This window comes from Malus domestica, chromosome 09, assembly GCF_042453785.1.
Source record: "Malus domestica chromosome 09, GDT2T_hap1".
Taxonomy (NCBI): domain Eukaryota; kingdom Viridiplantae; phylum Streptophyta; class Magnoliopsida; order Rosales; family Rosaceae; genus Malus; species Malus domestica.
In genome coordinates this window covers 34,985,429-35,049,009 of record NC_091669.1, presented here as the reverse complement: position 1 = coordinate 35,049,009, position 63,581 = coordinate 34,985,429, and the positions used below count along the sequence as shown (strand labels likewise).

General features: G+C 38.2%; 4 protein-coding genes across 11 annotated transcripts; 2 read left to right on the top strand and 2 right to left on the bottom strand.

Annotated features, from left to right (window-relative positions):
• The first annotated feature begins 30,507 nt into the window (after positions 1-30,507).
• LOC103444292 (uncharacterized) lies at positions 30,508-32,098 on the top strand. Its single transcript, XM_008383228.4, has 5 exons — positions 30,508-30,940; positions 31,072-31,190; positions 31,302-31,490; positions 31,566-31,617; positions 31,698-32,098. Exons 1-5 carry the CDS (start codon positions 30,653-30,655, stop codon positions 31,815-31,817), a joined length of 768 nt encoding a protein of 255 aa, XP_008381450.3. The 5' UTR covers positions 30,508-30,652; the 3' UTR covers positions 31,818-32,098.
• An 11-nt stretch (positions 32,099-32,109) lies between these two features.
• On the bottom strand, positions 32,110-34,220 carry LOC103429388 (nifU-like protein 1, chloroplastic). 2 transcript variants are annotated; one of them, XM_070804749.1, is made up of 3 exons: positions 33,724-34,220; positions 33,461-33,597; positions 32,110-32,491 (listed from the first exon to the last, which is right to left on the bottom strand). In XM_070804749.1, the coding sequence occupies exons 1-3, from the start codon at positions 34,034-34,036 to the stop codon at positions 32,303-32,305; spliced, it is 639 nt and encodes a 212-aa protein (XP_070660850.1). In that variant the 5' UTR covers positions 34,037-34,220; the 3' UTR covers positions 32,110-32,302. The 2 variants fall into 2 exon arrangements, with proteins under 2 accessions (XP_070660850.1, XP_070660849.1); XM_070804748.1 differs by having other exon boundaries at positions 32,110-32,503; positions 33,724-34,156.
• A 6,275-nt stretch (positions 34,221-40,495) lies between these two features.
• Positions 40,496-44,598, bottom strand: LOC103421921 (protein CHLOROPLAST J-LIKE DOMAIN 1, chloroplastic-like). Its single transcript, XM_008359965.4, has 10 exons — positions 44,328-44,598; positions 44,049-44,136; positions 43,817-43,921; positions 43,646-43,723; positions 42,763-42,818; positions 42,202-42,259; positions 41,850-41,975; positions 41,645-41,740; positions 41,396-41,467; positions 40,496-40,729 (listed from the first exon to the last, which is right to left on the bottom strand). Exons 1-10 carry the CDS (start codon positions 44,432-44,434, stop codon positions 40,667-40,669), a joined length of 849 nt encoding a protein of 282 aa, XP_008358187.1. The 5' UTR covers positions 44,435-44,598; the 3' UTR covers positions 40,496-40,666.
• A 2,985-nt stretch (positions 44,599-47,583) lies between these two features.
• On the top strand, positions 47,584-53,443 carry LOC103444290 (DUF724 domain-containing protein 6-like). 7 transcript variants are annotated; one of them, XM_008383224.4, is made up of 10 exons: positions 47,597-48,139; positions 49,109-49,543; positions 49,904-50,012; positions 50,112-50,150; positions 50,228-50,439; positions 50,814-50,888; positions 51,004-51,100; positions 51,704-51,808; positions 52,235-52,393; positions 52,468-53,443. In XM_008383224.4, exons 1-10 carry the CDS (start codon positions 47,675-47,677, stop codon positions 53,154-53,156), a joined length of 2,385 nt encoding a protein of 794 aa, XP_008381446.3. In that variant the 5' UTR covers positions 47,597-47,674; the 3' UTR covers positions 53,157-53,443. The 7 variants fall into 7 exon arrangements, with proteins under 7 accessions (XP_008381447.3, XP_070660936.1, XP_008381446.3 ...); XM_008383223.4 differs by having other exon boundaries at positions 47,598-48,139; positions 49,901-50,012; XM_008383225.4 differs by lacking the exon at positions 50,112-50,150 and having other exon boundaries at positions 47,584-48,139; positions 49,901-50,012.
• Positions 53,444-63,581: the final 10,138 nt, after the last annotated feature.

The window sequence follows — 63,581 nt, the reverse complement described above, 5'->3', positions numbered from 1 at the left end:
CGATCATCGTCTTCCCATTGTTTGGATTATACAATTTATAGCCTTTTGAATTTGAGTCATAGCCGATGAAGATGAACTTCTCACTTTTGTCGTCGAGTTTGGTTCTCTTCTCGTTTAGTACATGTACATGGGCTATGCTTCCAAAAACTCTTAGATGAGAGATACCTGGTTTTCTTCCACTTCATGCTTCTTGCGGAGTCTTTCCCCACACACTTCTTGTTGGAGACTGATTGGATAAGTAGACAACACATGATACAGCTTCTGCCCACAACTCATTAGGCAATCTCTTACTTTTGAGCATGCTTCGAGCCATGTTGAGGATGGTTCGATTTTTTTCTTTCCACCACATCATTTTGTTGAGGGGATCTTGGAACTGTCAAAGGTCGACGAATTTCATTGGCTTCACAGAATTCTTGAAATTCCTTCGAAGTGCATTCTCCTCCTCGATCAGATCTTATGGCTTTGATCTTGCAACCACTTTCTTTTTCTATGGTGACTTTGAACTTCTTGAATGCTCCAAATACCTCTAATTTCTGCTTCAAGTAATACACCCGGGTTTTCCTTAAAAAATCATCAATGAAGAGAAGGAAATAATTATTTTTACCCAAAGAGCTTGGCTTTATTGGACCGCACACATCAGTGTGAATGAGCTCAAGTGGCTTCTGGGCTCTTGTGGTCGACTCCTTTGGAAAGCTTTTCCTTAACTGTTTCCCAAGTAAACATTCTTCGCAAGCTTGACCAGGGCGACTGATGCACGGTAAGCCTCTCACTATCTCTTTCTTGGATAATAACTCCAGTCCCCCAAAGTTAAGATGCCCAAAACGAAGATGCCAAAGTCATGATGTGTCTTTGTAACATGTTTTGAGGCACTTTGCAACATTATTTTGAATATTCATAGGAAACATCCTATTCTTTGACATTTTCACCTTGGCAATTAATCTTCCTTTGTCATCCCTAAGAAAAAGGCTATAATTTTTCATGTGAATATCATAACCTTTTTCTAAGAGTTGACCCAAACTCAAAATGTTGCTTTTCATATTGGGCACGTAGTAGACATTTGAAATTAATTGGTGACCGCCATTTTTCTGGGGAATTAAGATGTTACCTTTTCCTTTGATGGGTATTTTGGATTTGTCTCCAAAAGGAACGTTGCCACTCACTGATTCATTGAGCTCTACGAACATGCTTCTTCTTCCACACATGTGGTTGCTGGCGCCGGTGTCAAGGTACCATGTATAGTCTTGGTCTCCATCATTGTTCTTGTATGCTAGTAGCACAATGCCATTATCTTCTTTCTCTTCTTTCACATAATTGACCTTCTCATCAGGCATGTTGCTTGGAGCTCTACATTCCCAAGCATAATGCCCAAACTTTTGACAATTGTAGCATTGAACTTGAGATTTTTCATACCTAAAGTTTGAGTGTCCTCTTCCATGATCTTTTGTTGAGCTTCCTCCTTTTTTGTAATTGGTATGGTTGTTGAAGTTCCAACCACATCCACGTCCATGTCCACATCTGTGACCTCAACCATGACTTCTTCCATACTGACTTATCTCGTTGTCGTAGCTTTCTTCTTTCTTCTTTGGCTGGACATGCGTCTTGAGGAGCTGCTCATCATTCCCTTGCCTCTTCTTATGTTTCTCTTCATATGCTTGTAGCGAACCTATTAATTGCTCTATACTAATTTCTTCCAAGTTTTTAGTTTCTTCAATCGTCACAATAATGTGCTCGAACTTAGGGTCCAACGAGCATAGTATCTTCTCCATAATTCTAACATCTTCTAACTTTTCTCCGTTTCTTTTTAATTGATTGGAAATGGCTAGGACTCTTGAGAAATAATCAGAGATTGATTTAGACCCTTTCATTTGTAGAGATTTGAACTCACCTCTTAATACTTGAAGACGAACCTTTTTCACTTGTTCGGCTCCTTTGTAAGAGGTTTGAAGCTTCTCCCATGCTTGCTTGGTGGAGGTTGCACTCGAGACCTTCTCAAAGCCATTGTCATCTAATGCTTGATAGATGAGGTAGAGAGCCTTCTTGTCTCTCTTTCTTGAATCTTTCAAACTCTCCTTCTAAGGTTGGGACAGAGTAGCTTCATCTTCTGGCTTAGTGTAGCATTTCTCCACGACTTCCCATACATCGTGTGCTCCCAAAAGAGTCTTCATTTTGATACTCCAATTATCGAAGTTGTTGTTGTCGAGCACTGGAACTTGGAAGGTTGCCATAACGTTGCTAGCCATAACTCTGATACCACTTTGTTAGGACTTAAAAAGACTTCACTACTTTGGAGACGTTTATCTCACAAAGAAGAATATAATGCAGTGGAATTGATAGGCAAAAGAAAGAAAGAAAACTCAATTTATTACACAAGATTTTTATTCACTCACAAACTTAGTACAAGAGGAAATACTCAAACACTCTTAGAAGCTTTGTTGCTTCTTCTCACTTCTCACTACTTGCTCTCTTGGTTGTTTCAAATGGTGTGGATTCCTTCTCCTTTTATAGGCATGGATGGAACCTTGGAGAAGCATGGAAGCATCATGCTAGAGATATCTAAATAATTCCACTACCTTCCTAAGCTAGAATTATCTATTAATCTTGTATGTTGGTGGAATCCTCACCATTCTTCTAGACTCTTCCACCAACTTGAACTTTGCTAGAATTCTCTAGCATGTGCATGGATCTTTCTTTGTGTATGGGCCGGATCAATTGTCTTGGACCAAGACAAGATTACATTTCAACAAGGAGATGGGGATTTAGTTGATGGTTAATAATCGAAAACGTGGGAATTTGTACATATGGCATGGCACCTGGAGTCCAAAATAAGTAGATGTTTTGTTTGAACATTGTTATTAGTAATTTAAACTAGTTAGGATTTGGAGTAGGGGGCTGCCTATCAGAATTTGATTTTTAATAGCTTTGAGCAGAAAGAAAGTAGGTTACAACAGTAGTTCATGAGTCAACTTTGAGAATTCTTTCTATCTGTTTTGAACGAGAAGAGAGTAAGGCTATAATAGAAGTTCAACAACCAAACGTTTACGTACAATTTGGCTCGCCTTATCTTTCAACACCTCTAAGATTATGTTGTTTCTAGTTTTCTCTATGTTGTGAATTACTTCATTTTAAATTTTATAATATTGTATTTTCTTAAATAAAAAGATGAATAATGTTAGAGCAGTGATTGCATGTATATATATAGTGCAATCTAAATTACCTAGTACATTAAGGTATGGAGCGAATTATTAGTTAAATCTCAACCAGTCAAATTGGTATCCAGTACCGAATAACATTAACCTAGTACTAGAGGGAATTAGAGGAAGGGTGACTTGCTTCGTCACACTATTATGATCAATTAATTGATGATCAATCTATACAAGTTATATAATATGTCACTAAACTAGTCTAAAAATATAATCTTATATAATACTATTGTAATTAATTAAAGATACTGAATGCCTTTCTAATTTCTTTTTTTTTATGATTTCTTTATAAATGAGAAGAAAAAAAATTTGGAGTGTGGCAACTGGACCACATATCCGTGTGGACCCAGACAAAAAAAAAAAAAACCATATATCTCTACTAATTAATAAAACACTCATTGTTAACCAAAATCCTATGAAATTACTAGTTTAACCCTCTAATTAAAACATAACATAAATAAGAAATATGGAGCAGAAATGTAATTTCACACAATCAAATTTTGCTCTTTTTTTTTTCAAAGCCTCACCTACATGTAATCCTAACATATTTCTAATTAAAAAAAATAATAACAAAAAAAAATCCCACTCCCATATTCTTTATCACTCTCTTTCTCTCTCCTATTTCAAGAATAAAAATAAAAAAATTTCTCACACACTTTCTGTGTGTCCATATGCTAGTGTGTGTGTGTGTATTCCATCCCTTTTGTCATAATAAAGCTGCCTCACTTTGGTTTCACTTTCTCTGATACCAAACCCCAATTCGATTTTCTTACCCAAGAACCTCTCGTGAATGGGAGGGTGAGAGAGGGTGAGTGAAGGTTGAGACTCATGTGTGTGTGATAAGGAATGAGGGGTTGAGGCCAGGTTGGTAGCAGCTGTTTGTCTCTCTAAGAACATCTCCAACTCATAAAATAAAACTTAAAATATACGCTTTAAAATCCCCCCAAACCATCTCCAACCATTGGGCTAAAATAAACCTTGGGGAGAAAATATATCTCTAGGCTAGATTTCTCCCATGATTTAAGCCTAGCTTAAATTATTCTGGACTCACCAAACTGTCATATTTCAAATCTTTTTTTTTGTTTTTACCTATAATCTAACGGCTATGGTCAAATGAGATCAAATATAATGATAAAATAAAATAAAATTGATGGCCCAAAGTTAAATCTAACGTTTAAAATAATTTAAGAAAATTATTTATATCAAATTTAACTTAAAAGTTTATGCATACCTATGTATTTGTATGATTTTTAATTACTTACGGAATTTAAATAATTTTAGATTAAAATGTTCATAAAAATAAAATTAGGATAATCTACATAAATTTTATTTTCAAAAAAGTTACAGAAAAAAAAAATTTAGGCTAAAGCCAAAAGAGTTGGAGATGAAAGCAATTTATGGGTTATGATTTAAAATTTTCTGACTAAAATCATTATTTAATAATCTCGGGCTAAAATGGGGTTTTGCAAGAAACTCTTTTCAAAGGAAGTTCGGAGCTTAAATTAAGCCATGGTTACGCATATATATTTCTTTGATGATTGTTGACTTATTCAAGCTTCCATTCCCTATGAAATTTTTGAAAAAATAAAATAAGAGTGAATAGACAGAATATCTATCTTAATTTTTTAGAGCTTTTCTGCCTTTTCTTTGTGTGAAACACGATGCCTAAGATACTAGCATGAATGGATAATATATACTTGTATTCCTCCTTTTGGGGTATGAACTCATTTTCTTACTTGCAAATAACACTTTTCAACACAAAAATTTTATAATATCGGAATTGTTTAATCTCTAAATCTTAATTTGAAGATCATTCCTAGAAAAATTCATGTGAATCATGTTGAATATAGTTGACTGCCATGCCATCATTGAAGTGTAATATTGCTGAGTCATCAAAGATTAGTTAGAAGGTTGTTAGAGAGTGTGGTATGTTAGTTGTAGTGGTTAGTGTAGGAGCTAAGTCTCTCTAGCTCTATATAACTCAAAAATGAGATAGATTGTAATTCATTCAAGTTCATCAATAGAAAAAGATTATATTCATCTCTCTAATCCTCTATTTTCTTCCTTAAAGCTTTCTTTGCAACTATTCATTTTTCTGCAATTCTCATGTTCTATTATCATGATATCATCACTGACGGTCTCAGTCCTTGGTGCTGCTACTTCCAATGTGCTATCTTGAACAATTGTTGATCTCCGGCGTGGTTTCTTGGCTTTCTTTCTCAAGAATTGAGGATTCAAGTTTCGTCTTTCCTTTTGCACTCCAACTGTTTGTTTGATTGTCTCAGTGAAAAAATTATGTGTTAATTCATGTATTAAGGTTGATTGCCATTTCTTCTAAGTGAAAGATTGATTAGTCAAATTTGAAAGCCAATTGCCATTATTTGATTGAAAAGCAAATGAAGGCCAATTGCCATTGCTGAGAGATTTATTCTTTGATTGACTGTTTAATTGTTTTTACATTCAAGAAGGCCGATTGCCATTGTTGAAAGATTGATTCTTTGATTAATTGTTGGGTTTCTTCCTATCTAGAAGGTCGATTGCCAAGAGTGTACTAGTTCAAGATTCTGGTAAAGTTGTTCATTTGTTGAAATTGTATTCATTGGTGAAGATAGGGCGTCAAGTAATGTTAAAATTGAGAGTCTTTTGGGTATGATTACTGTCAAACTACAAGAAGATAATTTTGTGAAATGGAAGTATCAATTTCAGTCAGTTTTACATGGGTATGATCTCTTTGATTTCTTTAATGGATAATTACAGTGTCCACCGAAGTTTGTTATTAATTCTTATACTAGTGTGACTAAGGAAATAACCACTGCATACAAGGAATGGTTAAGACAGATGTTTCTTTGTTAAGTCTGTTAATTGTAACTTTTTCAGATGATGTTATGGATTATGTGATTGGATGTAAGAATTCTCATGAAGCATGGAAATGTATACAAAAGAGATATGCATCTATTTTAGTTGTTTGAATTAATCAACTTAAGACAAAATTCACACTGCACAAAAGGGTACTGATTCAGTGGATAAGTATCTATTAAGATTGAAAGGTATTAAAGATCAATTGATTGCTGCAAGAAAGAAGATTACTGAGAATGATCTTGTAGGCTGAGTTTGAGATGATAAAGACAATAATTTTTGCTAAGGAAACACCAATTTCTCTAAAAGATTTTAGGGCACAACCTTGGTGCTGAAGCTAGTATTAAGTTAAGAATGACCAGTCTGTCTCAGTCAATATTTGCAATGTCGGTTCAAGGTAGTTCATCACATTCACAATGGCAGTTTCCAGGTTATGAGCAAGGGGAAAGCTCGAATTCACAGAGAGCACAAGGATTTAATGCTGGTTATGGAAGCAATGATGGAAATGGAAATAATGCTGGAACTGAGGGGTTTAATAATGGATTTGGTTATGGAAGTAATGGTGGTTCTGGCTATGGAAATAATGGTGGTAATGGGAGTTTTAATGGAAGCAAAAGTTTTCAACCACAACAGAGGTCAAATTTTAATAATCGAAGGTTCTTTGGAGGAAATAATAACCTAAGGTTCTCTGGAAACAGGTCTGGGTCAATTTGTTTTTACTGATAATGGAAAATGGTCTCAGTCCACTGGTTCTTGGAATGGAAGTAAACAAGTGCATTCTTGGAATGGGAATACCAACTACAAATCTTCAATTTCTCCTGAGTGCCAAATATGATCTAGAAGGGGACATACAACACCTAACTGCTTTTTCAGAACTGAGAATGGCTAATCATCAGCAGGTTTTGTGGCATGCCAAATCTGTGGAAAGAAATGCCATATAGTATTAGAGTGCTATCATAGAAACAATTTTTCATACCAGGGTGCTCCACCTCCTGCATCAATCATTGGAATTACTACTCAAGGACCAAATTCAACAAATGGTGGTCATAATATTCATGAATTTGCATCTGCTGACACTTGGGTGATTGACACAGGTGCAACTTATCATATGACAGCAAATATAGATGTTTTAAACAATCTTATAGCTTATAAGGGTGATGCCAAAATAACTATTGGCAGTGGAGAAGGTTTGCCAATTTCAATTATTGGTTCTTCAATCATTAAAACTCCACAGCATGCATTAATTTTACATAATGTGTTACATGTACCAAGAATTGCAATGAATTTATTATTTGTTAAGAAATTGTGCAAAGATAATGGATGTTGGTTCATTTGTGATGATCTAGTTTTCTTTATACAGGACAAGGCAACTCAAGTGATGTTGTATCAAGGAAGTAGTGATGATGGAGAGCTGTTTCGAATTCTAGTCAATGTGTTTTCAAAGTCCTTTGCTGCAAAATTGGAAAGAAGTGTTGCTTTTGTTGGAAAAAAGATAAAAAGCTCAGTTTGGCATAAAAGTTTAGGCCACCCCTTTGAAGACCTTCTTAGTTAAATATTGAATAATGTTGAGTTGCAAACTACTACAGATAATGTCAATCTGTATGTCAGGAATGTAATTTATGATGAGGAAATGTATCATTTCAAGCAACAAGTTGATAACAGGAACTATAGAGCAACACAAAGGGTCTCTAATTCTCCAATAATAGTGGAATTAAATATTCCCAATGAGAGATCTTAGGTTATTCAAGATACTCAATCTGTTTCTCCACAAGTTAGTCCTAATTTCATATCTAAGAGCATACAATCTTCAAGTTCCAGTGACACAAGTATGAGCTATAGTGACAGAAATATAAGTATGAGCTGTGGTGACAGAAATACAAGTTTGGTTAACTTTGAAGGTCCTAGTGGTCAAATGTATGATACTATCAGTGACAAAACTGCAATAAACTTATCAAATCATCACTCTGGTACAACATCCATGTTGCCTATCCATTCACCCAATCAACTTGAGGTAATTCTTCCTCTTTTATCTAATTCCAAGACAAGTCATCATGATGATATATCCAAGCACCCCATGGTCACTAGATTAAAAAGTGGCATTATTGCAAAGAAGAATTACATTGCACTAGTTGCTTTATTTCCAGAGCTTAGTTCATTATAAATCACTGAGGAAGATCCTTTTACTGGGGGTTATTCTTTTGTGTCTGAAATTGTGGATATGCTAGAACCCTTATCTTTTAGAAAAGCATCCACTATAAAACATTGGCAAAAAGCTATGCATCAGGAGTATAATTCTCTTAGAGCTCAAGGAACTTGGGTTTTGGTTCCATCTTCCAAGGATAGGGTGATAGTTGGAAGCAAATGGGTATATAAAGTGAAGAAAAACCCAAATATGAGTGTTTCAAGATATACAACAAGGCTTGTAGCTCAGGGGTTTTCCAAAGAACTTGGAATTGATTACTTGGATACATTTAGTCCAGTTGTAAAACCCACTACAGTAAGGATTGTTCTGGCCCTAGCAACTATAAATCATTGGGGTTTGAGACAACTCAATATTAAAAATGCTTTTCTTCACGGTGATCTACAAGAAGAAGTCTATATGAAGCAACCTTAGGGATTTGTAGATGCATCTCATCCTACACATGTTTGCAAGCTAGTGAAATCGTTATATGGATTAAAATAAGCTCCAAGAGCTTGGAATTCCAAATTTACAAGCTATTTAAGAGAATTGGGTTTCTATGCTTCAACCTCTGATACTAGTTTGTTTGTAAAGAAAGATAAACCAGATATGATCACACTTTTGTTATATGTCGATGACATAATTTTAACTGGTTCAAGTACTGTGAAAATACAACAGGTTATTCAAGAGCTCTCTGAGGTGTTTGACTTGAAAGACATGGGACAACTCACTTATGTTCTGGGATTACAGATCAAGCATAAGGAGAATAGAGATATATTTGTCAATCAATCCAAATATATCAAGGATCTAATACATAAAGCTGGTTTAAAGTCCTATAAACCTGTCAACACTCCTTGAAAGCCTCACCAACAAATGCTTCACTCTGAGGGTACTTTGCTAGCTGATCCCACTTTGTATAGAAGTACTATAGGGTCCTTGTAGTATTTGACTTTCACTAGGCTAGACATAGCCTATGCAGTGAATACAGTTTGTCAATTCATGTCTTCTCTTACTGAGTATCACTTTGGAGCGGTCAAAAGAATCCTTAGGTACCTTCAAGGATCAATGGATAGTGGTATCCTATATTTTGCAAATACACTGCCTCAGTTAAATGCATTTTTGGATTCTGACTGGGTAGCTAACTTGAACACCAGAAGATTTGTAACTGGATACATGGTGTTTCTAGGAAACAACCCTATTTCATGGCAATGTAAGAAACAAAGCTTAGTGTCTCTAAGCTCCACTGAGGCTGAGTACAAGGCTCTAGCACACACAGCTATTGATATTGCTTGGGTGAGGAATATTTTAAAGGACTTAGGTGTGTTTTTAACAGATCCACCAAGTATTCATTATGATAATATGTTGGCCATTGCACGTGCAAATCTAGTGTTTCATTCAAGAATAAAACATCTTGACATAGATTATCATTTTGTGAGAAAAGGGGTTCAACAAGGAGACTTGGAGGTGTTGTACATTCCAATTGAAGATCAAACTGCAGATAAACTGAAAAAGGGATTACACAGTCCATCTTTTATTTGACATTGTTACAATCTCAAACTGGGAAATCCCAGTTGTGATTGAGGAGGGATGTTGAATATAGTTGACTGCCATGTCATCTCTGAAGTGTAATATTGATGAGTCATCAAAGATTAGTTAGAAGGTTGTTAGAGAGTTTGGTATGTTAGTTGCAGTGGTTAGTGTAGGAGCTAAGTCTCTCTAGCTCTATATAACTCAGAAATGAGATAGATTGTAATTCATTCAAGTTCATCAATAGCAAAAGATTGTATTCATCTCTCTGATCCTCTCTCTTCTTCCTTAAAGCTTTCTCTGCAACTATTCTTTTTTCTACAATTCTCATGTTCTGTTATCAAATCGATGATCGTTAATCATCCAAATGTATCAAATAAATCAATAGGGTATGTACTAAGTAGCATATTCATGATGAACCGTTGATTTGTTTGATAATTTGGATGACCAAACGAGCACCAATTTGAATAATTTTTTGTAGAGATGATTTTCAAACGAAAACTAAGAGATTGAAAAATTCCGATTATCAAAATTTTACGTTGAATATACGAAGTGGGAAGGAGCTCATTTCCGCAAAGGGAAAATGCAAGCAGCATGAATTATTTGCATGCTCCTCCAAGTTTAGTGGTCGGACCATATTCGATAATTGATGCATCTCGTTCGTGGTAATGATTCCATTTTAGGTTAAATATATCTAATCTTCATTTGTTTTAAGTTATTTCACGAGCTAACAAGTATGCCACTGGCACTAATCTTATTCTCGTTCGCCTTGTAACATAGAGTGTACTTAACATGTGATTACTCTCAATTGTTTACTAGTTAGTAGTAGTTATTGCTCGATGACACGTAAAAAATCTTAGATATAAAGAGTTAATGTAAAGCAATAGACTACAAATCTCTTGCCATGTGAGCTCTAATATAATATCCCTTTAACAATAGGCATTATAGAATTAACCAATTGTAAATCGATGTGATTGTAATATACATTGTCAAGGGATCAAAGTCTTTGCTTGTGCATACAAGCAAAAACGGAAAATATTTATTGAAGTCTTCATCTATCCATAGTGGTTTAGAACTCTCTCATGTTTATTAACTAAGTTCATCTCTAGTCATGCAGGACTATGTTTAATTAGCTCTCCAAAAATTAATATTTTAAAAATTATTAAATTTTCCATCTCCCAACTCTATATTTTATTTTTCTTCATAATTTATTTACTTTCTATGGCCAACTTAACTTGACTTGGGGTTACATTTTACCTGCTTTGTGGCCAAACTTAGCCTCATTTGATCCTTAGCCCTTTAGTTGGAGACTGATTTTGTCAAAGTGACCCATAACCCTTGGCTAGAGATGGCCTAAGTGATTGCTAAATACATGCATGTGGTTCCATGTGAGCATACACAAAAATAATGATGATAGAGAAAAATTGAAAACAAGTCTAAGTTGTGGTGTGACCTTAATACTACGTAGTATTGCTACGAGTGTCTTAACCACGAGATTTCATTTCCATATTTATTTAGAACTTCTATTTTCAATTTCAACCATTCATGTCCTGTATTATTCAATGCTACATAATATTGAAGAAAATTCTTTATGTTTTTTCGCTTTTATGTTTTTGTTTTCATATAATCTCTTTAGGTATCATACCGCCTTCCTTCATCCTTCTTCATTCTTCATTTCTTTTATATAATTTTTTTTTATCTCTATCACCAAAAAAAAAAAAAAAGAAGAAGACTAAAAATTAAAAACGAAATAGTTATTAAACAAACCTTACACTTACTAACATGACATTTTTGAAGATGTATAAGACTTGCTAGCATTTCCTTTCTAATATTCATTTTTTAAATTTTTTTGTTCAAAGATAGAGAAGTACAAGGATATTTAAGTTATGAAGAAAGCCAAAGGGTGGGAGGGAATTAAGAAAAGAGAATTATATGATACAAAATTTTGAAAATCAAAACGACTTCAAATAGTTTCTAAGTTTTAGCTTTTATCTTAGGGCAATTAGCAGGGATGATCAGATTTTGAGATTTAGTTGTAAAAATGATCATTAGTCATGATGACATATTGATCATATACTCAAAGATGATATAACAACCGCGCGACGATGATATAATAACACATATATTAAACACTCACCATTTCTACATTCAAATGTCGAAAACTCATTCATGATGACATATTGATCATTTATGTACTATTTCATATACATATCTTTCATATATATATATATATAGCCCTTCTTCATTTCTAATTTTTCTCATAATGTGTGTGTGTGTACACACACACACTATAGTCCTTCTTCATTTCTAATTTTTCTCATATACTTCCTCTTTTCTAATTGATGATCGTGCAATAGTTCTTGGAGCATTGTTGATAATAGCCTACTCTGACAATTGTTTCGTACTTTTGATGCAACTTCAAGTAATAAAATACATAGGTCTTAAATACATCCAATGCATTTTCATGTGTTGTGAAATTGTTTCACGTTTTGAAGTATGTTTTTAATTTACAAGTAATTAATAAAATACATTAACAAGTATTATACTGGTTCTTGTGAGAAGAATTCAAATGATGGTGAAAGACATTAAGGCTTAACTCTTAAGTTTGATCAATCACCAACATTAGGTGAGACTTGGCGCCGCTCTCTCCCTCTAACCTTTCCTCACCAGAAACCCTAGATCTCAAAGCCTCTCAGCCGCCGGTCCCTTACTTCGGTTTGGGGCCATCGGCAGCTTGCTAAACACCTTAATAGTCCCTCATCTTGTCTTTCTTTTTCCCTCCGTTGCTCAGTCCCACCTCGTCGCCTACCACCATATCCTTCTGCACCCCCCCCTCCCGCGTCACCTCCGCTTCCCTCCCCAGTTTTCGGCCTTTGCCCGCCCACCAGGCACCCTCCTTAGTGCTACCTCGCGTTTCCCCCTCCTTTCTCCCACTTTTTGCAGACAACCCTCCAATTTTGGTTGGAGTTTTCTTTCCAAATCCAGGTAGGCCTTCGATTTTGGCCTGGTTTCGTGATTGTAGGCAAGATTTATGGTTGTGGTGGATCGGATTCACTTCCCACCACACGTTCTCCATGGTGGATGTGCGCTCCTTGGAATACCCCGACTGAGCTGCCTCTTTTGGCCACATCTGTGATGTCTTTTCGACGAAGGCAGCATATTTGTCTCAACCTGTTTTGTGGTTCCATTGTCGGATTAGCTACTTTTCTTGTTTTGTGGTGTGCTTTGTGGCCCCGTTTGTGGCGATTTGTTGTGGCCTCGCTTGTTTGAGCGACGGCATTGTGTTGGCATTCGGTACCAATATGACGTTTCTATAGTCTTTGCGTTGGATTTGTATTGTTTGCTCTTCATGTTTGTGGTAATTGCTGGTGGTGCCATGTAGAGGTTAATGTATTGATTTAGCGGGGTGTAATCAATTGGGATTTTAAGAGATTTTAATTCTTTTAATGAATCTAGGGGTATTCAATCAGGATTTTAAGTGATTATTTGAAATTCTAGATGTATTCAATTAGAATTTTAAGATAGTTTATTAAAATCCTTAGAAATCCAGGGCTATTCAATTAAGATTTTAAAGAAGTTTATAACATTCCAGGTATATTCAATTAGAAATTGATTTTAAAGAATTTGAGAAAGTTGAGGAATTAGAGGGAATTGGATAGATTTCGTAATGTATTTTAAGTATTCACAAATCTCACCTCTTCCCATGAAATTTCAAGGGAATTGAATCAAAATTTTATATGGAATCTCTACAAATCAATTAAACTCCATAAAAATCTATGGATTTATAAATCAATTAAAATCTCTCACATTCTCAATTGAATACACCCCCCTTAGTTTGTGCTAATTTCTCTCCAGACCAAGGTTGGTCACTTGAGATTTTGTACCTAATATGGCATCCTCTTGTATTGTTCAGATCTCTTGTAATGTTTAGTTCTTATCAATGAAATCACTCTATCGTTGATGTTCAAAAACTCTTAAGTTTGATTGTATTTCTTTTGTTCATGTTTCTAGAGAAGTAAATTTTGTTGCAAATAGGTTCGTTGATTTGGGGCACAAACTTTCCCCGGATCGTATTTGGCTTTATTCTGTTCCTCGCTTAGGTTAAGGGATGCCTTACACTTTGGTAACTTTTGTATTCGTTGCCCTCTAAGGGTTTTCAGTTTTATTTTATTTTATCAAAAAATAATACATTAACAAGTAGACTAGTGCATTTGAAAAGTTATTCATGTGAAGTCCATGTATGTACTTTATTATTTATTTGGCTAATTAAAGTACTGTTTGAAAGTGATATTTATACTTTTAACTTAACCTGGATTAGCTTCACTTATTAATAATCCCTAAGTCTAACAAAAGAGAGTACTAGAAATAGTGTTAAAACCCGCAAAGTGTAGCTGTACTACTTTATTAGCAGGAAAGAATAATAAGTTAATTAAAAGGGATACTTTGAATGCGGTCCCTAATTCTTAACATTCTTTGACTAAAACCTTAATAGTATTCAAAGTTTGATCAAAGTCTATTGACTTTGTACATCTCATTATATTACAATTAATATTTATATTTTAATAGTTTTGACATTAATTGTTTGATATTTTATGAGATTTATAATCCTATAAATTTAAAATCCCTCATTATAATAGTAGTAGAAACGGTTACAATAAAAAAATTCAAACATTTTGATTGAATAAATGGATAAAAACTATGCAAAAATAAGAAATAAGAAATGGCAAAAGAATGTATCCATAGTGTTAAAAAAAAGTGGTACATTTCACATATAACAAAGTGATACATTAATAAAGAAGAATGGGTACATTATAAATAAATTAGGATACAGATAAAAGATTAAAAAATTATTAGTACAAATGAATTTTTAAAAAATATAGGCACTAAAAGAAATTAATACATGGGTACAAAATAAAACTAAAAATAAAATACTACAAATTTAAAAAAAATGTTGCAAATTAAAAGTGGGTACAAACTAAAAATATAAATATATGATACAAAGTTTAGGCATAAAACATAAATATACCATATGTAATTTTTCTATCATTGATTAAATATACAATGTCATGTGACGGTATACACATGGGTACAAACACAAATAAAACTTTGAAAAATATGGGCACAAAAAGAAACTAATATATGGGTACAAATTAAAAATGAAAAAAAAATCAGTACAAATTAACAATAGATACAAACTAAAAATAAAAATATATGATAAAAAATTTAGCCATAAATATAAATATACTAATTGTAACATTTTTAACACTAAAGGAATATATTTAAAAATAAAAATATTTTATTATTCACTGTAGACATCGAAATTTCGGTAAAATAAATGTTGATCAAAAATTAAAATTTCAATGTTTATGTGTCACATAAATTTTACACATAGCATGTGACTAAACGAAAAATCAAAATAAATCGGAAAAGTCATCAAACAGGACACGTGTCAACACCTGGCAGAGATGATTTATTCCATCTAATTATTTAAATCCAAAAAATCAAGTTTTGGAATTCTATAAATAGAAGGCCAAGGCATTCATTTGAAGGACACCAATTCATAACCAATTCACTTCATATCAAAACCTTGAAGCTTTGAAACTCAAAAGCTCCCAAGCAAATCCCGAAGGATCAAGAGAGCTCTCTTCGTTCTTCGTCAAATCCTCATTCAAGATCAAGCCCCAACGGCCCTTGAAGAACTTCCACTGATTCAAGATCAAGCCCCGACGGCCCTTGAAGAAAGTGTTCATCGTTCATCATTCGTTCATCCCTAGATCAAGCCCTGACGGCCCTTTGGATCCACGACGTCAACAAATCTGCACAACTGTTTATCCCAAGATCAAGCCCCGACGGCCCTTTGGATCAACAACATCAAATCTACCCATTGCAAAGATAGAATCAGAGGCTAAATTTGTAGAAGAGATTGTAACCCCTAAATCATCAATACAAATATTATTTTGTACACGTGTTTCTTGTCTCGTTCATCACAGGAATTTCCGTGTTCACAAATTTGGCACGCTCGGTGGGACAATCTCTACCTCTCATCTCTATCTTTGAATCCGTAAAAAGCACAAATGGCATCAAAGAAGGCTCAAGTTGTTCTCGCGGCCAATGCAAGGAACAAGAACGTTATCACCGTAGGCGGTGTCACTTCGGGCATCATAACTCGAAGCAAGGCAAGAGCTCTTTCTGCCGCATCTTCCACCTCTGCATCAACTCCGCCGAAGGAACAAGAGCACCTGAAGCATGAACCTGTGATCACCCTGGCTTCGCTAAAGGCGCCAAGGAAGGAAAGCCCAAGGAAGTACTCTGGTTTCATGCTTTCCGATGCCGACACAAGTGGCAACTCAGCCATGCAAGTCATGACTACTGGAGCGACTTCAATCGATGAGCAGCTGGCTCATATGAATGAAGCAATTGCAAGGCTAACACGGATTGTGGAAGAAAAAGACCAGCAAATCGCCGCACTCGTCAACCAACTAGATGTAAAGCCCAACGTGAAAATCGAGCAAGGGGATGGTTCAGTAAAGAAGGAAAACGACGAGGATGAAGAGCCTCTGGTGGAGAAAATCGATGTGAAGCCGGAGCCAGGCCAAGCAGAGGCACTCATGGGATCTCTTTCTATCCAACAACTGCAAGAGATGATCGCCAGCACCATTAAGGCGCAGTACGATGGGAGCTCACATACCTCATCATTTTACTCAAAGCCCTACTCCAAGAAGATTGATGCCCTAAAGATGCCAAGGGGTTATCAACCACCAAAGTTCATGCAGTTTGATGGAAAAGGAAACCCGAAGCAACATGTCGCACATTTCGTCGAAACCTGCAACAATGCAGGGACGGAAGGAGATTACCTCGCCAAGTAGTTTGTGCGCTCGTTAAAAGGAAACGCCTTTGAGTGGTACACAGACCTGGAGCCCGAATCCATCAACAGCTGGGAACAGTTGGAAAGGGAATTCCTCAACCGCTTCTACAGCACCCGTCGCACCGTGAGCATGCTAGAGCTGACAAGCACGAAGCAATGGAGGGATGAGCCAGTCGTGGACTACATCAACCGATGGCGCAATCTGAGCCTCGATTGCAAGGACAGGCTCTCGGAGATCTCTTCGATTGAGATGTGCGTCCAAGGCATGCAATGGGGGTTACACTATATCCTTCAAGGCATCAAACCACGGACATTTGAAGAGTTAGCCACCCGTGCCCATGACATGGAGCTAAGTATTGCCTATCACGGGAAGAAATAGCCGATCACCGACTTCAAGAAGGATAAGGTGTTCTCCCCAAATGTAGACAAGACTGGGAAGAAAACCCCCAAGGAAGCGTTCACTGTCAGCACTGCGCCCGTCAAGACCGCCTCCGCGCCTATCAAGATCTCCTCCAAAACCAAAGCAAAGGAGATAAAGAAAAGTGAGCCTCCTCGCACCCAAGAAAGGTACAAAAGCACCTTGAGGGAATTGGAGCAGAAGGTATACCCTTTTCCTGACTCAGACATGGATGCAATGTTAGACGACTTGCTAGAAAAGAAGGTAATTGAGCTACCCGAATGCAAGCGGCCTGAAGAAATGAATCGCATAAACGATCCTAAATACTGCAAGTACCATCGAATCGTGAGCCATCCTGTGGGTAAATGCTTCGTCCTCAAAGAGCTCATCATGAAACTAGCACAACAAGGGCGAATCGAGCTCGACCTCGAAGACACGGCCGCGACACACACTACTACAATTGCATTTGGAACTTTCGATCCCGTGCCTCTCCAAGTAGCACTTGACCATTCCTATCAATGCTCAAGTTACACGATACCTTCTGCACAACCATCACCGGGGGCAAACGAACAAGATGCTCATGTCGATGATGAAGAAGGATGGACATTGGTGACCTACAAAAAAATAAGGAAACCAAAACCACAAGCCATAAGACAAAAGGTGGAACAAGCGAGAAAGCACCGTCCCCGCAACAGTGGGAAGCCCAAAAGAAACGTAAAAGTTGATAAGCCAATGTATGCTGGGGAACCTACGGAGCAAAAGCCACGCATTCCTATCTTATTACACGAGTACTTACCGAACGACTTCTTCCAACAGGGCATTATCGCTGCATGCCACATGGTCGAAGTAGAAATAGAAGAACCTTCAAAAGGCAAAGATATCACCACTGAGGGAGCAAAAGTTCTCACCCTCGAAGAAGGTCTGCTAACACACTTTAGCATTGAGGAAGCGCTGCGATTACCAAAGAAGATGCGAATAGCATTAGCAGCGATCTTGGAAAGTCCCAATGACCACGAAGTGCAAGAAAGCAAGAACGAAGGCTTCAAACTTCGGCCACATGAATATGGCACATGCTGTGCTATCGAAGACACAATCCATTTCACCGACGAAGACTTGCTGCTAGGATCGAAGCCTCACAACCGTCCTCTCTTCGTCTCTGGGTACGTAAGGGAGCACAAAGTCAACCGCATGCTTGTGGATGGTGGATCAGCCATAAACATCATGCCAAAGTCAACAATGACTACAATCGGCATCAAGGCGGATGAACTGTCCTTAAGTCGTCTACTAATTCAAGGTTTTAATCAAGGAGGACAAAAAGCAATGGGCATGATCCGAGTAGAGATGACTATTGGTGAACTCAAGTCAAGCACGATATTCCACGTGATTGATGCAAGAACTTCCTACGGCTTGCTCTTAGGAAGGCCTTGGATCCATGCAAATGGAGTAGTACCGTCCACCATTCACCAATGCTTGAAATTCTACCGAGAAGGAGTGAAGGTGATCTATGGCGACACCAAACCATTCACCGAAGCCGAATCACATTTCGCAGACGCCAAGTTCTACATGGATGAAGACATGGTGCTCGAAGCTCTTCCAAAAGAGATCAAATCCACGGGTAAAGCAACACCTAAAAAGCAGGAGTGGCAAGCCATGCCCAAGAAGCAAAAAGAAGAAGCCATGTCGTCTTTAAGCAAGAATGATGATGAGCTTGCTAAACCTGCAACAACCAAAGGGAGTAAGACGCCCTCAAATGTACCCGTTTTCCGATACATCCCGATGTCAAGAAGAAAGAATGGCCAATCCCCATTCGAAACCGAAGCAAGTAAAGTTGATGCACAACGGTACATAGATAATGTAAAGTTGCTCAAGACGAATGCAGTTCTACCTCTGACACAGCTAAGCAACGCTAAGGTTGCAAGATTACCACAAGGCTTCGTAAAAGCTCTACCAAAGAGAGCGGAACCAAGTTTTCTCCCAACCAAGAAGACTGAAGAAGGTTTTGATCCGAACGCCTACAAACTCATGTCAAAAGCTGGGTACGACTTCGCTTCTTCTTCGAATCCTGGAAAAAAGGTTTCAAACACCGTCAACAATAAAGAACGTGACCTTACCGAGACTCAAAAGAAGTTGAAGAAGCATGGTTACGGAGTTAACAATAACAAAGTTGGACTTGGCTTCACACCAAATGCACCCGTGAAGATTTCAAAACAAGCGAAAAATGCTAGCACTCAACATATCAGTGTGAGCATTGAACAAGATCAAGATGAGCCTAAATCCACCCCTCGAACGCCAGTCTTCGATAGGATGAATCGTTCAAGACCCAGAACGTCAGCCCTTGATCACATTGGTGGTCAAAACCGAACCTCCGTCTTCAAGAGGCTTAACAGGCCAACCTCCCGAAGCTCTATTTTTGAAAGGTTGTCAAAACCTAATAAGCAAAGCAACACAGCTAGCTCTCCTCCTCGTCAGTCAGCTTTGGAAAGACTTGAAGACAACATGAAGTTTTCTGGAAATAGAGAAACAACGTCAAAGGAAGAAAAGCTTAACAGGCTGGTAGAAAAAGGCGATATTCGAAGCTCGATTCCTTCAAGGATGAAGCGCCAAGCAACTTTGGAAGTCGACACAAAAGGACCACTGAGGTAAGGAGGCGCACCATCATCTACACCGGCCAATCTTCACGGCAACAAACCCAAGAGGACTGCACTGAAGAGAAAGCCCAAGAAGACAAAGAAGACGAAATCCTGGAAGAAGACGTCACTTCCGGCTCTGTCAACCTAAAATCTTCACCTCAATCGCTGGGGGCATGTTCCAAAAACATGCCAGTCAAGCTGAGTGAAGTTGAAAGATGGACTTATGTCACTCCAAAGAAACTGCACAAGAAGCATATGTCTTCTCCACAAGTTCACCAATGGGAAAGGGGGCAAAGTAGCTCTTGTTCACCTCCAGAACAATGTGAAAGTGTTGGAGATAATGAAACTTTGACACGAAGATCATCCGTCCCCATCACGATGCGTGACATCTTCCCAGAAGACTTCTTCAACTACTCAGTCAAGGCTCCTTGCTATGAAGATTGCGAGGAACGACTCTCTCAGATAGCTTGACGAACCAAAGCTCCTTGTTCGCACGAGCCTAAACTGCATGAACGCAAGCTCTTCGCCGGCACGAGCCTAAACTGTATGGCACAACGCTCCTGGTCTGGACGAGCATAAAAGGCAACACCAACCGCTCCTGGTCTGCATGAGCATAAAAGGCAACACCAAAGCTCCTGGCCCGCAAGAGCATAAACTGTGTACGGCAAAATCATCATCAAAATCATCATCAAAATCATCAGAATGCATTTGAACTACGTTTTGACTTGGTCTTTTCCTTGGAGGAGTACGTAGGCAGCTCGAACATTAAATTTCGAGTTCAGTCACATCATAATAAAATATAAAATGTTTTATTAATGAAAGTCAATTTCATTACAAGGAAAAAATACATATGCGGTTACTATGTATTTAAAAAAATAAATAAATAAATAAAAATAAAAAAAAAATTTGAAAATTAAAAAAAAAAAAATTGCAAGTTTCTTTGTACATAATTAAATTACAGTTTCTTCAAAAAAAAAAATATATATATATATATATACACAGATTCCTTTTATATATATGACCTCCATCCAGCTGGCCCATCAAAAGGAGGTCATCCAAACCCAAGTGGCAGTGACCAGGCCCAAGTCTATTGTCCAAATACAACTCCAAGCAGAAGACCTAAGTCCACCAGATACAAATTCGGGCCCAGCTCTCAAAGCCCATCCTCACTCGTCCTCCTCTACGAGCCTCTTCTTCTTTCACCAACAAACCCAACTGCTTCCACCATACTTCGACCTTCTCAACCCAACCCTACTCATGTCCCTATGACCTGCAACCAAACAAACCCACACCCTCAACCGCTACCGCACAACCCCCGCCGCAACCAACAACCTCCGCAGTAGAAAGAAGAGAGGCGGCAGCAAAAGCGAGACGAGGAAGGCCTACACCTCCTCACCCTCCTCCTCCAATGCGCGGAGGCCGTATCCGCAGATAACTACGATGAAGCCACCAAAATGCTCCTCGAAATTTCCGAGTTCTCCACCCAAATCCGGCCTCACACTCACTACCGCAACAATCAGAACCATGTGGCGGAGACTGCTCTCTTCCTCTCAGCTCAAAACCTTAACCCTAGCCGCCGCTGGTAGTGCAGCAACTCCATGCCGATCGGCTGCTGGACCCGCATCTGCTTTCATCTTCAAGCCTTCCTCCTTTCTCGGCACCAACCCAATCTTGAACTTCAAGCACCAACAACAACACCGCCGCCTCTTCTTCCGCTCCTCCGTTTTCTTCCTCTCATGAAAATGGCGGAGCCACCCACAAACGAAAAAGAAGACCTGCAGGCACACCGGATCAGGATGCAGAAGTGGTGTCTCTGTCCCCCAAAACCCTACTCGAATCGGACCTGTACGTGTGCGAGATCTGTAACCAAGGATTTCAGAGAAGCCAGAATCTGCAGATGCACGGGTATCGTCACAAGGTACCGAGCGAAACCCAGAAGAAAGATGAGACATTATTACAAGAAGCTTGGTAGTTTTACTTTTAATCCGAAGCTGCTTATCTCATCTGTGTTTTCTGGAGGAGACTGTTAGGTTGCTGGCTCAGATTCAGAAAACAAACATCATAGGAACAAAAAAAAAAAGAAATCATAAAGCTTCTCAATTGCTGGAAGTAGAAAGTTCACAGAGTTCATTTCCAGCTATAGAAGTTCAAGTAATCTGAGATTTATCTTCTGTTTAGATCAAATTAGAAGTAGATCTTATCTGGGTTTTATCTGAAAAAGCAAAGTTTGGTGAATCTTGAAGCAATCCAAGTATTGCAAACTCTTTGAATTTTCAAGAAATTAAGATTAGCACAAAAGAATTAGATATGAGCCATCACGACGATTCCACTTCTCAGCAATCTGGGAGCACCATCAGCTTGGCCTTGCATACAGACACAGAAGCCACAAGCATTCATCAATCAGATACGATCACAGGCACACATTTCAACAAGCATAACCAAAAAATAAAGCGCCCAGCAGTGGGGTTGATCGATGACAGGTCAATGGCAGAAACTAGGAAAGCTCCATCCGAACAACTGCTTTCTGCTATTACTGAGCACTTCAAATGTTTGGACATTAATAGAGAAAATAGCAGCAGATTTGCCTATCACGGGTATAATGTCAGCTCTTCTTACAAGGCACAAGATCAAGAGCACGACGCACTGGTTCTTTATAGAAGAGAAGGCACTGTTGTACCATTTGATGGTTCTTTTGATCCAATTAAGAAACGTAAAGCGCGACCTAAAGTTGACCTTGATCAAGAAACTGATAAAGTATGGAAGCTTCTGCTGGAAAATATAAACAGTGAAGGTATTAATGGCACAGATGAGGAGAAAGAAAAATGGTGGGAACAAGAGCGTAAAGTGTTCCGTGGACTTGCAGACAATTTTATTTCACGAATGCATCTTGTGCAAGGAGATAGACGCTTCTCTCCGTGGAAGGGATCAGTTGTGGACTCAGTGGTTGGAGTTTTCCTTACTCAAAATGTTTCAGACCACCTGTCTAGCTCTGCGTTCATGTCAATGGCTGCACATTTTCCCCTGAAGTCAGGGAGCAACGAAATATCATGCGATGAAGAAGTTGCGAGCTTGGTAGTAGATGAACCAGAAGTATGCATTAGTGAGAATTCAAACCAGCCAGGTTGTGACTGGAGTTCCCTAACGTTCCATAACGCTGAGCATGGTGAAGAAAAAGTTGTCAACGAACACAATAACTCTGGAAGCACTACTGAGGGTGTTATCTCAACAAATGAAGCACAATGCAAGCTTTCACATCCATCTGAACCTGGTCTGGGAATGTATCCTAACTCATTAATGAACAGGTCAACCACCAAGATCACAAGAACAGAATTGTACCTGCAGAAAATCCATAAGAAAGTGAAGAAAGATAAAAATCCCATCAAGCTTACCTACTCCATCATAGTCTTTGCCTCCGTGGAGTTTGTCCTCTCCCACCCCCACCAACTTCAATAACCGCCGTCAAACGACTAGCCGGTAGTGAAGCTCAATGCCTTGCATTCTACCTCAAGCTCCAGCTGCTTCTGCACCTCCGCTATGGCTGCTGCTTTTGAATGAGATTGACAAAACCAAAGTTTGTCAACTCACACCCAAAGGCCTTCTCTCCGTCCGTGACAAACAACAACGAAGAACTTCAATAAACCGCCGTCAAACGACTAGCCGGTCATGAAGCCTCGACTGCAGCTCACCGTCCGTCGAGTTCCATCCCTACAAAGCACCATATATAAAGAGAAAAAAAAAAAAAAAAAAAAGGTTTTCAAATGGTGACCAGCCACCGAAAGCAAAGAAAGAAAGTGATTGACAGATTGACAGGCATCATCCAAAAGGAAAGGATTAAAAAAAAAAAAAAAAAAAAAACAAGAAAGGCAGGTCATGGTGTATGCTATTATTAGCAATTATGAAAAAAGGAAATAGATGATGGAGACATGAATAATTGAAAGGAAGAAAGCATGGGGAAGACGACGAATTTCCGTCTAAAAATAGGGAGTAAAAGAATAGTGCGCATCAAGTACCATCTAAATAAAACTAAAAAAAAAAAAAAAAAAAAGGAGTAACACATCTTAGTCAGATATATGTTTTAGCACAACATACTGAATAAAGTAAAGCATGTCCATTGATATCTTCAAAAAAAAAAAAAAAATTACAAGTATGTTGAAAAAAAAAAAAAAAAAAAAAATGAAGTCAAATCAAATTTACAGGAAGGGATCTTCAAGGATGATCAGGTGGCGCCTCATCACTCGGCGGAGCTCCAGAAAGACGAAGCACCAGAGATTGATTATCCGGAGCTTCAACACTTGGTGAAGCGCCAGGGGACGAAGGCAGAAGTTGCCGCTGGAGTAACGTCACAAACCTCTGATGATCACTCTGAATCCGAACTTCAGACTCCTGCAATTGGTCAAGCTTCCGCTTCATGCTTGTTGAGTAATTAGTTGCAAGCATGTGTAACTCTTTATTCTCGTGCCTAAGCACCCTGACCTCTTGCCGAAGACTGGCCACCTCAGCCATTAACAACTCAACCTGACGAAATCGAGCAAGAAGGCGTTGGCCCATGTTTGAAACTGAACCTGCACATCGGACGCTGTAGGCCAGAGAGTCCTGAACAGCCAGTTCGTCGGACCGCCTGGAAAGCATCCTAGTGTCTCTAGGAGTGAGAAGATTTCTGGCCACCACCGAAGCGGTTGTATCGTTCATCATCATAGAATCCCCAACTGTAAGAGGACCATTGGGAGATACGAATGACGGCTGCCAAATGTTGTTTGAAGAAGATATGTCACTATCTTCCCCGACATTCAAGTTAAGACGACGGTCAGAAGGGCAAGACATTTTTGAAGGTGTGAAGAAAAAGAAGAGGTCGGACAAGTCAAGTTCTTAGAAGTGCAAGTAGGGAGCTTCTACAGGCAAAAAAAAATTCAAGTGTGCTTTGGAAAGTGATGCGTGCCTCTCTTTTAAAATCATCACTTTCAGAAATCGAAGAGGTGAGTTCAGAAATCGAAGAGGCAAGCTCAGAGATCGAAGAGACGTCTGCTTTCTCAAAAGCTGGGCTGCTCAGAAACCACGGGCCGATCTCAGATTTCGAAGAGGCGCCAGTCTTTTTCAGCCTCGTCAGCACCTATCACATGCACACTCAGCTTTGCGAAAAGCACGGATAATTTGTCGAAGCGCCAATCTCAGATATCGAAGAGGCGCCAGTCTTTTTCAGCCTCGTCAGCACCTGTCACATGCACACTTAGCTTTGCGGAAATTACGGGCAATTTGTCGAAGATTTCTGATAAAGAAGAAAGCGCGTAGAGCCATAATGATCAATCACTCAATGGTTGCCAACACGAGTGAAAGAATAGTACCTCTACAGGTATTAAAGAACTTCCTATAACTGTCCGCCTTCACCGTCCATAGCAAGGCAGACTTGCAAAAATGCCTAACCCTTCCTCATTTTCGAGAGTACACTCTCAGCAGAGCCTCTCGAAATACCCAGTTTTCTTCATCTCCTGGAGTACCTCTGCAAACAAATGACACCCAAAGCAAAAGTATCTCATATCACCAGGGTAGAAAGCAAGAGTATCTCATATCATAATTTCTCCCTGTCCTTTCCTTTGTCCTTGTTCTTACCTGCAAAGATAAGGATAAAAAAAGCAATATGTCGGAACCTCCACTCAAACTCCGGGCAAGGAACCGACTATCGGGAACCTTTGCCCGGTTGCTTACCTGGCTTTGCTCTTGAGTACTCGTCTTCAGTTGCTGATGTAGTTCCGAAGAAGATGCCATATTTTCCCGGAGAACAGATAAGGCAAGTGAAAATGATACCTTAAAGCATGTGGAGACAACGTGCTGATTTCCTTCAAGATCAAGTCTCCCCTTCCTTGCACAATCAACCGACCCAGCAGAAAGAGTCTGAGTTGAATCCAAGAGCTCGAGAAGTTTCAACAAACATATTGGCGGCACCATCGTCGAAGAACAAAGCCTCGCTGTGCAACGCTGTCAAATCGCCACCACTTCTTCGAAAGCAAGAGTATTTCATATCATGCTTTCTCCCTATCATTTTCTTTGTCCTTGTTTTTTACCTGCGGGACAAGAAGAAAGAAAGCAATCAGACAGCACTTGGTATCAAACTTCCGATCTGGAATCAACTGCTTGGAACCCTTCCCTGATTGCTTACCTAGCACTGCTATCGAAATACCCATTGTTTCAACATCTTATGCTTCTAGAGAAAATACCACATCTGCCTGAAGAACAGATAAGGCAAGGGAAAATGATACATTGAAGCATGTAGAGACAAGCATAACAAAACACGAGTCGATTCATCCGTTACTTCTCCAAAATCAAAAGTATCTCATATCATTAGGGTTGCAATCACTCTGGGTTTGGCGGACCTGTTTTGACCCTCAAATTCTTGGGTCGACCCGCTAGATGTGGTGAGCTACAAGTGCCGATTTACCACTCTTGAATCAAATCCTTAAAGATTAAGTCACCAACTGGAAGAAGCGCCCATCACTCTTGAAGATCATACCGTTGACCAAACTGCTCAGGTGTGAATTGGAAAGATTGAACAAAGCAACAAGTCGTCACTTTCACCTCGTGCCTGCTTGCAATATGTTCGAGTCAACCTTCAAGAATCAAGCCTCAACGGCCCTTGAAGAAGTTTCCAGCCAAATTCAAGATCAAGTCTCGACGGCCCTTGAGGAAATCACAAGTCCGATTCAAGATTAAGTGTCTACCACCCTTAAATCAAACCTAGTTCAAGAATAACCTGTGGAAAGTCAACAATTGGAGGAAACCAAAAAAGTCATCCGAACCAGTTCAAGATCAAAGCTGTGGAAAGTCAATAAGCGCAACAAAATACGTGCCGATTCACCCACTACCAAACCAAAAGATCATCTACCACATGAAGCTCCTTGTGGTCCAATTTCAACCTTCAAGATCAAGCCTCAACGGCCCTTGAAGAAATTTCAAACGAAAGTTCAAGAACAAGCCTCAACGGCCCTTGAAAAAAATCTCCAGCCCAATTCAAGATCAAGCCTCGAATGGCCCTTGGATCAGCATCTACAATAAGGGACTTCAAAACGCATCTTCTACACGTGACAAGCACATGTATACGACGCGCCTTGAAGTGGGGGCATTTGTAGACATCGAAATTTCGGTAAAATAAATGTTGATCAAAAATTAAAATTTCAATGTTTATGTGTCACATAAATTTTACACATAGCATGTGACTAAACGAAAAATCAAAATAAATCGGAAAAGTCATCAAACAGGACACGTGTCAACACCTGGCAGAGATGATTTATTCCATCTAATTATTTAAATCCAAAAAATCAAGTTTTGGAATTCTATAAATAGAAGGCCAAGGCATTCATTTGAAGGACACCAATTCATAACCAATTCACTTCATATCAAAACCTTGAAGCTTTGAAACTCAAAAGCTCCCAAGCAAATCCCGAAGGATCAAGAGAGCTCTCTTCGTTCTTCGTCAAATCCTCATTCAAGATCAAGCCCCAACGGCCCTTGAAGAACTTCCACTGATTCAAGATCAAGCCCCGACGGCCCTTGAAGAAAGTGTTCATCGTTCATCATTCGTTCATCCCTAGATCAAGCCCCGACGGCCCTTTGGATCCACGACGTCAACAAATCTGCACAACTGTTTATCCCAAGATCAAGCCCCGACGGCCTTTTGGATCAACAACATCAAATCTACCCATTGCAAAGATAGAATCAGAGGCTAAATTTGTAGAAGAGATTGTAACCCCTAAATCATCAATACAAATATTATTTTGTACACGTGTTTCTTGTCTCGTTCATCGCAGGAATTTCCGTGTTCACATTCACATAATTAATGATGTTATTAATACCGAAGGATCTTGATCAAAAATTGAAAATGAATAGGATTTTAATCAATGAAGTAGCAAAAACAAGCATGTGAACCTAATTTCTCTGAATTAAAAAGAAAAAATCATATAGAAATGGTTTGTCGGTGTATTAATTTCCTTGAAGCACAACCCTTTATTTGAGGTTGAAGACCGGCTAGATCGAAATACGTAGGCCAAACAGCAATAAACAAAATTCCATACGAGTGAAACCCTAAAGGAAAATTCCATAACATGCTGACACAAAATAATGGTGGGTTCCGCAGTTTTCGACGCTTGCCATCTGGCGCTCATGTGTGCGATCTCCTAGTTCTTATCACTCGTGGCTTGTGCGACATGGAATATTTCTCATTTCACGTATCATTATGGATGATTAGGGCATAAATAATTGATGTCAAAGTCCAACCCAGTCTCTTGCTGCTGAACTATGCAAAGATTGGCTTTTATTCTATTCTTGTGGATTGGTTCTATGTATCATTAAATCTCAAATTTCATAAGAAAAATCTTTAGTTCATTCCAGGCATAAAATTTAGAGCAATCTAACGATAAAAATACGTTATTTGTAAGAGGCGTGTTATATACATTTTTTTATAGAAGAATGCAAGTATTATTCTTATTTTAACACAACGTTTGGATTGAATAAATTTTCTTTTGTTAAAAAACGATCAAGTGGACAACATCTCTAAGCATGGATGTAAACCACTCCACTACATGCAATGGTTGGTGGACTTTTGCTCTCATTAATAACTGTCAATTAGTGAATGAGATTTGATAGCTTGGGAGTATACTGTATAAACAATCAGCAACAACACCAACAGCAATAATACATAATAAAAATGACAAAAAATGATAGATAAATAAAAGTTGGAAGATCATCCAAAAGAAAAAAACCAAGATTCTTTTCTTAAAATTTGTTTATACGTTTTTTATCTATATTTTTTTTGTTTTAATCGTTCATGTCTTTTTAACAAAAATGTAATAATGGAAGAATATACTACATCAGCATTTCAGTGAGTGCACCTAGTTTTGTAACTACTATAATTGTCAGTGTAGAACTACTAGATATGATATGCAGCAATTGAGGGATTGCACTGTGAGAATGTGAAGGTAAAAAAGCTCCACATTGGTAAAAGGAGTTTGCACAAATAAGACAATCTCAATCCTTGCAGACTCAGAATCTAACGAGTTTGCACAAATAAGATTGTTAAGATGGGGATCCCAACCCTTAAAGAGCCCGTGATTTTAAAATGTGAATATGTGGTAAGCCAAGGATTACTTCTTTTTCTAATTAGACAATCTCAAACTCAAGGGCGAGATAGCCCTATATTTGTAACTATTTAATCTATAAATATGAGATTAGTCAGTTTTTTTTCTCCAAATGTAAGAGACCTACCCCAACTTTATAATTTGTTAAATTTTTATATGTTTTAATGTATTTTTGTTTGTTAACAATTTTGAAGTTATTTTTTTATAATCTATCTTGCTTTAATTTTATAAACATTTTGATGTAAAAAAAATTCAAATTCTAAAAAAAAAAAAAGATTTTTAATGGATTACAGACAAATGATGGGGTATTTATAGATGTTTGGAGAAGTTTGGTATTAGATCTAATAACGATTAATCGATAAAGTTATACTAACCGTTAAAATTTAAACTTGAGCTCTTGAATCTTTTCTTTTACCGTTAAAAAGGATTTGAGCTGTTGGTTTTAAAAGTAACCCAAGAAGCGCGGCTCACTGGATCAGAACCCAAGAGGCGAGACAATTAATGAATGGTAATAATAGTCATGAAATATATTGCACATTTTTATTCTATCGTGTGCCGTGCCACACTAGATTAGCTCGTGCAGGCCCTGTTATCCCTCTTTTTCCCATGACTTTGCTATCACAATGGGCCTTATTTTCCACCCAAATCTTATCCACCCGGGGCGGGTACAAGACCCATATACCCACCTTTAATCCCAAAAACTTGTTCACCTTGAAAAAGAAAGGGTAAACTATCATTTTCCCCCTTAAACTATCACCTTATTGTCAATTTAGCCCCTAAACTATTTTTTCAGCCAATTTACCCCCTGAACTATATATAATGTGCCAATTTACACCTTACAATCAAACTTTTAAACTTCCTTCCAAATTCTGTTAAAAAAAATCAATTCTTTAATTTAAAAAAGAAGATCACTTTTAACTATTAAAGTAAAAAAATACTAAAACTTGAAAAGAAAATAAAAAAAACCCTATTCCCCAGCCCACATTCCTTTAACCCAGCAATTCCATATCCTTCCCTGCCTGAACTCCACCCCCACCCAACCCGCCACCTTCATCATGATTCTCTCTCTTTCTCTCCCTTTCTAAAAACATTGTAGGGTTAGCGGTAGATTTGAAGCCCATATTCGGGCAGCCCAAGGTGGAAGGGGTGGCTAATGATTCGACTCCACCATGCCGGTTCCGATTCTGCCATGCCACCACTGTTGATCTTTTGCACCTTAGAATCCACATCATTGATTCCACTCCAATCACTGGGAGTCTGGGAGGCCGTTCTCTCTCTCTCTCTCTCTCTCTCTCTCTCTCTCTCTCTCTCTCTCTCTCTCTATGAACCAATCATCCGTTTGTTATTTGCAAGGGTTTTGTTTTTGGTTTTTTATTAATTTCTTTATTATTTTTTATTAATTACTATTTTGCGTTGGAAATGACAAAATCACCCTTATTTTTAACATCTAAATGTATGGAATTTAACAAATTTAACAGTAAGGAGTACATTGGCCAATTTTTATAGTTCAGGGAGTAAATTGGATGAAAAAAAAATAGTTGAGGGGGTAAATTGACAATGCGGTGATAGTTTAAGGGGGAGATTTGTTATTTGATTGTATTGGAACCGGTTGTACAAGTGAGTTTTTTTTATTAAAATGAATTTCTTTTTTAGAAAAAAAAAAATAATAATAATAATAATTCAAAATAATTCGTGGGAAGCATGTAAAGGACAAATGGCTACAAAATATCCACACTACTTTGTGGTTCAAAATTCAGTGAAGTACAAACCAACCTTACCCACGACCGATGAAACGAATCAAAATAGCGATATCTTAATCTGAAACCAAAAAGACAAATAAAAGTAAGATTTGTTGCGGTGTGTTTCTGATTGCTAGATGCAAACCCTCATTGCCACGGGCTCTTGCTGTCTTCGCAAGTTCCCTAACAACAATGCCAATTGGAAGCATCTTTTACCGAGTTCTCGTAGGCCTTCCTGCAACCTTAGAAATCAAACCACAACAAGAAACAGCAGCCTCAAAACCACTTGGCCTTCCATCTCGCTCGCACTTTTTGCTTCGGGTTTCTTCCTCGGTCCGTTGATTGATGGACTCCAGTCAAGGGTTGATCTTGTGGTTTACCAAAACGGTTCAACCAATATCGGTCCTCTGCACACAAACGTCTGGGTAAACTCCATAGTTTCTCGTTAAAGTTTTGTTTTTCTCTCTCAAAAATTAGATATAATGGTTTACAAAAAAGCATTAGAGATAATGCAGATTTATACAGTTCTTGATTCAATTGAATGTAATGTTGTTAGGTTCCCGTCTTGCTCGGTCTGTTCTACTGCACTGTTGGCATGTTTCAACTAGTCTTGGATGAAAGGACCTCTTCAAAGGTTCAGCAAGTGAACCAAGAGAAAGCGTTTGCTTCTTTGTTGTAAGTATACGATTACTTTGTGCACGTGTCAAATTATGATTTGCAGGTAACGAGTATTCTTGCAAATATGTAGCTTTTGCCTATAACAAAGGGCATTGCTGTTCAACGCAGATCACTTGTGCTGTTTATAGAGTTGAGCGCCGAACTGTACAAAGCAGGAATCGCAGACAATACTGAAGCCTACATATTATTTGCAGGAGCTGAGTTTCTATGGTTTTTCCTTGACAGAACATGGTTCGGCTTCCTCCTCGCAAGTGTCATCGGCCTTGGCTGCCCGCTGGCCGAGATTCCGTTAATGCAGTAAGGCTTCCTTCTTTCTTCTCTCCATCTCTAGGTATTATTCAGAAAACTGAAATGTTTGATGCTCCCATTCAGGTTCTTCCACCTCTGGTTTTATCCACAAGCAAACGTTGAGATCTTCGGCCAGGTGGGTATTTGAAAACCAATCAATATATATTAACCCTATGTTTTTTTTTTCCCCTGATATACTTCAGCTGTTGTTTGCAGGGACTAGTGAGTTGGACACTCACTTGCTATTTTGTTTACACGCTGTTTTTGATCAATTTCTCACGTTGGCTGAAATCAGTGATCGTTGATGCTGCCGATACGGAGGACAAGTCCTCTTAATCCTACTCACTGTCATCAGTCTCAGCCCAGTTTGATAACTAACTCGGAACAATGTCGGAGAATGTATTTGAAATAACTAGATTTACATTTCGCATGGGGTTGAAAAGACGACGTGCAAATAATCATTTGAAATCCATTCGTTTTCGTCCGTTCGATCTCATCTGGATCTTTGACATACATAGATTGTCCTGGTGTATTTAGTGAATGTTTTCCTTCATTTTTCTACTTTGTTCTTCAATTTTCTACTGAACAGCAAAAGTCAATAGAATTTCTCCTCAGAAGCGTTTACGGCTTACAAGAACAAAGTTGGAATTCATCAAGTATCAATGGTTAATTACACCAATCATTGTACAAGCAACGATAACAAATCACTTGTACAACTACATACACAAATTGGAAGTTGATGGAGAAAGCAGCTAACCATTTGGAATTAGAGTCGTCGTATGCAATTATACATCGGAAGACATCTCCATGGAAGTACAAAGCTATCCGGTGAACACAACATTGCCGATATCTGGAAACTTCTCCTTAATTGCTGCTTTGATTCCTGATCCGATGGACTCGGGTCCCACATAATTAACATGGCAATCCCCACCTTCAACCGATAACACTTCCACACTCCCGCCAAAGTTCTTTATGGCTGGTCTCAATATGTCCAGATGACGATTCACTGCCTGCATTTGCAACTTTAACACAGCATCAAAGACTATGGGCCTTCTTGGCAGTTCAAAACCTCTTTCAGATAATCAAAAACTCTTTTGACACCATTTGGCCGAAAACATTAAAAGTGGATCTGGATTTATAAAAACGCTTACTAGTACTAGCTTTTTTTCTTTTACGGAAATTACTCAAATAAAGTATAACTTCTTATTCAATTCGAAATCCAGTCAACAATGTTTGGGAGTGCATTCTCTCTTAACATTTTCTCTTATTCGAGACGGCAAAGTTAAAATAGAAACATCTAACTAATGATTTTTATCCTGGAGCTGCACATCTAGTAGCAAGTGTCCAATTGGCCCTTCATGTTATTTTCGGCAATAAAAGCAGAGGTATAATAGGTTAGTATGGCCTTAATGCAGGCAAGTGAACACTTTTTTCTAGTGATTTTGAACCTTCATGCATAATCATGAGTTTCAAAGGGGAAGCCTTTCTAACATTCACCATGTCACTGGTGCAGTTTTTCGGACATCTTCCCGAACATGAGTTGTGTTTTGAGGGATCATGATAAGTGGGGGTTTAGGCAATATAGGTAGTATGTCTTGATAAGGTGGGATTGCGGGACTAGAGTTTTTATTCATGATGAGGTGGGATTATACCAACCTCATGACGATTTTCAGTGAGTGAGTGATGGACAAGGCCATAACAACCCCAGTCATCGAGAACACCAATACCACAACTTGTAAATTGCTTCCCTGCATCTCCATAGCTAGCTCTAATCTCAGACTCACAGTCTCTCGCTCTCAATGTCTTTAAAGTCCGCTACTTCACCAAACAATTCTAGAAAAGCACTTGCATTTTCACTAAAAGTTTCAACGCGGTTCTAGCATAAGTCCTTCCTAAGGAAGCACTTTCAATTTTCAAACATACGGCCTAACAAATTAAGAGTACGCAGTCCATTGAATCTGAGTACGAAAAACACTGACCTCAACGGTGATCTCTTTATTTTCTTCATCAAAGACTTGTTGAATGTCCTTGAGCGCATCTCCAAACTTCTCCTTGAGCACTCTTTCGATTCCCATCTTCATGGTGGTCGTTGAGCTCGGACAGCTCCCACATGCCCCTGTTCATTCATTAATTTTATCAGTTCATGCAAATTTAATGTATTTTCAATAACCTATGTTTTTCCCAATTGTTATAATTTCCCAAAAAAATTCATAGGAAAAAAACAGACTTGAACCAAACCCACCTTGCAGCTTGAGTGAAACGACGCCGTCTTCCACGGAGACAACATCGACGTTACCGCCATCGGCGATGAGATAGGGACGGACGTCCTCTAGAACCAAGTCGACGTTGGGAACCGTGAGTTCGTACTGCTTGGCGGAGTAGAGTCCCGGAGAAGAAGACTCGGCGCTAATGGCGGTTTTGAGAAAGATCGGCCTTTGAGAGGTGAGGCGGTGCAGTTTCAGACATGTAAATTGTGGGTATCGGTGGGATTTACCTGGGATTTTGGAAGAAGGCGTTGGGGTTTTGGGGAACCCGGTGGCTGCAAGAGACGCCATGATCGAATAGAGCAAGGCCGTGCGTGTCTGTTTCTACCTTTCTGGTACATGGGGAGGGGTTCAATTTATGATTTCGACAAGTTTTGGGGCGTTTGAGTGAGTTTTACAAAAATATGCATCTACTTGAATACTTCCCTGTTAAAAAGCGGGCATTGAATTCGATTTCCCCGTTACTCAACAAAGAATGCATATTACGCATAAGTGCATATGAAAGTGCTCACTCTAAATACAATGCTACAAACATACCGCAATTGAAACTCGAGTCAGATCTGCAATGAGAAAAACTTAGGAGACCATGTTGGAATAAATCAAATATTTTTCTAACATTGAACCCTAGAACACATCATAATCTTAATTACACATATGAAGCTAACCTGCAGAAGACATGGTCGTGTTTCAAAGAGACTCTTCTACTCACTAGAGACCTGAATATTCTTATGGTGATAGTCCCAAAACGAAGAACCCCTTCTCTGTGAGCAGGGAATCCTTTTTATAGAGTTAGTGTTCCCCAACTTCCATCTATCGTGGAAGATGGTTATTCCACTGTTGCCTCTAATTCCATCGTGCATGTAGTGGACCTGATACGTGCTTCAAACTGCAAGCACTATGGATGAAGCTCCTCAATTATAGGATATGGTTTTTCCACGTATTTAAAAAAAACCCTAACTGACTTATAATTTCAAATATGCTGACTCACTATTATCAATACTAGTTGAGGCCAATAAGGATTCCTACATTCTCCCACTTGGACTTAACTAGTCTTTGGATTTGAATCAACATATTCAATTATAAGTCACCTTAAGTGATCACAATGGGTCTTTTCACGCAATCCATATCTTATACACATCTACCAACAGTCCCATTTAAAACGAACTCCAGAAAACGATGCAAGTAAAGTACTGCATGCACCCTGAAATCACGTTTTTAACAAGTTCTGATGTATAATGTCAATGGCATATACATATATATTCAATCCATATCATTTGATGCACTACAATTATCACACTCTTGCTTCGAACAACTGTACTTCAAATCCAGTCAAGCTTCCTATACACAACAAACTTATACAATGTGTTCTTTGGAACAAACATCGATCACATGCATTTAGTTCTTCAAATAAGTCTGTACATGCAGTCTAAATAACAATTAATACATAAGCTTGAAAGAAATTCGAAACATAACTTGCTGCAACACCTACATGTTAGTGATCATGATTTATCCAGCAACATTCTTCTCACTCCCACAGACCAGCTGAATCAAAGCTTTCATGGAACCCCATGCTTGTGATGTGTTCTTTAAACACTCCCACTGCTAAAGGCTTTGTTAAAGGATCAGCAATCATCCTTTGGGTATCAATGTGCTCCACTAATATGTCACCTTTCTTCACATGCTCCTTTACAGATAGATATTTGACATCCATCAAGCGTGTTGCCTCAGATTTCTTATTATTCTTCGAGAAAAATACAGCTGCCTTATTGTCACAATGGATAACCAATGGTCTTGAAATTGAGTCCACCAATCTCATGAAAGTAATGAGATTTTTCAACCACAACCCTTTCTTCGTTGCTTCAAATAAAGCTATGAACTCAGCTTCCATAGTTGAGGTTGCCAAAGCCTTTTGTTTAACACTTTTCCAGGATACTGCTGCACCTCCAAGTGTGAATACATAACCACTCGTGGATTTCCTATCATCCAAACATCCTGCAAAGTCGGAGTCCGTGTATCCTACTAGTTCAAGGTTCTCCACACTCCTATAAACCAACATGTAGGATTTTGTTCTTTGTAAATATCTCAAGACCTTCTTAGCTGCAACCCAATGTTGTTCCCCTGGATTAGCTTGGTACCTCCCCAATACACTAATTGCAAAGGCTAAATCAGGCCTTGTACAAACCTGTGCATACATAAGGCTTCCTACCAATGAAGCATATGGTTTTGTTGACATTCCATGTTTCTCCAGTTCATTCTTTGGGCATTGAGATTTATTGAGTCTGTCTCCTTTCCCCATTGGTACTTCTCCATTCGAACAATGTTGCATGTTGAACCGTTGCAGCACATTTTCAATATATGACTTCTGTGAAAGTCCTAATAATTTTTTTGACCTGTTTCTGACAATTTCAATGCCCAGTACAAAAGAAGCATCCCCCATATCCTTCATTTCAAAGGTTTTAGATAACAACCCTTTTGTCTCCAACAACATATTCATGCAATTACTAGCTAGAAGTATGTCATCCACGTACAAAATGAGAAAAACAAATTTCGAACCACATACCTTAACATATATGCAGTCATCAATTTTGTTCTCAATAAAACCCATGGCAGTGACTTTGTGATCAAACTTCATAAACCACTGTCTTGATGCTTGCTTTAAACCGTATATGGATTTGTTTAACTTACAAACCATATTCTCCTGCCCTTCTCTTACGAATCCCATAGGTTGTTGCATGTAAATCTCCTCTTCCAACTCTCCATTAAGGAAAGCTGTCTTGACATCCATTTGATGGAGCTCAAGGTCATAATGTGCAACCAATGAAAAAATGATCCTCAAGCTGTCTTTCGTAGAAACTGGGGAAAAGGTTTCAGAATAGTCGATCCCTTCTGTTTGTGTGAAACCTTTAGCTACGAGTCTCGCTTTATACCTCTCCACTTTACCATTCAAATCTCTCTTGGTCTTGAAGACCCATTTGCAGCCAATTGGCTTGACATTTAATGGTGCTTCCACCAAGGTCCACACGTTATTAGTTTGCATGGACCTTAGTTCGTCAATCATTGCATCTCTCCAATAGTTGGATTGTTGGGTCTCCATTGCTTCATAAAATGTCACTGGATCATCTTGCATGCCTTCACACATTTCTATTTCCTGAAGATACACCACGTAATCACTAGAGATGGTCGACTTTCTGGTTCTTGCTGGTAATATTCTTCTCTCTGTTGTGGCTTGTGGTTCAATTAATTCACGTGTGGGTTGTGATGAAGTTCCAATGTCAGGCTGCTCACTATTTTCCATTCTTACTTGTTGCCCAGGTAACCCACCCAAGACTTGCGATGAGGTCCCTGCACGAAAATCTAAGCCTACCCCACTCATTGAATGATCAAAGTTATCAATATTAAACTCAATTTGTTGCTGAGTTATATTGATCACTCCACCATCATTTTCAGTTGTCTGGATCCCAAATGTTCCACCATTATCAAACCATTCAATGTTATTATCAGGCAATACATTGCCAGTTTCTTCGAGGTTGAATCTCGATGCCTCCATGTCTGGTTCCAGTGAGCATTCCCTTTCTTCAATAAACTTAGCAACTCCAGTCTCAAATATTCTCATAGGAAAATCAGTTGAATAAAATCTATACCCTTTGGTCTTTTCAGGGAATCCCACGAAGTGACAAGAAATTGTCCTCGAGTCTAATTTCTTTTCCCTTGGGTTGTAAACTCTTGCTTCTGCACGACACCCCCAAATATGTAGATGATTAAGACTTGGTTTACGCCCAATCCATACCTCATAAGGAGTCTTACTCACAACCTTTGTTGGGACTCTATTCAGGATATAGTTTGCCATTTGTAAAGCCTCTCCCCACAAGTATTGTGGAAGTTTTGCACGACTCATCATGCTCCTTACCATCTCTATCAGAGTCCTATTCCTTCTCTCAGCCACACCATTTTGTTGTGGCATGCCTGGAGATGTATACTGCGCTTGAATTCCACACTGCTCCAAATAGACTGCCAGATGACCCTTTGCCTGACCAATCTCAGTGTACCTGCCATAATATTCTCCTCCTCTATCTGACCTTAAAACTTTTATGGACAAATCCAATTGATTCTCAACTTCAGTTTTAAATTTTTTAAAACATTCAAACACTGAAGTCTTATCTTTGATCAAATAAAGATATGTGAACCTTGAGTAATCATCAATAAAAGTCACAAAATATATATTTCCACAAAGAGTTTTAATTGGGAAAGGTCCACACACCTCTGTATGGATTACTTCCAAAAGCTTTTGACTCCTTATAGAACTCTTTTTCTTGACTTTAGTTAGTTTGCCTTTGCAACAATCAATACAATCCTTTAAATCACCAAAGTCCAAAGCCGGCAATATGTTGTCCTTTATTAATCTTTCCATTCTGACTTTTGAAATATGGCCTAACCGTTTATGCCACAACATGGCAGATGATTCATTTGATTGTAATCTTTTACTCGGCAAAAAGGTGTCAACATTCAAGCAATTTGAATTGGAAAAAAATGGAACACAACAACTGCCAAAGATCATTTACTAAGAAGCAAATTCCAACAACAACGTTTGGATTATTTTTCATAGAAATTCTGATGCTTTCATTGTCACCAACGAAAGCATAACCAGATTTTACAAGCTTAGATGCAGAAATTAAATTCCTTCTTAACGAAGGTACATATAAAACATCAAACAACTCTAAAACATGACCACTTGACAGCTTCAACTTTAGACTCCCTATAGCCTCCACTGCCACTTTATTTCCGTTGCCAACATAAACTTGAAAAACTTCATTTTTTGTTGTTGTAGTTCCTCTTGTGAACCCCTGCAGAGAATTGGTGATATGCACCGAACACCCAGTGTCAAACCACCAAGAATTTGGAAGGACTTCAACAAGATTAGTTTCAAAACAAACAAAAATTTCAACAAAAGAAATACCTTTCTTAATTTTCCAATTCTTGCGTTTTTCACAATCTTTCTTCATGTGCCCAAATCTTTTGCAAAAATAACATTTGACATTGTCCATATTTTTCTTAGACATCTCAGGTCCCTTAGAGGAGGAGGCATTCATGGCGGTATCATAAGAATTGAATGGCTTAGGGATCTTACCATGTTGATACATAGGTTTCTTACCAACATCTGTCTGCATGAAGTTGACATGGTTGATCATCTGGTTCTTCTTAATTCTTGCTTCCTCTTGAGCACAGATCGAGATGAGATCATCCAGCGTCCATTTCTCCTTTTGAGTGTTGTAGGAGACCTTCAATTGCTCAAAACTTGATGGCAGTGAATTAAGTGCCATATGAACAACAAAAGCATCGTCCACATGCACCTCCAAGTCTTTGAGCTTTGAAGCAGTTTCCACCAGTTTAAGAATGTGCTCTCTTACACTCTTATTTTCTTCAGACTTGAGAGTGGTGAGAGTGGTCATCAAATTCCCCATTTCAGCCTTTTCCGATTCCCTGTACTTTGCCCCAATTGCCTCCAAGAAGTCTTTGGCCTTGTCACCAGCAACAATTCCTCCACGCACAGTCTCACTCATGGTCCTTTTCATGACCATCAATGACATCCTATTAGCTTTCTCCCATTTCTCATGTTTCAGCCTTTGTTCAGCAGTTGAAACATCAGTGAGTGGTTCTGGCTCTTCCTCCCTCAGTGCCAAATCGAGGTCCATCAGGCCCAGGACAATCTCGATGTCTTGCTTCCATTTCTTGAAATTTCCTCCACTTAAAGGCTCAATCGAAGAGAAATTCATGGCTGAAGTGTTCACTGCAGAAGACATCTAATTATTGTTAGTAACTAACCAATGCATGTTTATACCACACTTATGAGCAAGAGGTACAAACTGCCATTGAAGGATAATCTTTTCATGCGTATATCTCAGGCCTTTGGACAAGAGTTTATGCTGAACAAAGACACCATGCGTGATTTAAATATCTTGCCTGCTCATACATACTTTCTTTTGAGAAAAAATGTGGACGTTGCATGAATCTCATCACCAGAGAATGAAATATATAATTTAAACAACTTAAATAATGTAAAAAGTGCATGATGATATGAATTTAAAATTGCAGAACTCATCATACAGAAAAATTAACACAAACATATTGGTTCCAGGGCTTGTTAGTCTGCTCTGATACCAAATGTTGGAATAAATCAAATATTTTTCTAACATTGAACCCTAGAACACATCATAATCTTAATTACACATATGAAGCTAACCTGCAGAAGACATGGTCGTGTTTCAAAGAGACTCTTCTACTCACTAGAGACCTGAATATTCTTATGGTGATAGTCCCAAAACGAAGAACCCCTTCTCTGTGAGCAGGGAATCCTTTTTATAGAGTTAGTATTTCCCAACTTCCATCTATCGTGGAAGATGGTTATTCCACTGTTGCCTCTAATTCCATCGTGCATGTAGTGGACCTGATACGTGCTTCAAACTGCAAGCACTATGGATGAAGCTCCTCAATTATAGGATATGGTTTTTCCACCTATTTAAAAAAAACCCTAACTGACTTATAATTTCAAATATGCTGACTCACTATTATCAATACTAGTTGAGTCCGATAAGGATTCCTACAGACCACTCATCACCGACTTTAACCATAATCGCGTATGAAACTTCCGGAGCTATGAAACTCGAGTCAGATTGATAAATGCAAAAACCTTGGGAGATTCTGCTACATCAGTAACTAAACAACTCAAAACCAACCGATACCAATTAGAAAGTATTTACACGAGATAAAATTGAACTTCGAATTACTTTCCCGTCAAAATTCCAAGTTACAAGACTCATTTCTCGTGTTCAAACAAAATTCACAGCTACGATACAAAAGAGAATAGCATCTCATGAGATAGCTTGCTGCCATGTCGATGTCTCCCCGATTCACAAACATATTTCATCACCTATAATACGATGCCATAATGTAGAGCATGAACGCGGTTGATGAAGTGATTATCAATTCCTGCATGCACAGAGATATTATTTTCACAATGGTAACGACTAAGTATTACACAATCTGTCAGGCAGAACATGGACCAATGAGTTAATTACTTTACTCGCCAACATTTCACATCGTTTGTCTACAGAACAGAAGTGCTTAATTGCTGAAATAAAGCTCAAAACTACTTTATAGACGTAACAAACTAGCTTTTACATATAAATACTCAAATAGTAATCAATAGACTATAAAAAAGAGATCTTTAGGAAGGTCGTTGATCAATATAAAAAGTACGGATAATCCCGTGGTTCATCCTAATTTCCTGAAAAATAGGGCCACCCTTAGCCCATTGAGTGCTCTACCTCAGGCCATCAACATCATATTTACCCTGTGACCTTGTCAACTCTAGTTCCGTGTGCTTGTGAAACGTGTTTTAACAAAATAACTATAAAAGTATAACTTTACCCCAATTTAATTTAAAATCTCACTCCGAAAGGATGTTTAAAGCTTTGAAAAATCTGATAACTTACTAGAAGTCAACAATTTGACTTCGGATTTTGGGGGAATTGATGAAAAAAAGCAAATACGAATTTCTCTCTGACTCTTGACCAAAATTGCAATGGCTAGAATTACGTTCTTTTAGTGTAGAACAAAGTATCAAATAAAAGCAAAGATATTACCAGCCAATACCTGGTTATTGTAAAGAGCCGCAGGAATGTAGCTACCCAAATACTCGATCAAATTCAGTACAGTAGTGTATCCCTGCAAGAAGTTAACTGAGACTTTGGTGGAATGAACATAAAGGAGTGGAACTTATAAGATAACCACATATAGAAATCAGAATTAAAATAGACAATCCAAATAGAACTGAAATCCCCCCACTTATACCCCCTCCCTGTCAAACACTAGTGCACCAAGAATTCAAGCAACATAATATACCACAGAAGCAATCGCAATACAGCCAAACACTAGTGCAAGTGAACGGAGCAATCGTTTTCCCATTCGCAGTCCCCTCCCTGCATCCTCACCATCTTCCTGCATCAATAGAATAATTAGGTCGAAAAAGCAGCTTATCATAAGTTTCTACATACAGTTTCAAAAAGTAAAAATGAGGACATGCAATCTATTCAGCAACATGACTCACAGTATATGTTGGAGATACAGGCGGTTCAAAGGATTTCAACTTCTCAAAAATCCGATAAACAAAAGCAAAAGTTAAAAATTGCAAGGGTTTATATTCAGCATTCCGCTTGATAAGAAGCCAAGCTACCTGCAAATAGATGGGGAAAAGGTAAGGGTAAGAAAATCTCACATAGAATAAAGCAAAATAATGAAAAGAACCCATGAGGGTTCAGTTATGAAATATATAAGTTGGGCTAACTAATTGCCATGCATCCTTCAAGAGTTGTTCCATAGTCAAGATCATGCACCGAAGGATATTTTCCAAAACGATAAAGAATAGAATCATATATAATCAATCATTCCCTAGAACTTACAAATACAGCAGATATTGCCAGGTTGATGCGCATATCTTGTACAGTAGACTTGGTGAACCTGTAAGCAAATAGAAGTCAAAAGATCAGAGCATAAAGTGCCACCACGTAGACTACACATATCCTCTGAAAATAGCCAACATATCAAACTTGGAGGAAAGAAACGAGAGCTGGTTTCAGATTTTAATTGATAAACGGCATGCACTATCACGTTTCCAAAAAATTCCAAATCAGAATTAAAAAAAAAAAATTATGAATATTTGTATCATTTTCCATATTGAGAGCTCATAAGAAGTTCATGTTTTTAAGCATGCAATTTATTAAATGAAGCAAAGAGTAAAATCTGCAATGCAAAAGTACCAGCCTCTAGCGAAGTAGGCATGTGTAAGCAATAATTTTTCCACAAGTAACTATTAAGGTAATCCAACCTACTCATACTCTTCATATAAAAAGATTACATGCTTTAAAAAGTATCAAAATCAGCAGCCACTAATATACATCTTCTCAGCAGCACTATTTTCCTATGCTACTTATCGGTAATAGTCACGTGATGCGTAGACAAACCTAGGCCCCCATGGTACAATTGGTTGCTTATCTGCATATTTGATGTCCTTTGAAACCTGCAAGTCAAAAATAAAATAAGAGGAATACTTAGTACAAGGAGGTAATAAGAAAGGATGATAATCAGCTTTTTTGACAGGTTAAGGCGGATAACTAATCAATCTGAAATTCCAATTATCACACAGACAAAATCTAGAAGTACGTAAAAACAACTTTAAGGGCCATTTACACAAAGCACCCAAATGGAAACAAATTCAAATGCGCTAATTTACACAACGGGTGATACCTGAAAGAAGGAAAAAATATGAGTTCTTATAGCAGTTTTCAATGAAAAATTCATAGACTAGATTCTTGACTGTTGTATTATGATATGACAACTATTCATTCCTAACTTTGATCTTACCAGTAACAACTAACAATGATGATATCAATCAATTCTATCTAAACCCAAATCAGAGTAAGAGGTATATAGTACATGCTTCTGCAAATTATAAAGACGCCCATGTTTCTTCCCATTCCACTACTTTAATTATCTCTAAAACAATATTTGTGCTTGGTATTTGGCATTTATTCAAGATTCAGGTTCCTGGTTATTCCTATATGCAGCTCCTTAAAAAGTGTTATCCCTGGAAGCATAACACATCCAGAGTAAATCCTCCATGGATTCTCCAAGTTGTTAGACAAGTTGGTAGTTATTCCTCCATAGTACCGTATAAAGCTTATACACTGCAACGCTATAGAATATGACAACAAATACAATAATTCATGCATAAGAAAACCACATGACATCATTTTTCAACTTCCACTTTCTTTCTCTTTTGACGAATAAAGTCCACTCAGCAGACTCTTAATAAGAACAAGATATAAAAGTATCGCTTGCATGTACCTTGAAGGAACCAAAGGTTACACCTTTCTTCCTATTAGTTAGCTGTGCCATCATGACTTTGTCATATGCTTTCTCCAGCTACATAAATGATTACGTAGTTATAAGAATATTGTTCACAAGCTCGTTCCAACCAAATATTTAAAAGAGCACAAAGAGAGTTTTGAAGCGTACTCTAGCAGCAGTTGCTTCATCACCGCTCCTCACGGCCTCCTTGTGTTTTTTCGTATACGCTGCCTTGATCATGTCAAATCCCTCAATTGGGCTCACACCGAGAACCTGTGAGATAAACGAGAATTAGTAAATCACAAATAAACAGAGAAGTAGAAACATGTACCCAACCAGTCAGTCAAACACTTGCTGCAACATTAATTTCAAAGGTCCATAATTTACAAGCTGAAATTACCTCATATGGATTCAAATCACCGTCCGGATTAGAACTTCCAGCCGCAGACGCAGCCGCACAAATTACCCTTGTATTCTGTGGAATTGTTCTAGAAACATGATAAGTTTAACACCCTGTTGCTATATCTATACATTTTCAAGCATAAATAATTATAAATATATTTGCAAAACAAATCAAAAAAAAAAAAGACCCAGCATTCGTATCACGAACACGAAACTTTCTACGGAACAAAACCCTATTCTCAATTTTCTCACCAACCAAACAGAGTGAGCGAATTACCTGACGAAAGAGGGTGGCAGCCTCAACTCCGGGACTTTAGGGCGGAAATTCCTTTGGGAAAATTGCAATTTGGGGCAGAGAAAAGCATGGGAAATCGCCAGAGCCATTTACCCTGTGGAAAATGAGTTTTGGTTTGAATTTTCAGGTTCGGGGTTTTTCGAGCAGAAGAAGCAGAGGGAGAAGCAAAGGGATTAGTACAGTACAGGCCAGCTGACAACTACGCAAATACATACGGAATACACGTAGTAATACTTGGGCCTAAAGAAACTGGCACAGGGACTCATATAATAAGTGGGCTTTCCACTTATTTGCTAAGACCATCTCCATCTCCAACCCTTGGGCTAAAAGTCAAATTTTTTAGTCCGGAAAATTTGGCTTTTAGCCCAGAAACATTTTTTCTGCTCCAACCCTTCTACCCTAAAATTTTAGCCCGGAATTATTAAAGAATGAACTTAGGCTAATTTTTTTCTTAAATCAATTTAAAAAATAAAAAATAAATATGTAGATTATTGTAAATTAATTTTATGAACATTTTAATCTAAAAAAATTTAAATTCCGATAAACATTTAGCATTTAGCCCGGGGGGAAAGCTGGGGGTATTTGGCCCAAAATTAACATCTGGCATTGAGCCTAAAATTTTAACATGGGTTTGAGAGTGTTTGGGGGGATAATTTGACTTTTAGCCCAGGTTTGAACATCGTCTAAATTGTAATTACGGCTATCAGAAAATCTCTATGCGGATACCCGCTCTTGTGCGAATGGGTTGTGCATGACTTTTTATTTTTATTTTTTTGAACAATGTGCTTGACTGGTGTATTAGTAATATGTTAACCATGTATTTCTACTATATTGATAATATAAGAATATTATATTAGTATAGTGGAATATGCTGTCAATGTGCAAGCATGCGCAAACCATGTGTGCTAATTGGCTATTTATTCTGTATATAAACTTCATTTTTAGCTTTTATATTCACTTCATGTTATGCCACATATTCATTTTTTAGACTACATATTCATTTTTTTAGACCACATACGCATTTTGGACAGCTTTTAAACATAATTAATACAAAAAAGATAATGTGAAGTTAATTTTGAGATTCAAAAAATAAAGTTATGACTTTAAAGTTTTAGAGAGTGATCGCCACAGTTCCAATTCTCAATCGAAAACAAACATACAATAGGCATGTGAATGCCTTGAACCAAGTAGTAGCAACAAAGGTCATGTGGTGTAAACACCTATTCAAAGAGATCCAGACCTTGGTAGGGTGAAAACATATAGTTGACTTCGATTGGAGGGAAGCACAAATAAAGCAGCAAACTAGTGTTGAGATGAGATCCACCAAATCTAGAGTGGATGGCTGTGACGGGTGTGAGTGGTTGGAGGTAGACCTGTAAACGGGTCGGGCTTATTGGGTTTGGATCGGGTTGAACCCGACCTGTTAAGTTAACGGATCACCCGAACCCAACCCGTTAAGCTAACGGATCACCCGAACCCAACCCGTTAAGCTAACGGGTCACCCGTTTCACCCGTTAACAATTATTATTATTATTTTTTTTGTATAAAGTTTATTTTTTGTTATTAAGACTTTACTAAAATTACTAAAATATCCTCAACTAACGGGTGCTAACGGGTGTTAACGGGTCCTAACGGGTCTAACGGGTTGACCCAAAGTGACCCGTTATTTAACGGGTTGTTAACGGGTTCACCCGTTAGCGACCCGACCCGTTAAGCATCCACCCAAATACAAATATTAACGGGTTGGGTCGGGTCGGATTAACGGGTTGGGTCCAAAATGCCAGGCCTAGTTGGAGGGTCGATTCGAAGTTTTGGAAGAGTTTGAGCAAAAGGCCCCAAATCAGAGGTATAATACCTTGAAACATGGCCAAAAAGCCCAGAGGCAAAGCTCCATCCACATCACCCGTAGATGGTGTGTTGCTCCACCGTTCCTTGACAGGAATCTGTGCCACTGAAATTGCAGCGAAGGACAAAATGCCTAGAGACAAAGCTACATTCACACCACTCGTGGAAGGTGGGTTGTTCCAACGTTCCCCGAAGGGAATCAGGGCCATCGCAATTGCGGGAAAGAAACAGGAGGATAAGAAAGGTTGAAAAGGTGGCTGCGTAGGACCGTCAGCTGGAGGGAGAGTAAAGTTTGGGGCTTCGTTTTGGTTTAGAAAGCGTTCATTCTTCAACAAATATGCATAATGCCTATTATAGGCTACTTTCTTCGACATATATGCATTATGCATAATGCGTAGTAATTGCAAGTTGGGTCATGCATTTCTTTTTATTTCTTACATATCCTTTTTAATTTTTGGCCGTCAGATCGAATAAGCTAAGGAAGATCAATGACTAAAGGTTAATAAAGATATGTAAAAAGTAATAATGAGTGTGGATATCACTTTTTTTATGATTTAGACTTCAATCATGTAATATTATTTTTTTAGAGCAACTTTTTTACTTTTTTTAAAATTTTTTTTAAAATTTTTTATAAACAAATGATATTATCTATACTGATGAAAACGGCCAAACGGGATAGGCTAAGCCTAATAATGAGATAGTAATAATATGGTTCAAATTCGCCTTTGGCGAGAATCGAACCTAAAACCTCTCACTTACAAGTAAAAATAAACACTATTATAACGTAGACAGTACTAAGTGACATAAATTTTTAAAGAAACTTAATAGATTTAAAAATTAAAAAAAATGGAGCCTAAATGATGTAGAATAACTAGCAGACCCACAATATAGAGATAATCCACATTTGTGAGCCAAAGAAAAATGGGTGTTGAGAAACCTGAAGTTGGGTGCCCTAGTGTTTGATTTGGTACCATAATTTAGTCTCCTAAGTTGTTTTAGTGATTCTTAAAGGAGAAAATTTTGAGATTTAACTCATGTGAAAATAAGTAACGTTTATTCTTAATGAATATGATAATTACCACTCGTCGTACGTACATCTAACGGTTGAAACTTAAGTAAATTTATGAAATTTTGTTCACGCATAAACGGTGACTTTGTTAGAAGTGCACATGAAACTTATCACGCAACTTACATGCACATTACGAATGAAACTCAAATGGGATTCCCAAATTAGAAAACTGGGAAGACTCTGTTTAGCATTTTCTTTTGAGGTAAAAAGAATCCCGATGAGAGAAATGTTAAACCTGGGTTTTGTGCACAGTGACAGTGCCGGGCTTATTAAAACAGGGCAGCAGTAAATGGTGGTAAAAGTGTTTATATGTCATAGTGACAGGTTTGACCACAAAGATTGGTAAAGAAAGTAGCCTATAGTACCCAAAGTACCCAGAAGAGGCCTACTTTAGGGTTTTTGCCATCCAACAAAAATGGCGGGCACGGAGGTCAAAGAAGAAGAGCAGCTCCAATTGTTCAGCGTGGGCACAGAAGTAGAAGTGAAGAGCGACGAGGAAGGGTTCAAAGGCGCCTGGTTCAGAGCCACCATTGTCACAAGCCCCACAAATTCCGCCTCAAAGAAGAGGAAGAGGGCGTTGGTCGAGTACAAGAACTTGGTCACGGAAGACGGGTCTAAGCAGCTCAAGGAGTACGTCGATTCGGAGAACCTGAGGCCGACGCCGCCGCAGCTCGCCGACCGGAATTTCGATGTGGGAGATGTTGTGGACGCGGATTACAGAGATGGGTGGTGGACTGGGGTCGTAGGGGAGGCTCTTGACAGCAATTCCAAGTACCGCGTCGTCTTCACGAACCCCCCGGATTTGATCGAATTTCAGAAAGAACGTCTCAGATTGCATCAGGATTGGGTTAATGGCGAATGGGTTCGGCCTAACAAGCAGGTAATCGCTAATTCTTTCTTTCCTTTTAAAGATAATCTGCCGTTTCTTTCATTTCGTTTCCATATTTTTGGTGCATTACTCATGCATGTAAAAGTCCGAAGATATTCGTAAATGAGATCGATAGTCTTGCTTTGTTTTGGAATTTGATCAATTCATTCGACGCTTATGTGTTCGAAACTTATGGGTCCATGCAATGAAATTATCTGAAGGGAAGTAACTACAATGCTCTTCCCCCTTTCTTGTTTCTAGTGGTTCTTTTGATAGGTTTCTGAACTCAGTTAATGACAAAATGCAGTTGTTTGTGGGTTTCATAGGCTTCGTGTGTTCGTGAATATATCACTTGCACCTAAGAATTAAAATGTTGTTGTAAAAGAAAATTAGGATAATACCTCTCTGGTGAAGTATGATAGTTCAGATGCTAGGGTTCAGAAAGATGCTGTAAATTTTCAGCATGTTCGCCCTCCCCCTTATGTGATTTTTTTCTAGGTGGGCTGGTGTTGTTTCCATCCAATGTTCTGGCTGAGAGGATGTGCACCGTCATTTTAAGCATAGGATTAAGGTTAGGGAACTAGTTTCTCAGAGATAAGATGACAATTGGTTGGTGCATTGAACGTATAATCCCTTTTCTATTTAATGTTTCCGAGTGGAAAAGAGAAGAGAAGAGAAGAGAAGAGGGGGGGGGGGGGTTATTGATATCTCAATTAAGGAAAGGTTCAATATTGTTTTGTAGTACTTTGGGAGAAATCACTCTGCATACAATCGAAAAAGAGCCTTACTACATTTTTATATATGGAATGATGCCTCCTGTAGAATATGAACCTAATGTACAGTAATCACTTGTGTTTTGGTTAATGGTCATGAAGTATGCCAAAGAAAAATACTTAGTTCTTGATTTAGTTGAAGTTTAGCCAGTGTCTTTCAGGGATTAGATTTATTTGCTGGTAAATAATCAATTTAATTTCGTTCCAGGATGTATTGGCTGCTTCAGATACTCCACAAGAATTAGAGCATGTGTTGCCTGCTCCAAAAGATCCTAACAATCTTCAAGTGGCTACTCAACTAGAAAATTCGAGTGCTGCAGAGGAGAATCCTGAATCAACTAATTCAGGGAAGAATTTAACAGAGCAACCAAGTTATCCACTAAGTGTCAAGGGCAAAAAGATGTTAGCCCGTAATGGTAGTGCTACAGACTCGCGTCCAGTTAAAAAGTTAAAGGACGAAAAAGCAGCTAAGCCCACAGTATCCGCTACAGCACATCAATTGAGCAAAACGCCCGACAATAAAGAATTGCCCCAGGAATTACCTCAACTGAGCACAGGAGTTAAGGGAACAAGACGCACAAGGAAACCTGTTGTACGCCATCAGTTTTTTAAAACAGAGAGCGTGCTTGGGAAAAATAATGTCGTGAGTTGAATGTCTTTTCTTAACCTTTATTTGATTGTATCATTCATGTGATGCAACTTGCCATTCATGACATGATGTTTGTGGGTTCCATGAAATTGGTGACACACATAGAGGATGCGCACATGCACACACATTTTTCTTGGGCCTAAATGATTGATTACAGTGATTAGTAGCAATGCTATGTCTTAAAACATGATATAGAAAGGAACAAAAAAAGGATCCTGAGTAAACTACATGTGACGGAATGTTGTCTTTCTTCCCCTTTCTTGATGGGCAATGATGAAAGTCATCATTTCGGTTTTGTTTTCCCAGGAACCAGTGTTTATGAATTAAGATCAACATATTCTTTATGTGTAGAAGACTAAGCAAGAGAATGACGGTGAAGTGAATAGCCAGTGGATTCATCCTGTAGCAAGTAAAGGAAGGCGCACAAAATCTCATGCTGGAAGTCGATTCACCCCAGATGCAGGTAAAAGAGAGAAAAAAGGGTATATATGTTCATCAGTAGACCATGCACACTGGTTAGGCTTCTTATTTGAAAGACATCCTGGTTCTTCATAATTTTCAGGGTATATCTGTGCACTGCCTAGCCAAAAGAGAGAAAAGGGTATATATGTTCATCAGTAGACCCTGCACTGATTTAGTTTCCTATTTGAGAGTAATTTGGTTATCTATTATTTGCAGGTAAGGAAGAGTCTGCAAGTGTTTCTTTGGCTGGACAAAATGTTCAGAAGGAGGGTAATATTAAAGAAGCTGAAGGGCCTCAAACTATTAGGTCAACAACTAAGGGCAAGGAGGGTTCACTGGCTGAAATACCGGCTCAGCTACCTGATCAAGAGTTGCAAGTGAAAGATCAGAGGAAGAGTGCAAATGATCCTGCAAAAGAAAAAAGCATGGTAGGCAATACACAAAAAATTGACACAAATTAGTCAAAAGACGGTTTAGGAGTAGTGAGTAGTTTTTAATCAAACTCCTTAGTGATTAGCCAGATCACTTCTTGTAGGAAAAGTGATTGTTGTTAGTGTTAGTCATACTTAGCTTGACAAAACTTAATTTGATGAGTCAAATCACAAATTACTAAAGAGAAAAGGATACAAGTCAAGTAAAAAAAAAAAAAAAAAAACTAGTTTCATAGGAATGAAGTTTCTATGTAATTATTTATCTAATATTTCATTCAATTATGTAAAGTGAGGAACGTAAGACATTAGGGATTTTAGCTATCAACAATGGCAACATTGGATATTCTCTAAAATAAGCTATTAACACTCAGGTTATGTCAGCTGAACTTGGCAGTGATTCAATTTTGGCTAACCTGCTCCGTAGCCTGGTTACTTTTCCAGACATGGTATAATCATGGACATGGAGTGAGAGGTCCTCAGTGAAAAGTTATCTTTTGTGTACTTCTTTTTGTTTTTCCGCTCAATGGTATTGCCTATGGGTGTTTGTCTGTATTTGAGCAGGAGTTTAAGCAGCAACCAGCTGGAGGAAGCAGTCATAAAAGGAAGAGAGGCAGGCCTCGAAAGTTGGTGGTCATAAGATCGCGAGCTTCAGAAGGAGGTAAAAATTCCTTATAACTAAATTCATTGTCTGATATTCTAGATTCAGTCAAAGTCCATTTTACGCCCTTGCTTTTCAATGTATTTCAGTTGGGTCCCTTTGGTTTTAATTTGAACAATGTCAACCATTTAATTATCATATTTGTGTCAATTTGGTCCTCTAGTTAAAATTTGAATGTTAATCCTACATTTTGCAATTAGAGAAAGAATGATTTGGGTGAAAATGCGATCCCATGTGAACCTGATAATGTATTGGAATTATGCAGATGCTTGTCTAACATCCTATTAAGTTGTTGGAAGAGGATGGATGGACAATTGCAGGGCAATTTTGGACAGTTATTTGTATTTATTTATTTTCACAAATGATAGAAATACCAAGTTGCGATATAATGACTACTCAAATATGAGTTGAACCAGTGGTATCCTCCTTATACTGCCTTGCTACAAGTGGGGAAATAGATAAGGATAACATTGTTCAAGTTGAAATGAGATGGAACATATATGGAGCTATTAGTAAACCTATAGGCCAGCTTATCCCTAAAGAAAAAAGTTCTTACCTTGACCATTAAACTCTCGGGTAAATAACCATGGTTTTGAACTGCAGTGAAGGGGCAGAATATTTCAGGAAATGTCGCCAGCAAAAATGTTGCGAATGATCAGACGCCTGAGGAAGCTGCTTTGCGTGTGCTGAGAGGGACGGATCCTACAGGTTTGAGATTGTGCAACTTGATTTCATTTTCAGCCTTTCAGTGAAGAATTTCTCAACTTTTTCATTGAAGAAAACAACAAAGTTTAAATAAAAAACAACATATAAGAAGCACAATCACTCTTCAGTATAAGGGATAAACTGAGTATGTCGTATAAGTTTTGGGTAAGGAACTTGAAAAGCATTAAGGAATGACATGCAGCAAACCAGAACTTGAAAAGCAATTCTTGAAATTCGAGACTTAGAAAAGAATTAGCTATTTTCACATTTGCACACAATTTAATTGTCAACAAGGTAGTGTAGCTAAACATTTTTCTATTTGCTGTATAACAACTTTGTCAGTGAGAAGTAGTGCCAAAATATTTCTTATTATTCTATTGACCTTGGTTCTTCCCCCTTGAACTGGAACGCTTTCTGGAATTTGTTTAGATGCACAAGATGCCTCTAAAAGAAAAACGGCTGAACTTCCTGGAAGGTGCATGATAAATGAAGCTTCATTGATAGCATCCGAGAATGCAGATGATGATGACAGACCTCTATCCATGTGGTTTGGAGGGATGCAGCATTCTGCGAGCGTGGGTGAATCAAGTAAGTTGCGTCATATATTAATTTATTTTTCTGTTGTAGCCATTAGTTTGACTATATATGTTTTTCTTTTCTAGGACCATCCCCTGATATGAATGTCGACCAGCATAGTGATAGAAAAGGACCAGTCGAGGTAGCAACGGAATCTCCCGCAGTTGCTGCAGTCAGTGGCAGTGGGACAGAGGAGAAGCAAGGGTTTCCATTTGTTAAGAGCTCCCCTGTGTGGAAGACTATTGAAACATTGGAAGTGTTCAAAAAGTTTCCCCAAAATCCTCATTTCCGGCCTTTGATTGAATGCAAAGAGGAGTACCGCGAGGGTTCAGCAATTGGAAACATGATAACCTTTTCCAGTCTGGCGGATAAAATATCCAGGCTGCAGTTCGACGACCATCGAAATGTTTTGGGTAGCATTTTGGAGAGTCTTCTTGACTTGGAGAAGTATGGGTTTAATGTTACAGTTCTACGTGGGCGGGTGAATGATCTGCTGTCTGTTAAAGACAGGCACGGACGGTTTCAGGTTGAGTCAAAAGACGCTGAACACAAGATCATGGAGCATTCTCATGAGAAGACCAAACTTGTCGAAGATGCTGAGCATATTGCGAAGAAAATAATCGAGTTGCAGGATAAACATGCATCAATGAAGTCGGAAATGGAGGCCAAAGACCATGAGATTGCTAGATTGAAAATGCATATGGATTCCATGAATGAAGGCATTCAGAGCGCTCGGAGTGATTTTGAGAAGCTAGCTTTGGCTCCCGTGACATAGGCCGCGCACAACGGAAGTGGTTAAAGTTTGCTTCTCAGATTAGGGATGTAAAGCTTAGGTATCAGTTGGGACAATTTGTTGTACTTGGCACTAGTTTTCAAATTTTAGTACCTAGTCTGGAATGTTGAGTAGCATCGTGGAATGTATCGAGAAGTATGTATGAAACTTGTAGATCAAATCCATCCATATTCCACAGCTTGAATATTTGAATTTTTTATTAAAAACTTGAAGCAACCAACACAATATTCAAGCTATGAAGGATGAATCCAGCTATATTCTTTTGAACATTTAACCTTCCATTTTTTTTTTCTTCTTCTTTTTGTTTTATTTTTATTTTTTTTGAGTCGAGAGAGCGTTAGTACGTTAGATTAGACACCGACGGGGTTCAAACTCATGCCGTCATGCAAGGGCACAACACATTTCCACCACTGTGGTAAATGATCACTTGCAACTTTCCATCGTTTGAAGGGGATAGTAAATCATAAATATTTTATTTATTCTTTAATTTTTTGTACGCAGAACCCTCTTAAGAACGGGGATCCCTATCCGAAGAGAAGGGCATGGATTGATCGATTTGGAAACGAAAAGAAATTGGCTCTTCGGCCGGCCTTATTTCTCTTTCCTTTCTACGCTATTTACCCTTCATTACTTCCCCAGCTTTGAGTGAAGTTCCTTTATTTGATCTTGTCTCCTAGTGGTACCATCTTTGCTTACTCTTTCTTCTTTCCATCTACTAAGTTTGCGGAAAAGAGAGAGAGAGCAGACGGTTCTGGGGACTTTTAGGTTGAGGTGAATTTGGGCTTTGAGAACGTCCTCTTGTCTTCTTTGGTACGGATTCGTAACAAGTTCCGGATATCTCAAAAGAGTTAGTTTGTATTTGGAAATACCCCGGTAACATCAACAACTTGAAGATAGCATGAATGATCAAGATAATGACTTGCTCAAGTGAAGAGTGGTGTGGAAGCTAAAAGATTATCAGTTTACATGAGAGAGAAAGGGTTTGCATGGTTGCATGACATTCTTAGCTGCATGATTTGGGCTTTCCAGGGTGATAGTGAGGCTTCTAATGGCTGAAATGTTTGATGGAAGGTTGTGGGAGTTACTGAGATTGCATGGATGATGATGCTTGAGGCTTGGAGTATGCTTCTTGACTAAATGGAACTTTCTGGGCTTCTTCCTGGGTGGTTCTCTCTCACTACGTTATCTCTATATCTCACCCTGTTCTTCCAATCCCCCCTCTATAATGGCTTCCCCCCGCTTTATGTAAGTGAAGGATTTTTCTCTAGGCTTCAAAGGAATCTCTCTTTGTGGCTTGGTCTTCCCCTCCTTTCTCCCTAGGCCTTCTATTATTCCCCTTTTGGTGTAAGGTAGCTGAACTGTTGAAACCTGTAAATTGCTTCTTCCCGAGACGCGGATTTCTCAGGGTGGCCTTCCGCAGGCGCTACTTCTGGTAGTGCGCTGCATGGCTTTTGCGCGTTGGTTGTCTGTGCAAGCTGGGAAGGGAAAGTCAGCATTAAATGCCTGACTTGTTGGGCTTAACATGCATTTAATGCAGGAATTTAGTTTAGTCCTAACTAAGGAAGTTGGCTTACTAGGAAAATGAGTAAACTAGGCTAGTTCTCTCTCAATGATGCATGTGTGAAACACAAAGGGTATGAGCTTGGATCTTTAGGCTCCCAAGCAGCCCAAAGTCTTTCATGACCCCGATTCCATGTAGGCTTGATAACCTTTCATAACCATCCACACCACAATCCACTTGACAAGCCCCGAATATGTGACTTGGGCTTAGCATGAATTGTGGCTAAGGAAGCATGGCGTGATGAATAGGCATGAGCATGGCTTGAATATCCAACTTAATCATTGTGGCATGGTATGTTTGTGAATATATTCTTCGTCGATCCCATGCCTTGGCATGTGTTTGGGTTTGAATGTAGGCTTTGCATGACAATTGGGCCTTAAGACTTGGTTGGGTTGGTGTGTAATATTTTTGGGCCCCAACATATTTTTATAAATAGGTATAATTTAATCTATAGTGCATTTTTGCTCATCACCTTCAAGTGGTGGTATTTCTCACCATCCTACTTATTATTATTTGATGAGTTTAAAATTTGAAATTTATGTCCATTACACTACATAAATATTGAGATTTAAACTCATCCAACGATGATAAACAGAGTGGTGAGTATCAACATCACTTGAGAGTCTTGAACAAAAATATTTCCTTTAATCTATTTACTTCACAATTCTCGTAATTCAGTTTCATCCAAAGACAATTAATAGGGTGGTAATCCACCTAAGAAGGCTGGCGAGTAACAAATATAACCAAACATGCCACGTGAATCTTGGGGTAGGTTTTTGATTATTTCCTAAATTACTGGAGGTCCCCGTTTGTACGTTGGTTTATATGCAATAATGCATGGAGTTGATGTTATGATTTTTAAGACGTTCAAAAACCGAGCACGAGCAGACTTTATGATGTTTATCTGTCAATGATTCATGGCCATAAAAACGAGTAAGTGCACAACATTGGGTAAAATAATGTATTGCACACTCATGTGCTCATGCAAATTGTACTATATTTCGTTATGATTTAAACTTGTTTTTAATTTCGAACTTTCCACTTTGTAAATTTCTTTTCCAGTTTCATCTGCTTGTTTTCACTTTTCAGTTACAGTATGTTTACTAATACATAGAGAATCAAATTAATTCACACGTGTCTTCCTCGTATTATAAGAAGTTAAGTTCTCATTCCTATTTTTTTCTACTTCATTGATTAAAACTTTATTTCTTTTTAATTTTTAATCAAGGTTCTTAGATTTATTTACATGTCAAGATAATTAAATTTATTTATTTTCAATTAAATTGTATTTCTAAATATATTCATTGAGTGTTAGAACATTACATTTGGTATATTTATATTTATAGCTAAACTTTGTATCATATATTTCTATTTTTAATTTGTACCCATTTTTAATTTGCAACCTTTTTTTTTTTAAATTGAATCAAGTTTCTTTTCAGTTTTAATTTTTACCCATATATTAATTTCTTTTTGTACCCGTATTTTTTAAACTTTTATTTAAACTCATAACTTTTTAAACCTTTTATTTTTACCCGTACTTTATTTATAATGTACCCATTCATTTTATGTAAGATGTATCCAATTTTTAATGTAAAATCTATTTATTTATTTTTTAAATCTAAAATGTACACATTGTTTTTTTGTTTGTTTTTTATATATATATATATATATATATATATATAATGTACCTCCTGTTTTTTATTTTTTATTTTTATATATATATATATATATATATATATATAAATGTACCTCCTGTTTTTTATATAAAATGTACGTCCTGTTTTTTTATATAAAATGTACCCATTTAATTTACATAAAACGTGCCCATTTTTTTGTATAAAATGTACCAATTTTTTGTATGTGAAATGTACCCACATTTTTATATCAATGTACCAATTTGTTATATGTAAAATGTACCCATATATGAATGTAATATTTTATAAAAATAAAAAACAATTCTAGATGCACTCATAAGCAGTTATTTTTTTTTATTTTATATTTTTTAGGGAAACCCGTAAGCAAATCTCAATAATTAAATTGGTAGTGTAAATGTAAGCAAAATAACAGTTTTGTTGTGGCCTATATTTAATTGACAAGGAGAGGAGGGCCGGCAACACTAAGACGATATAGAGAGAGATGTGTTTGTAAGGTTGTGTAGAGGATGTGTTATTCCCCTACGCAATGCCTTTATTTATAGTAATAAGAGAGAGAAGAAATCCTTCTCCTCCAAGGAGTACAAGTCCTAATAGGGTAGAATAACTAGAATAAAATCTAATTTGAGATTTACACAATCACACTTAAATAAGAAGTTTATAACACTCCCCCTTTGAGTGTGTAAATACTCAAGTAGATTCGGCACCATGTAGTAGTTGAGGAAGTCGACTCGTCGGCACTAATTATGGGGACATGCTATTCAAATAATGTAGGAACTTGCATAAGGAAGTAAGTCTCACAAAAAATCTTAAGGCTATGGTAAAAACCCGAGTAGGGACAAAATCCATAGTCTAAGGAAAAATGCATGAGAAATGCAAAGTCAAATAAAACGTCTACGGGACGTCATCAAGGATATGATCAACCCAAGGTGGGTGCTTCGTCGAAACCTTGTTAGGTAGTAAAAACCCAATGGGAAAAATGCTCATAATCGTAGGGAAAAATGCTCATAATCGTAGGGAAAAAGAGTACATTAAGATCAAGCAAGTATACTTTAGGATACTTCCCTGAGTTTGACATAATTCCAAAGAGAACTAGCAATGTTACAACTCATAAAATTTATACATACCAATTCCTTGAACAAGCTTATGAAATGTTACCTTTGGTAGTGCTTTGCTGAAGAGGTCTGGCAGATTATCTTGTGCATGGATTTGCGTGACTTCAATCTTTTGATGCTCTTGTTGTTAATATGAAAAGAAGAACTTCGGCATAATGTGCTTGGTGTTGTCTCATTTGATGCAACCCTTCTTGAGCTGTTCGATGCATAATGCGTTGTTTTCATAGATCATCGTCGGGATGTCAATGACGGGGTAAAGATCGCAGAAGCTTTGAATATGGCCCACAACTGCTCTTAGACAGAAGCATTCCCAAGGTGCTTCGTGTAGGGCAAAAATTTCAGCATGGTTAAACGAAGTGGCAACTAAGGTTTGTTTAGTTAATCTCCAAGAGATTGTGGTGCCTTCAACGGTAAAGACATAACCCGTTTGAGAATGCACATTGTGCGGATTAGATAAGTATTTTGCGTTGGCATAACCAACAAGGCGAGAATCGACTCGAGATAAAGGGGTGAGTCATGACTCGAGGATCCATAGGAATAGAACAAGCCCATATCCTTAGTACCCTTAAGGTAACGGAAAATGTCTTTAACACCAGTCTAGTGTCTGCGTGTTGGTGCATTATTGTATCTTGCCAAAAGATTAACATTGAATGAGATATTGGGTCTTGTGCAATGAGTTAAGTACAATAAAGCACCTATTGTACTTAGATGAGGAACTTTAGGCTCCAAAATCTCTTCATCATCCTTATTCGGACAGAAGGGATCTCGTTTTGCATCTAGCGATCGAATGACCATAAGAGTACTCGAAGGCTTCGCTTTATCCTCGTTAAAGCGGCACAACACCTTCTGAGTGTAGTTCAATTGATGTACTAAGATTATATCCAAACGGTGCTCTATATCGAGACCGAGACAGTATCGAGTCTTTCCTAGATCTTTCATCTCAAATTTTGACTTCAGTTGTGCGGTAGTTCTCTCGAACTCTTTAGAAGTTCTGATAAGATTCATGCCGTCAACATAAACTGCAACAATCGCAAAACCAAAATGTGACTTCTCAATGAAAACACAAGGGCATAGTTCATTGTTCACATATCCCTAACTAGTCAAATACCCACTCAGACGGTTATACCACATTCTTCTGGATTGCTTCAAACCATAGAGTGAACGCTTCAGCTGAATTGAGAGTATGTTCCGAGGTTTGGAAATATTTGATCCAGTCAATGTAAGTCATTCCAGAACTTTCATATAAATTTTAGTATCAAGATCCTCATAGAGATACGCAGTTACTACGTCTATCAACTACATACTCAGTTTTTCAGAAACTACCAAGCTAATAAGGTAGCGAAAAGTAATCACATCCATAACAGGTGAATAAGTTTTGTCGTAGTCAATCCCGGGGCATTGTGAGAAGCCTTACACAACAAGATGAGGTTTGTAACGCACAATTTCGTTGTTCTCATTACGCTTTCGAACGAAAACCCACTTGTAGCCAACAGGCTTCACATGTGAAAGAGTAGGAGTTACAAGTCTAAACATCTTATGTTTCACAAGTGAATCGAGTTTGACTTGGATTGCTTTTTTCCAATTTGACCAATCAGCTCTATGTCCACATTCATCAACAGAATGGGGTTCAATGTCATCGCTCAACATAATCTTAGTAGCTACTGCATATGTTGATGCATCGTTGACTATCATCTCATTTCTACACCAAACATCATCCAAGCTAGCATAATGGACCGAAATCTCACTATTCTTGGGAGATGGATTAGTCTTTTCAATGATGCTTTCATAATCTAGAATTTCCTTATGAGTTGGATAGAATAAGTAGGCGACAATTAGATTCACGGTAGGCCTTTCAGGGGCCTATGTCGTGGGTTTCCTATTTCGGGGGTATGAATCCTTTGAACCAAGAAGTCTGCCATGCTTTTATGTAGGGGAAGATGATTAGCTAGCCGCTAATGTACGTGGATCGGCCAAAGTGGCGTCTCGGGCCTCCAGGAAGGAAGTCAATCGTACATTTGGTACATCCATCTTTGCAAGCACATTCGCAGCTGGAATATGTGATCTTATCATTTGCGTTAGATCGGTGAAAGAATTTGGTATGCTCTGAGCTACACTCTAAAGATCTAATATGCGTTGTACTTCAGTCTAGACTAAGCGATGTGCGGATCTAAATAAGACAAAGTGGGAGTCATCCACAATAATTCACATCGTTCTTCAGGAACGTTCTTATCTCCTCTTAACGACGGGAATACTGTCTCATAAAAGTGACAATCCACGAAACGAGCGGTAAACATATCCCCTGTCAAAGGTTTTAAGTAACGAATGATTGAAGGATAATCATATCTGACATAGATTCTCATCCTTCGCTAAGACCTCATTTTTGTACATAAGGGCGGCGAAATCGACACATAGATCGCATAACAAAAAACGCGCAGATGTGATATGTCGGGTTTGTTTATGATAATCAACTGAATGACGTTATATGGTTGGGTTGCAATAGGCCTTAGGCAAAACAACATGGCCGGGTGCAATATTGCATGGCCCCAAGCAACGATCGAGAGCTTGGTACGTATGACCAACGATCGAGCAATAATTTGTAAGTGCTTAATGAATGCCTCTGCCAGGCCATTATAAGTGTGAACACGGGGTACTGGATGTTCAACTTCAACCCCAACCGACATGTAATAATCATCAAAGGTTGTGGATGTGAATTCTCCAGCATTATCCAATCGAATAGATTTGATTGGATAATCAAGGTGGTGAGCCCTGAGCTTGATAACATGAGCTAATAGTTTGGAGAATGCAACGTTCATTGTGGACAATAAGCACACATGTGACCAACATGTGGAAACATCAACCAAAACCATAAAATAAATAAATGGTCCGCAAGGAGGGTGAATCGGTCCACAAATGTCCCCCTAAATCCTTTGTAGAAAAAATAGAAGGATTCGAACAAATCTTGTCATAAGACGGCTTAATAATAAGTTTTCCCATGGAGCAGGTTTGATATGCGATTCCTTGAATTGAACCTAAACTTCGGGTTAATGGATTTCCGTGTGATGATTTGAGGATATGGTGTATTGCTGTTCGTTCAAGGTGTCATAAACGATCATGCCAAAGTGTAATTTCGTGTGCGGTCCCAGAAGTAGGGTCGGCCACATAGTGACTTTCTATAGGGCGTATGGTCGTAGTATACAGACCACTCGGGATACGCTCCATCTTCTTTAGAATACGCTTTTGGTCATATTCATAGGAAGTGATGCACATAAATTTAACTCCGTTTTCTACATAGGTTTCAACATGGTAATTATTATCTCTAATGTCCTTGAAACTCAACAACGTTCTTCCGGAGCATGGAGAATAGAATGTCTCATCAATGGCCAAGATTGTACCATTGGACAACATTATATGTGCCTTACCATATCCTTTAATCATGTTAGATGGTCCTAAGAGAGTTGTCAGATGTGCATTCTTATGTATGAAGTTAGTGAAATAGATGCGTTCATGTGAAATAGATGCGTTCATGCAAAATTGTGTGCGTGGTTGCACTATCTGCGAGACAACTAACTTTCCCACTAGTCATACCTAGAAATAAAAAAAATCATTTGAGTCGGTCACATGCATAAAGTTCTAAAAACAAATATCCATTCAAAATAATTTAAGTATTCAAGGATGGTAATTAAGAAAAACTTAATATCAAAAAACAAATCACCAACGAAGAATGCAAACATAAAGGAAAATTGTGCAAAATTAAACCAAAAAACAAGGGGGGTTCGCCCACTATGTGGAATTTGGCCCCATTATTCTAAAATTTAACTAGAAATAGTTCATGTCTAAGATTCTAATCTTCCATAGGGGTGGTATCCTCTTGAAAGTCAGAAACCTCTATCTTGGTACTTTTTGGTTCATCCACTTGCACAAAGTTTGATTCAAACTTCTTACGATGAAAATGATATTCAGCTGCAACCTTATGGGGAGCACGGTAAACATTGGACCAATGGTCATTTGAACCACAGTGGTAGCATATGTCCGCATTCATTCTTGAAGTTTAGGGTCTTGGGAGCAAGGTTAGGGCATTTTGGGGCTCGGTTTCCTCCCTTAGATGGGCTTTGGCTTTGTTAACCTTGATGGGGTAGATTCTGGCTGCTCCTGCCACACCTATGTTGGAATTTTGGGCGTTGTTTGTGCTATAATGTGTTTCAAGCACAACAGTCGCCCCAGTAGGTCAAACTTGATGATTTTTCATCAACAGCTGATTCTACTTTTCAACGATAAGTAAAACAGAGATCAAATCCAAAAACTTAGTGAACTTTTGAGCCCTATATTGTTGCTGCATGACAATATTAGTAGCAGAGAAGGTCGAATAGGTCTTCTCCATGAGATCCTGTTCAGTCAATGTCTCGTTACAGAACTTGAGAAGTGATTGAATTCGACAAACTTCAAAATGGATGCGGACATGTCTGTCTCATCTTCATTGATAGGATGCAAATTCTTTGCAGTGAGTTAGAGCTTCACATCTTGAACCCACTTGAGGTAGCTTCTTCTAGAGACCTCTAAAGCGGTGAAGTTGAGTTTGTTCAAATACAACATGTTCCTATCACAAAATAAATGGACATGATGTGGTTAGCATAATGAAGAAAAAAATCAATCCATTCACATAGGAGTAGAACATTCAGGTTCTAATAGACATGTATTAGTTTAATTTTACAAGAAAAAGCTTCGAGTTTTCATGGGTGATGTTTTTAAGGAAAACTTTAGGTTTTCAAACAAGGCATGTTTCTAGAAACTTCAGGTTTCGAAATAATTATGAACTTTAAGTTCATGTGTTCCTACAGACAAACACAAATATATATACAGAAATATGCAACAAAAAAAATATGCAAATAGATCTTTAGGGTCTATTATAATAATTGAATTAATTATTTGGACTTCGGGCCAAAGATTAAAGTGAGGGTGAAAAATTATAAAACCTATAGGGCCTAAAAAATAATTAGGCAATTAAATTCGGGACCCAAAATAAGGGCCAAAGCCCACAGATTGGCTAATCAAATTTGTACCGTGGTCCAGGCCCAAAAAATGGGCTTAGATAGACACGGGCTGATCAAGCCCTAAACAGAATTTAGGTTACAAGTGTAGTAGCAATAAATGGGTTGCAAGAACGAGGTCCAAAAACAGAGGCCCAAGTGGGCACTGATCAGATGCAATGCGGTGCACGTGCACTAATGCACCAGTTGCAGGCTGGGATTGCATGCATGCCAAACACGGATGCACCAGTACGTGGCTGGGATCTGGTGCATCGTGGGCGTAAAGACACCATAGCCTTATGGGCTGGTGTCGCGCTTTAGGTCAAGCCATGGACTTAGGCTGCATCAAGCGAGCCTAATCTAAACAAATTTCCATTGCAGGGTGTGGTCACCGAGGACGAAGGTCGGTGTCGCCGCTTCAGGCGGCAATGTTCTGGTCAAAAGAACTCGATACAGGTCAAGGGTTTAACATGGAATTCGATGGTGTGACGGAGAAAAATGGCAAATCTTGACGTCCATAAACCAAAAACCCTTGGATTCGAATCTTGGGTTTTCGAATCCATGGAGATTCATACGAATCTCGACCAAAATCAAAGTCGGTGACGATTGCAAGTTGTCGGGGATGGTAGGGCATGGCTGCAGGCCATGCGTGGGACGCCGTGAAGGGTGTCAAAGTTTGGCAGATGGACAATGTCGTGGGTTTGGGTTCCAAAGGTGTGGAGCTTCTGGCTCCAGTGTAGGCTCAGGTCATGGGTTCAAAGAACCTTAAAAAAAATTTTGATTTTTTTTTCAATTAATTCAATGCATATTTAATTAAATAATTTAATGAATAAACATATATAGGATGCAATTCATGGCAATATCAATTCACATAATTCAACAATTATAGATATAATGCATACGCAATTTATGTAGAATATTAAATTCGAAAAACATAAAGTTGGGTCATGCATTATGGTGAATGTTCATGCTATCAGGGCTGCAAAAATATCGAGATAAAAACCGTTGTTTTGAAAGAACCTGATTGCATGATGACATTGGTGAATTGGTTTAAT

Coding starts and splice junctions, on each gene's coding strand:
- LOC103444292 (XM_008383228.4), top strand. CDS start 30,653: ATGCAAACCCTCATTGCCACGGGCTCTTGCTGTCTTCGCAAGTTCCCT. Junction 31,191..31,301: donor AAAGCGTTTGCTTCTTTGTT/GTAAGTATACGA, acceptor TGTTCAACGCAG/ATCACTTGTGCTGTTTATAG. Junction 31,618..31,697: donor ACGTTGAGATCTTCGGCCAG/GTGGGTATTTGA, acceptor TGTTGTTTGCAG/GGACTAGTGAGTTGGACACT.
- LOC103429388 (XM_070804748.1), bottom strand. CDS start 34,036: ATGGCGTCTCTTGCAGCCACCGGGTTCCCCAAAACCCCAACGCCTTCT. Junction 33,598..33,723: donor CGTTTCACTCAAGCTGCAAG/GTGGGTTTGGTT, acceptor ATGAATGAACAG/GGGCATGTGGGAGCTGTCCG. Junction 32,504..33,460: donor ATAAAGAGATCACCGTTGAG/GTCAGTGTTTTT, acceptor GCTGTGTTAAAG/TTGCAAATGCAGGCAGTGAA.
- LOC103421921 (XM_008359965.4), bottom strand. CDS start 44,434: ATGGCTCTGGCGATTTCCCATGCTTTTCTCTGCCCCAAATTGCAATTT. Junction 44,137..44,327: donor CTGCCACCCTCTTTCGTCAG/GTAATTCGCTCA, acceptor TCATGTTTCTAG/AACAATTCCACAGAATACAA. Junction 42,260..42,762: donor ATTGTACCATGGGGGCCTAG/GTTTGTCTACGC, acceptor ATTTGCTTACAG/GTTCACCAAGTCTACTGTAC.
- LOC103444290 (XM_008383223.4), top strand. CDS start 47,675: ATGGCGGGCACGGAGGTCAAAGAAGAAGAGCAGCTCCAATTGTTCAGC. Junction 49,544..49,900: donor TGCTTGGGAAAAATAATGTC/GTGAGTTGAATG, acceptor CTTTATGTGTAG/AAGACTAAGCAAGAGAATGA. Junction 50,013..50,111: donor TCGATTCACCCCAGATGCAG/GTAAAAGAGAGA, acceptor CATAATTTTCAG/GGTATATCTGTGCACTGCCT.